This window comes from Quercus suber, unplaced genomic scaffold (genome assembly GCF_002906115.3).
Source record: "Quercus suber isolate HL8 unplaced genomic scaffold, Cork oak 2.0 scaffold_360, whole genome shotgun sequence".
In the NCBI taxonomy this organism is placed as follows: Eukaryota; Viridiplantae; Streptophyta; class Magnoliopsida; order Fagales; family Fagaceae; genus Quercus; species Quercus suber.
The window spans coordinates 507,138-578,931 of record NW_027069812.1 but is presented as its reverse complement, the minus strand read 5'-3'; the positions used below and the strand labels follow the sequence as shown (position 1 = coordinate 578,931).

The window sequence follows — 71,794 nt, the reverse complement described above, 5'->3', positions numbered from 1 at the left end:
ATTCCTTACTTACATGTGTGAATTCAACTTCCTAACGGGTGTAAAATTTGTCAATGAATCTGGGACATTTTCAAACCAACTTTTTGGCCCAGACTTTTTCTTTCTGGCTTTCACACTTTAAACTTTCATACAAAGGTGGAAGGAACGAATAGAATCACAATGAAGAGTGTCGTTTAAACTTTCGACACCTTGAAAGCAATCATAATCTTCTTATAAGGGTTAGGAAACAAAAAAAAAAATTCAATCATAATCTCCATGTTTCGAGTTGTAAGACAGATTTTGAATCTTCTTATTCAAGTTAAAACTGCCTAATAACTCAATTGGGATGATTTTGCATATGAATTTTGTATTAGTTGCATAGGGAGTTTTATTTGAGGTGATTGCATATGGTGAATTAAGGATTATTCTTAGCTTGAATCTTGTTCAATCTTATCTCCAATTGAGACCCCTCGACCAATCTCATCCTCTCTTTACTAATAGAATAGAAGGTAAGTTAAAAGTAAGAGTGAAATTACAAGCTAAAAACGGGTGTGCTTTTATTATTAAAGCCATTGAAATATGGTCTTATGGGATCTACAGTTGGCTTTCGACTTGCATTGTAGAATATTATTTATTATTGAATCTTTAGTGGATAAAAAACTAAATATTCACTCAATACAATATAATTTGTAATGCATTGGATAAACCACTTTTGAAACCTTTTAGATTACAATCCTCACTTAAAGTTGGATTCAAAACGCTTAAAACTATGTTGATCTGTCTCTTTGCTCGGTAATTATGTGATAAAACTATAGCCCACGCCCTCCCCTTTTAGACTAGGATATGGGGGTATTTATAGTGGATGAAGAACCCAGGGGGTGATTGAGTGTGGGGTTCCTATCCCCTCCCTCCCTCCTTTTATCAGGGTGAGGAGTCGGACTATGGCATGGTTTCGTCCCTCCCCTATGATCCAAACAAGTCATTCAATCTTTAATGTTAGTTAGTTGTTAGCAAAGGATGATAATAAATGCAAAGAGAACAGTTTGCTTTTTCTAGATTCTATCAAGAACAAGACCAAGGAGGGCTTCTCCTACCTGAGGAGGGCTATTTGAAGGACAATTCATGGATTTTCAATTGTAGGGTTATTGAAGAGCTTGACTGGTCTCTTCGAATCTTGATCGCAATTTCCTCAAGCTAGTTGCAGAAAGTTTGGTATGGTCATGATTTAGAGGCTTAGCATAATCTTCGAAATGGGATTTTTAGAGTATCCTTTATGTCTAGATTCTTCTTAAGTGGAGCTCTTCTTTTGTGAGCCTACTTGTGGGGGGACTTTTTTAGAAAAATAGGCCAACCACCCACAACATCGATGGTAGATTTTTTGATACCTACATACGAAGAAAGAATCTTCTATAACTTCTCCATGAAGCAAGCCTCTTACAAAGATGTGGATTCCACTTCTGTGTTGTCCACGAGTTTTTGAGAAGCCCACTCTATAGAATGGGCACATAAAATAATTTTCGATGCCTAAGTGGCTCGAGTGTTAATATATAAATCATTCATATAGAGAAGCCCTAATATTGATCGAGTTCAACTCATAGCGATGTTAATTCAAACTTGTTCATTAACCAACCAAATCAAATTCAACCTCAATCTTTGAACATTAATTGATTAGTTACTGAGTTAAGCTTTAAGTTTCTTTTAAAAAACATTTTCCCCTCTTCCCATGTGTGTGTTAAAAATACTTAGTATTCAAAAAAAAAAAAAAAAAAAAGAGTTTTAGGCTTTAAGTATAAATGTGTTATATTACTTAGAGGTCACTACACTTAACTAACTTAATAAAGTTCGTGAATAAGCCCAACTTGGTTTGTCAAATTTTCAAACCAAGCTCAACTGGTAAAATTTTTGACGGTTGTATAAGAAATCTAGGGTTCAATTCCTGCCTACACCAAGAACTGATTGGTCTCTTGGTCTGATGATATCATCAAGAGCGGACGTTATAAGTTGAATCTCTCTCTCCAAAAAAAAAAGTTTCAGAACCTAGTACTCGGCCTTGACTTGATTCATTTACTTTCCAACAAGTCATGGACCCAAGAAGGGGGAGTCTAATAGTTTATTTTATGATTTAGAACCTATTCAAATGATGGTGTGGATGGTGTGGCCTCTTTACATTCCAACACAAATAAATCTAAAAAGTTATAAATATTGAGTGAGTATAGAATACTTCAAATGTTATTGTACAAACCTTAAAAACTGATGTCTCATTCATTATTAAATTGTAATTCAAATATTTATTTATTAAATTGTTGAAGTTCCATCAATCACATTCATTACAACCTTAATTTGTAAACTTTTTGTAATAAAATTGATAGCTATTTAAACATTTTTCACAAGAATAAGTCTAATGTCATAATCTACTTTTTTTTTCTTGAAAATTAATACAAGTTATGAAAAATATTGTATCCATAGAAAAGTTGTTTTCATAATTGTTTTTCACAATCTTTTAAAAACCATTGAAGTGTTGTTAATAAAAGTAGCTCAATTACAATTTACAAGTAATGGTATTTCTAATTTTCAATCTGAATTTTCTATGTCAATATGTAAGAGTCTTAAGAGACACCTCTCAGTATTTCCAATTTTTTATTCTTTATAAAAAAAAAAAATGAGGATGAGAAAAATTGTAAAAAACTTTGTGACATGAATGAGTTAGTCATTACCAACCGGTGTCTCCCAGTGGGCCAAAATTGGGATACACCCCTTTCGCACAAAACATCCAACAAAATGCCTCTATTCTGAAACTATTTAGAAAAATACCCCTATTTTGAAATTTGATTTTCTTGATTTGGCGAAAATTGAGTTACTTGAAAAAAAATACACGGAACTCGAGTTCCATGTTTTTTTTTTTTTTTTTTTTAGTTTGATTGCCTATAACTCAATTTTCTAAAAATAAAAATTTTTATTGAAACTTAATTTTTAGAAAATTAAGTCTTAAACATGGACATTTTCTTAAATAGAATTTTATTTATTTTTTTTTTTTTTAAGTTTGATTGTCTATAACTGAATTTTGTAAAAATCAAGTTTTTCATTGAAACTCGATTTTTAAAAAATCGAGTTTAAATCATAAACTATTCTCTAAATAATTTCAAAACATGAACATTTTGTTACATATTTTGCGGCAATGGGTAATCTTCGTTTTGGCCCAGTGCAACCGCAAACGCCTCAAACAACAAACGGTAAAATGTCGCAAACGCACAACGCTCTGGTCCTCATCCAAAAAATGGTGAAAAGGCCGCCATTAAAAGCTCTCTCACTCTTCAACTCCTCAACACTCGAAGGCCTCCAACACACTCACCAATCCTTGTCCTTCATCATACACCACCTCCTCTCTTCCAAAATGCTACCACACGTTCAGTCTCTCATTCAACAAATACTCTCTGGTCGAATCTCCTCCCCTACCTTCACTTCCTCATCCCTTCTCCACTATTTGACACAAACCAATCTGATTTTAGATTCAACTAATGTTCACCTTTACGAAGCAATCATCAATGCCCATGCTCAATGTCAATTAACAGAGCAAGCACTCTTCTATTTCACTCAGATGATTGATAAGGGCCTCGTGCCTGGACCAAACACTTTTAATAATCTTTTGGGTTTTCTTATCAACTCAAATTGTTTTGAGAAAGCTTGGTGCCTTTTCAATGAAACAAAGGGTAAGGTTGAAATGGATGTATATAGTTTTGGGATTATGATAAAGGGTTGTTGTGAGGCTGGTGATTTGGATAGAGGGTTTGAGCTTTTGGTTCTGTTGGAGGAGATGGGTTGGTCTCCAAATGTTGTCATATACACTACTTTGATTGATGGGTGTTGTAAGAATGGAGATATTGAGCGGGCCAAGGAGTTGTTTTGTAAAATGGGAGAGCTTGGTTTGGTTGCTAATCAATACACTTACACGGTGTTGATCAATGGGTTTTTCAAGAAAGGGCTAAAGAAGGATGGGTTTGAGCTGTATGAGGAAATGAACCACAATGGGGTGTTTCCTAAGTTATATACTTACAATTGTTTGATTAATGAATATTGTAGTGATGGAAGAACAAGTAAAGCTTTTGAACTGTTTGATGAAATGCGTGAAAGAGGGGTGGTTTGTAATGTTGTTACATACAACACGTTGATTGGTGGGTTGTGTCGAGAGAGGAGGGTTTGGAAGGCTGAGAAGTTGGTGGATCAAATGAAAAGCGTTGGTATAAGTCCAAATTTAATTACATGTAACATGCTGATAGATGGGTTTTGTAAGGTTGGAAAGTTGGACAAAGCTTCAAGTTTATTTGATCACTTGAAGTCATTTGGTCAATCTCCAACACTGGTGACATACAATGTTCTAATTGCAGGTTTCTGTAGAGCTGGAAATTTTGTCCAAGCTGCTGACTTGGTTAGGGAGATGGAGGAGAGAGGAATTTCCCCTTCTAAAGTGACATATACTATTTTAATTGATGCCATTGTTCGGTCAGATGACATGGAAAAGGCATTTCAGATATACTCTTCCATGGAGAAGGCGGGTTTGGTTCCAGATGTTTATACATACGGTGTCTTAATACATGGGTTATGCATGAAAGGTAATATGAAGGAAGCCTCAAAGCTGTTTAAATCAATGAGTGAGAAGCATTTAGAGCCAAACGACGTGATATATAATACATTGATTCTTGGGTACTGCAAGGAGGGTAGCTCTTACAGGGCACTAGGGTTGCTTAAAGAAATGGGTGAGAGTAGACTAATTCCAAACATGGCAACCTACAGTTCAACTATTGGAGTTCTTTGCAAGGATGGGAAGTGGACTGAGGCTGAAGTCCTACTTAAGGCGATGATAGAGTCAGGTTTAAAACCATCGATTTCTATCTACAATATAATTTCTAAAGCCAAGAATGATACATGATTCAAGTCTTCAGGCACTCGTTCAGACATGGATATTGAAGGAAATGTGAAATGTGAAGACAAAGATATGAAAATGCTGTTTTAGCCCAAACTGACTACTGTTGCAAAGAGGTTAAATTGCCATAATTCAGTGTAAGCCTCTTATATTTTCTTCACTTGATTATGCACTACAATAATAAACTATAGCTTGTGGAACTTACCTTACTATAACCTAGTACTTCTTAGAGTTCTGCTGTTGAATAAACAACATGAAAATCTCAATTCTTATATTTGAATCCAATAGAAAGGATTTCCTCAAAATTTATTTGGTAAATTAATTATGTGAATGTATTTTACTTGTATTTGTCATTTGATATACCTAGTCCACCCTTTGATCAGACCCCTGGTTGTATTTAGAAAAATCATGAAATTGAGGAAATGCAATATGGTTAAAAGAAATGAAGATAATTGATCTCATTGTTTTCTAATGGATGTTATGCAATTTGTAACTTTTCTACTAGTAGCTGGAGTGGATTGTACATGGTACAAAGGCATCCCATTTGCTTACAAATAGCTGTACAATTGTTATTATACATAGAAGTTACATCTGATGGTGATTGTTTATTGCTGCAAAAGCAACTTGGACTAGTTATTAAATTGATATCATTGCATGCTCAGGTGGCTTTAACTGTAAAGAATGGCTCTGCTTGTCTTTGCATGCCTGGTTCGAATACTGAAGCGCATATGCTTGGTCATTGTAATATTTATGTAATTTCCTTTTTTGACTTTGCTCTTGTTACGTATTTTTGCTTTGATTGTTGTCTTTATACAGTGTATAACTAACTTCATAGCATATATGCAGTATGATCTCACTATTTGACAACATAGAACAGAACAATCGTGGCCCTGTAAACTCATTGCCCATTTCACAATTAAAGTATATGGATTCCCCATCAGTGTCATTCTCTTTCTGATTCAAAGTACCCTTTAATATATATATATATATACTTGTCTGTACCTTTCATAATTTGGTTGGTTCTTGCCTTACTTTCGAAATTGGATGACTGGTATTGCAGAGGATTTTGTGATGTTTGCCTTTTGTGTGCACCACATATGGTTTACCTCAAAGGCTGCATTGCCAAGCAATCTTCAGTATGCCTGCAATTGACTTAGCTGAAACTCATTCCTATCTTCTTGCAGGTAACTCAATAAGCCTTGAAGTACTCTTTTGCTAAACCATGAGAAGATACAGAACTTCTTTCTATTTTTGTTAATTATGGTTGTAATTTCATTAAAATTCTTAAAGAGTGTCCTCTTCTTCTCATCTTTAGTGGAAATTAGAGTCAAAATAAAGGTTTGGATCCTTCTTTCAGAAAGAGTCTTTTGTGTATGTTGAAATGTTCTCTGTATGTATCTTTTATGTAAGCTGTACAGGAAAGTATTAGATCCTTCGTTTCACAGTGTGTCAAGTAAATAAATTTTCCACTACATATCCGTTAATGTAATAATATTCTAATAAATATACTATTATGAGACTGCTTGCCTATCTTCTCCATTTGAGTATAACTAGGGGAAGTTGATTCAAATCAACTAAATGAGATCAGCATAAATTAATGTAAATTAGACTCTTTCGATTCCAAGTTGAAGAAACTACAGTCTAGCTTGATTGTCAACCGCACAAGTTGAAGAAACTCTTTTGATTCCAAGTTGAAGAAACTCTTTTTTTTTTTTTTAGAATCAGTTGAAGAAACTCTTTTGATTGTCCATTTTCCCCATTTTTTATTCATAATATAAATATTGCTAACCTAATCTAATAATCTACTAATATATAATGAAAACGAAAGAAAAAGACCAGGATGGCATGAGGTTACTACATGTGTTATCGCCATTTTATTTTTTATGCTTTAGCCAGTGTTTATTTTCAAGGAGGGAAAAACACATTAACAGGGTGTTTGATACCTGATAGTTGATAAAAGGAAAGAATGAAAAGAAAATGATGAAATAAAAAGGAATGGAAAAAATAGAATGGATGATGATTTTTTAATTTATTTTATTTGGATGTTTAAATTAAAGATTTTTTTTTTTTTTTAATATAGAAAGAAGTAGAGTTTAAATTCATTAAGGATGTGGCATAAAATTACACCCTCCAATAGTAATGTGCCACATATGATTTTTACAAATTAATGATTAGGGACTACCACACACAATCATATCTTCCAATAAAAAGTACTAACCACATCTATGCTATATTCTAAAATGACAATTGAGACTCGTTATAGTTATTAATAAAGTCCAGATCAACTCACTATATGTCCAATATGGGACTAACGCATAATCAATATTCAATCAATTTAGTGCATCACAATCTCTTCTATTCATATCTCTAACATCTTTATTAGGGCCCACTTAATAGAGCAATGTCGTTGAGCCCCCATGGGATTACTGAGTTGGCTCTAATATAATTTTAGTCAAAACTGAGGTTTCTTAAATGAGTAATGCTAATATCACAATATTTTACACAACTTGTTAAATGGCGAGTTGTAAGTGATAGAAATATGGACCCACTATTTTTTCTTCACCACTTACAATTTGCTACATGGCAAATTGTGGCAAAAGTTATGTAAAATATTTTGGTACTAACATTGCTCTTCTTAAATTCTTATAGTTGTTAATAAAGCTCATATCAATATAGTATATGTTCGATGTGGGACTTAGCACACATCCACACAACACATTTCAATCAATATCCAATCAATTTGGGCAGCACAACATATGGAAAATAGATCCCAAATTCAAAATTTATGCAAAATAAATTAAGTGAAAATATAATTGATTATCATTTGAAAAAAAGTCAACAGGTAGTCAATGGTTGATCTATTGAGAGAAAAATATGGACAGGCTTCCATTGGAAGTGTGTGTTTGTGTTTATTTCTTCTTCTTCTTCTTCTTCTTCTTCTTTTTAATGGTATGGACTATGCAGTTTATTTATGGTGATTTATTGAGTATATGATGTTATGAAAAACATTTTTTTTTTCACTCTTAAAAAGTGGAAAACATTATAATCTCAGTCTACAATTATAAAGGTTAGGCTTTTTTATAATTATACTCTGATAATGTAATGTATTATAAACTCAGTTATAAACACTAATATTACTATTTTACTAAAAAAAAAAAGTGGAAAACGTTTTTTTTTTTTTTCCTTTTCCTTTTGTTGACTTGCATTTTCCACTATACCAAACGTAAGAAAACGTTTCTCCTTTGAACAAAACATAATCCCTTAAATGCTATATACTCCTTGCATAATGATGGTATAAAGAGTAAGCTATTGGTTGAAGAGCTATTGATTGCACTTGGGCATGGGGAGGAAGAGGAGGCAAAGAAGGGTCACGCCGGTGCTTTCTAGCCATTTGGTTGGCCTTGTGAATTTGTTGTCTATGGGTCTTTGTTGATGGTGTGGTGTTGTAGGCCTTTGCCGTGTTAGGAATTAATGACTTACATAACAATTTTTTTTTTTGTAATTTTAGTATGTGTGATAAATTCATATATATTAAGCCACTTTGTGCAAATAGAGTGTAATGTGTAAATGTAATTATAGTAAAACGTAAAATAATGATATTCAATCAAAACAATTAAAATGGGCACTAAATTTATTTTAAATTACTTACAATTTTTTTTCTTTTAAAGAAATTCCTTGAAACAGTTGGTAGTAAAATTGGGGTTTAGTTTACCTCAATTACTTTTTTAACTTGAATCTCCTTTTATTTTAACGAGAGACTGTCACGTCACCTACTAATTAAATAAAATGTGAAAACTAAAACTCACTACCACTTATCATTGTTATTTAAAATAAAAGGACATATCTAGTTAAAAAAGTACTGAAAGTAAGCTAAACCCATAAAATTGTAGGTAGAGTAAACTATTGGTAATAGAATTTAATTGAAGATATATTATGTAAAGAATAAATAAAGCCAACTATTATTATATTGTAGTATGTATACGATTTAATGAAATAATTGCATTGTCTAATAACATAAAATATTAATAATTAAAAAAAAAATTTGTAAGGACTAGGTTTGAATTCTTAGTCCAAAATGTGAATGGACTTAGGCCCAAAAAGCTCAAAATAATGAATTTGTAGAGAAATGGATTAGAAAACTGGGATTTAGTTAATCGAACAATAGGTTAAGTAGGTTGGTGATGAAAGAATGAAGATACACAAGCGTAGACTGAAGAATAAATGTCCTCGGCAATGTCCGAGGAGACTAGTTCTTATATAGTGCTCTTAAATGTGGTTACAAATTTGGTTCTGGATTGCTACAGTATTTCTTCCCTGATTTTCCTATCCCCTAGTCTCGTTGCCTCCCCCTTCTTTTATACTTATTTTCCTTTTCATCCCTATCTTCTACGTGCATGCCAGAAGGTTGGTGTTGATACTTATCCCATCAGCACCTCCCATAAGTTTTCATGGAGTAGCTGTAAGATTGAAATCTACTATTTAGGTATCACCTCTACATTAATGCGGCCAATGAGTTAGCTGCAATGCATTTAATGCGGAGATAGCAGTTTTCTCCTTAGATATTTTAGAACCCTTCTCTGTCCTAAGCTCCTATAGTGTTTATCCATATTAACTGAATGTTTTTGTGATGTTCCTTCGAATGGCAGACCATCTCTACGGACCTCGGCATCGATTAGCCGAGGGAGCTCTTATCCTCGGCACAACCCCCTGGGCCGTTATAATCTAAACTAACTTCTCTGTTTGCCAACATGGGCACTTTTGACAACATTTACCCCCCTCTCTGACGCCTTTAGTCCTTAGCTTGGGCTTTAGGTCCATTATATACCCAAATAATGGGCTCCAGAGCCCAAGGGCCCTATAATAGCCCCTCGAATTCTTCTTTTTGGATCCTCGGAAAGAAATGAGGATTTCGATGCCACTGTAGTTGCCCTGTGCTCCTTGCATCTCACCTCTGCTGGTGAAGACACCTTTTTAACTGCCCAAGGCACATTTTTGGCGCTACGGTATTCGAGACGCGTCTTCATTAAATTCTTACAGCCTCTTGTTCCCCACGTTCTACGGCGTGATGCAAATCCAACGGCTAATGTTTTTGTTAGGTATCGAGCAAGAATTTTCCCACTTCTAGCTTCTTCCTTGATATAAATACCTCTCAAATCAACTTCTCCTCTCACTTTAGCATTCATTCCATTCTAGCGCACATACCTTGAACCTACACACCTTTTCAACTCACCTAAGCCCTTACAAATACCAAAGACCTGTCCGAGGACACCTTTACTCTTTCTGTAAGTCTTCTTGAACTTTTACTCTTTAATTTTCTATACATTCTTCTTCTCTTCGTATTCTTTCTTTTTCTCCTCGGCTCCACCCGCCTTTCTCAATCTCTTTAGCTCTCTCAGCCCTTCCTAGAAATGGGTAGATTTAAGAGCTTAGTAGACTCCGAGGAGGGGATGGCAAATTTTAGGTCGATGTATAGGATACCTCCAGGGATGGGCACTAGGTGTTGCAAAGAAGGACAATGACACACAGATAGGCAAGAGGGAGAAGTAGTTATCCTAGTGATTGCCTTCATAGAAGGTGGGATGAGAATCCCTATGGGTGTTGTCACTAGAGACTACCTTTAAGGCCCATATGTTAGCTCCTACCCAATGTGCCCCCAATATATTTAGAATACTAGGGTGTGTAGATACCCTTAATGAAAAAATGGGTTTAGGGTTGACTCACCACGATGTCAACTGGATCTACAACCTCCACCACCTTACTGAGCAGTGGTATTACCTTAAGTCTAGATACCCCGAGGTTAGGCTTATTCAATGCCTCCCCGACTCCAATAAAGGCTTAAACAAAGACTTCCTGATTATATCAGGAAAATGGCATGATGGCCTCCCTTGTCCGATGAGGGAAGGCAAACTAGGTGGGGCTTTAGGCTTAGATTCACAATTTCAAAGTTATTCCATTCTTCTTTTTCTTTGATTTTTGTATGTATTTAAGGTTTCCTTTGACTTGTATTTCACTAATGTTATCTTCCTGACTTTCTTGATGATCTTACAAACCCACACTCTGCTGTTTCCAACTTCGTTCTCGTAAACCAGGAGAGTTTAGACAAGATCTTGAAGGTCAAGGTCTTTGTCCACTCCAACGGTCAACTTAGGGCAGCCCACCTAATGTTAGGTTACACCCCGATATCCAAGAGTTTCCTAGCGCCTAAGTGCGTTATTAAGGCGAAAAATCCTTGGCTGCACCACATCAGCGTAGCGGCTCCAGGTTTTCTCCTTCCCGACCTTGTTCTAGAAGACACGCTCACCATAAAGCCCATTCTTCTTCCTGATCCAAAACCAAAGGGCGTGCTCACTACAGAGCCCATATTTGAAGGCATACCAAAGGTAGCCCTACCACTACAATAGACAACTGAAGTAGCCACTTCGTCTCACCCTACCAACACAGAAGAAGAAGAAGTGGTTGAAGTACCCAATTCCGAGGATGAGTTTGAAGTTTTCAACCAAGCCTTGTCCCCGGAAATTTCACATCCTAATCTTGGCCCACCATTCTCACCAATACTCGACGAGATGGGGATTCAACGCAAACCAAAATCCAGTTTGATGGATTTGATAGAGTCCTAATCGAGGAGGGATGCACTTGGGAAGGCTACCCAGACTAAGCCACCCACTCTTCCACCCGCCCTGCCTTCCCAAACGGCCGACCTAAACAGGAAAAGAGAGCCAAAAGGGAAAGAGGTAGTAGGAGCTAGACAAACTCTCCCCACTCGTGAGGACGAGGCTCAGAGGGCAACTAAACAAGCCAAAACGGGGCAGAAGGGTGCTGAGAAGAGAAGCGATCCCTAGTTCAGGCCCCTAACCTGGCTTTCTACCCCAATGCTAAATGGGGAACCTCTTCTAGCCAATACCTCCATCTACAATTTCCAAGGAGAAGTAGCCAACTATGTGGCCAACGCGGTGGAGCAGGCTTTGTTGCTCCCTGAGGACACGGGTAAGCTACAAGACATGAAGAGATATGAGGTTTTCCTTAGTTTAAAAAGATATCTTGCCATGGTATGTCTTCTTCCTTTCTTTTTCTTTTTAATTTGCTTTCTTTACTTTCTTTTTCTAATCCATGTTTATCTCATTGGCAGGCTATTCAAGCCTTTTTCCGTGTAGAAGAGATGACCAACTACTGCCATCAGCAGATGAAAAATGAGGAAGGAAGGCGTAACACTGCCGTGAAGGCCTTTCAGGTGGCCGAGAAGAGCATCCAAAAGCTCAAGAAGAAGCTATAAGAGGAGGAGAAAGAAAGAAAATACACAGCAGCTGCCCTTGAAAATTTTGAGAAACAAGCTGAAAGCCGAAGGCTACAGCTGTGCAGTGTTGAGAACCAGCTGGCCTTCTCCAAGACCCAAATTGCTGCACTGAAAAAGAAATTGGAGAAGGTTGAGAAGGCTAAGGCTCTAGCCGAGAAGGCCAAAGATAAGGCAGAAAAAGCCAAAGATGAAGCTGAGCAGCATAGGTATGATGTTGGGGTGGCCGAGACTAAAGACACCCTTAAGGCTGAGGTCTCTGCTGTGTGTAGGACTTACTATGCCTTGGTATGGGATGAAGCCCTCAACCAAGCTAGGGTTGAGGCTTCTTCCATGCTTAGGAAAGCAAAAAGTGTCTACTACCCCCCAACTATACGCCCCTCAAGCTCTTCAGACTCTAAGGCCGATTCAGTGTCCTCGGAGGCAGGTGAAATTCCAGGCAGCCCTCCCAAAGCTCCTCCTGCAACCAACACTTCTTCAGAGGGGGCAGAACAGGCTTAAGACACTTCAAAGATACGGGATGTCAATAAAGAAGTAGCCCAGGGCTCTAACCTACCTTCAATTGCTCCAAAGGACCCCTCAAAGGAAAAAGAAACTTCACAAGGCATGGAGCTGGTGTTGGCAACTCTCGCCATACCCCTAAAAGAGGATCCTAAGAACAAAGCCAAAGTGTCCTCCAAGGCAGCAAATACACAACCTCCCAAGGACCCAAAAGAAAAACTTGTAATAAAAATGAAGCAATAGGTTGTCTTTTTTCTTTTCTTTTTTTGTTTTCACAATTTGTAATCAACTTGTCTCTTTGTACTTGATCTGCCTTATTTTAAGGCTTTTATTAATGAATGTTATGGGCATTTTCTTTCTTCTTTTCTGTGAATTACATATTGAAGTTAATATGATTTTTGTTTTATCTAACATTTAATGAAAGTAGTGATGCAATAAAACATCTCTCATTAATATACTTGAGTGATAGAAAATTTCTCCCATTTCATATGATCAGCAGCAAAAATAGGTGAAATGTACTAAGTCCACCACCTCGGCAAGGGATAATTTCAACTTTAAGAACATACACAATAATATAACTTGCATATAGGTTCAAATGTGCTCTAATCCTTACTTATTGGTAAATTTAAAGGAGCAAAACGATAATCACCTCTTGAACAAACATAAGTAAGCCTGTAAATGTTTTAAGTGATACTCATGAGCATCTAATTGAGACTTTTGTTATAGTGAAAATCATTACCGTTTGAAGTGGTTTTACCTGAAATTGAAGTCATCAATAAGGAATATTGACTTACCTTAAATTTTTAATCCAAAAAGCCTGCAATATCTAAGGCTTTGCCCTAACCCTTGGCAATTTGATAAAAAGCATCGATTTACCCAAAGTATGTGGTCCAAGGATCCAGGCATAACTAATATCCTATTTAATACTTAAAACAATGATTAAAAGTTATCAATTTTTCCAAGGCATGTGGCCCAAGGAGTCAGACATGATCAAGGCTCTGTTTGATACTTAGATAGATGTCAGGAAATATTAATTTTCCCAAAACAGGTGGTCCGAGGAACCAGGCATAGCTAAGGTTCTGTTCAATACTTAAAACAATAATTAAAAGTTATTAATTTTCCCAAGCCATGTGGTCTGAGGAGTCAGACATGACCAATGTTCTGTTTGATACTTAGATAAATGTCAGGGAGTATTAATTTTCCCAAAGCAGGTGGTTCGAGGAACCAGACATAGTTAAGGTTCTGTTTAATACTTAAAACAATAATTTAAAGTTATCAATTTTCCCAAGGCATGTGGTCTGAGGATCTAGACATAACCAAGGTTCTGTTTAATACTTAGATAGATGTCAGGGAGTATTAATTTTCCCAAAGCAGGTAGTCCGAGGAACCAGACATAGCTAAGGTTTTGTTTAATACTTAAAACAATAATTAAAAGTTATTAATTTTCCCAAGGTATGTGGTCTGAAGAGCCAGGTATGACAAAGGTTCTGTTTGATATTTAGATAAATGTCAAGAACACATGACACACAATATAACAAACCCAAATAGGGTGAAGAAAATCTCCATTAATAATAATATCTTTTAAGGTTATACACATTCCAAGAGCGCGATACAACCTTTTCCTCTAGATCTTCATGATAATATGCACCTATTTCGGCAACTGATGTGATACGATAGGGCTCCCCCCAATTGGGTCCTAACTTTACCCATGTTGGGTTCTTAGCCGTTTCCATAACTTTTCTTAGAACCAAGTCTCCAAGTGCCAGTGGCCTTAGCTTCACGCTAGCATCATATCTTTGTTTGAGTTTGTGTTAATAGTAGGCCAATTAGATCATGGCATTTTCTCTCCGTTTTTCAATTAAATCTAGGCACTTTTCCAACAGTCCATCGTTGCCGCTAGGAGCGAAAGAACTTGTTCTCAGTGTGGAGAATCCAATTTCCAAAAGGATGACAGCCTCGGCTCTATAGGTCATTGAGAAAGGCGTCTCCCCAATAGATCTATGAGGTGTAGTCTGGTAAGTCCAAAGGACATATGGTAGTTCTTCCACCCATTTCCCCTTCGCGTCGTCTAGTCTCTTTTTGAGTTCACTCACTATGACCTTGTTGACAGCCTCGGCCTGCCCATTTCTTTGTGGATAGGCCGGAGTGGAATACCTATTCTTTATTCCCAGATCACAGTAGTACCTCCTAAAGGTTTTACTATCAAATTAAAGTCTACTGTCCGAGATAAGGGTATGAGGAATTCCAAATCGAGTGACAATATTCTTCCAAACAAAATTTTTGGCATCCACATCCCTGATATTTGTCAATGGTTCAGTTTCGACCCATTTGGTGAAGTAATCCGTGCTGACCAACAAATACTTCTTATTCCCTGCTGCCTTAAGGAAAAGCCTTACAATATTCAAGCCCCACTAAGTGAAAGGCCAAGGACTGGACAAGGGATTAAGGACCCCTTCAGGTTGGGGAATGTTTAATGCAAATTTTTGACATTGGTCACACTTCTTCACATAGTCTTATGCTTCTTTTTGCATATTTGGCCACCAATAGCCTTGTGTGAGGGCCCTGTGAGACAAAGATCTGCCCCCCGTGTAGCTTCCACAAATTCCTTCATGTAATTCTTCTAGGAGTAGTTCAACTACTTCAGGGTATACGCACAACAGATACGGGCCAAAAAAAGACTTTTTATACAGTTTCTGGTCCTTGGACATCCAAAACCGAGGAGCTTTCCTTCGCACCTTGTCGGCCTCGAACTTATTCTCAGGAAAAACGTCTTCCTTGAGGAACAATACAATAAAGTCCATCCAGCTAGGACCCACCCTTATTTGATGAACATGAACCACAGTTCCTCTTGCCACAGTGAGTTTACATAAGTCCTTTACGAGGATTACTCGAGGTAGGCTTTGTGCCAAGGAGGTTGCCAATGTGGCCAGAGAGTCCGCATGTGTATTTTTACTTCTAGAGACTTGTGATAAATTAAAAGACTTAAATCCAGACTGTAAATGTCTAACCTGGTTCAAGTATTCTTACATTTTGGGATCTCTAGCTTCCAACTCCCCTTGGACTTGGCCCACTACCAGCCTTGAATCAGAGAATATCTCCACTACCTTTCCCCCCATTTTCTGAACCATGATCATCCCCACGAGCAAGACTTCATATTCAGCCTTGTTGTTTGTAGCCGAGAAGTCCAATCTTAAAGATTTTTCAATTGTAATCCTCTCTGGAGATATCAAGACTAGCCCCACTCCAGATCCCCTATGGTTCGCTGCACCATCAACGTAAAGCTTCTAGGATAAAGGTTCTTGTACGGAGATCACTCCAACCGATTTTCCATCCATATTCTACTCCTCTACCCTTTCTTTTACTGGGGATTTAGCAAACTCAACAACCAGGTCGGCAAGAACTTAACCTTTAATAGAGGTGCGAGACATGTATTTAATATAAAAAGCCCCTAGAATCGTGCCCCACTTTACTGTTCTCCTTGTGTAATTAGCACTTTGTAGAAGAGATCTGAGTGGGAGTTAGGTTAGGACGACAACTATGTGTGATTGAAAATAATGGGGAAGCTTACGCGTAGCATGCACCACAACCAGAATAGCCCTCTCTAGTGGTAAATAACGAACTTCGGCCTCATGTAGTGACTTGCTCGCATAATAAACCGGTTTCTGTACACCACTATCAACTCGTATCAGCACCAAACTCACCACGTGGGAGGCCACTGTGTTGTAGGCAAACAAAACCTCATCCATCTTGAGTCTGGACATGATGGATGGTCAATACAGATACTCCTTCAACTGCTGGAAAGCCAGGACACACTCCTCGGTCCATTCAAACCCCTTCCACTTATTCAATAATTAAAAGAAAGGCCTACACCTGTCTGCTGACCGAAAGATGAACCGATTTAGAGCAGGAGTCATCTCCATAAGCTTCTGGACCTCTTTGGGATTCCGAGGTGGTTGCAGATTATTGATCGCCTTAATCTGGTCGGGATTGACCTCAATTCCGCAGTGTGTGACCATGTAGCCTAAAAACTTGTCTGATCTGACACCAAAAGAACACTTAGAAGCATTAAGTCGTAGCTTATGTTTCCTCAAGATAGCAAAAATATTCCCGAGGTCATTAACATGCTCAGACTCTGATTTACTCTTTACCACCATATCATCGATATAAATTTCAATGTTTTTTTTCTAACTGTAGTTCAAATGGTCATCATCCTCTGGTAGGTAGCTCTTACATTCTTCAAACCAAGGGCACCACTTTGTAATGATAGTTTCCTATAGGAGTGACAAAAGCTGTCCTCTCTTGGTCGTCCAAAGCTAAAGGTATCTGATGGTACCCTTGAAAGACATCCAAAAAACTCATTTGAAGATGGCCCATAGTTGCGTCCACCAGCTAGTCAATACGAGGCATAGGAAAAGGGTCCTTTAGGCAGGCTTTGTTCAAGTCTGTAAAATCTACACATACGCGTCACTTCCTCATCTTCTTCTTTACCACTACTGTGTTAACCAGCCATTCAGGGTAAAAAACCTCTTTAATAGCCCCGGCCTGCTTAAATTTCATCACCTCGTCCTTAACAGCATCAGAGTGTTCTTTAGATAAACACCAAGGTAGTTGCTTCCTGGGGGTGACAGATGGATTGACAGTCAAATGATGGCAGATGAAGCTCAGATCCACCCCCAGAGCTTCGTAAGCATTCCAAGCAAAAACATCAATGTTTCTCTTGAGAAATTCCACCAGCTCATCTTTTTCCTGAGGTGATAACTGAGCTCTAACTTGAAAGAACTTTTCCGGATCATCACCTATGACAAATTTCTCTAAATCTTCACATTTGGCCTCCTCGGCGGGCCCTTTTGCAAATAATTTCGGAGACTTTGATTGTTATAAGCCTTCTTTAACCTAGGTCGAGGACTCAGCTACTGGCTAGTGCAAAATTGCAGACACAAGGCACTGCCTAGCCATGAATTGGTCCCCTACCAATTCCTCAATCTAGCCTCCTAACAGATACCTCACCTTCTAATGTAGAGTTGAAGAAACAGCACATAGGGTATGAAGCCAAAGCCTGGATACAATGGCTGTGTAGGGGGAGTATGCATCCACCACTATGAAGTCCACTTCCACTACCTCTGACCCTGCCTGTACGGGCAACCTGATCTGGCCTTGTAGGATAACAACCTTCTCATCAAAACTTAGCAAGAGTGAATCATAGGCAGTCAAATCTTCAGGCTTTAAGTTCAACCTTCTGTATAAGTCAGGGTACATGATCTCTGCATAACTGTCCTGGTCCACCATTACTCTCTTCACATCATACCTACCTATTCTAAGGGTGACCACCAAAGCGTCATCATGTGGTTAGATAGTTTCAATCCTATCTTCGTCCGAGAAACTCAATGAATGTCAAATTTCCAGTCTAGCTCTCTTCGGCTTGGAGTTGGAGTCCTCGACTGGTGATCTAACTACAAACATCACCTTAGAAGGATGAGAACTAGTTCTCCTAGGTGCAACAAAAATGACATTGATTGTACCTAACGGGGGCCTTGAAGGAGCATTCCCCTAAGCCCCTGACCTTGACTAGTCTCTTTGCTCGTTAGGTCGATACAAAAATTATTACAACCTCCCCTCCTTGACCAGTTGCTCTAGATGGTTCCACAATGTTCGGCAGTCCTCGGTGGTATGTCCCCGCTTTTGGTGGTACTGGTAATGAAGGCTTTGGTTGCGCCTCAAAGGATCTCCACTCATCTTGTGCGACCATTTGAAATATAGCTCGTTCTTGATCTTCTCTAAAACTTGGTGCACCGGTTCTCGGAACACAGTGTTTACCACTTGAGGAGTTGCAGGCCCAGATTGTTCAACAAAATCTCTCCGGAGTCTGTTATTGTTGTATCAATCCGAACTGAAATCCCTCATCTCTTGAGGGATAACCTTGTCCTTTTCCTTATCTTGCTGCTAGTTTTCCTCAACCCTTTTATAATTGTCAATCTGATCCATGAGTTGACGTATACTGGTAATAGGCTTTCCTGTTGTGAGAGTGCTTTTTTTTTCTTAGCACAAGGGCCCAAGTAGAGATAAGGATCCCGGGCCCAAATACTTGTTATTTTGGTGGACTGGGCTTGGTTCACCGCAGCTAAATGGGGCTGATTACGAACCAAGTTGTGCGCAAGTCATATAAAGCTCCTCAAGATGAAAAATGCAATTCCTCTTAGTACCCTGGGGCGTACTGTCGTGGGATCCCGGGCATACTGTCGTGGGATCCCGAGGCGTATTAGGCCTGTAAGAACCCAGAATCTCTGGTTCTCTGAGCTATATGATCTTTTCCATGTTTATTATGTAATAGAGCTTTGTCNTGGAGCTCGCTTTTGCCGTTCATGGCCCAAGCTTCTCTTAAGGTGATCGATCTCCTTTTGCATGTTTCTAGCATTCTCCTCATGAGAGATGTGGCTCTTACCCCGAGCTCGGCTCTTACTGGTATGGGTAGTATGTACACTTCATTCCCGGTCTCTTTGTCATTCAAGATCACAAAAGTGATCTTGACGCTGAGACGCCACAGACTCTGCCTAGTGTGAACCTAAACCTACCATTGTTCTACACTAGATTCACAATAACACTAGTAATCCCCATAGATGGCGCCAATTGTAAGGACCAAATTTGAATTCCTAGTCCAAAATGTGAATGGACCTAAGTCCAAAAAGTCCAAAATAATGAATTTGTAGATAAATGGGTTAGAAAACTGGGTTTTAGTTAATTGGACAACAGGTTAAGTAGGTTGGTGATGAAAGAATGAAGATAGACAAGTGTAGACTGAAGAATAAATGTCCTCGGCAATGTCCGAGGAGACTAATTCTTATATAGTGCTCTTAAATATGGTTACAAGTTTGGTTCTAAATTACTATAATGTTTCTTCCTTGATTTTCTGATCCCCTAGTCTTATTGCTTCTCCCTTCTTTTATACTCCTTTTCCTTTTCATCCCTATCTTCCACGTGCATACCAGATGGTTGGTATTGATACTTATCCCACCAGCACCTCCCATAAGTCTTCATATAGTAGCTGTAAGGTTGAAATCCACTGTTCAAGTATCACCTCCACATTAATGCGGTCAGGGAGTTAGTTACAGTGCATTTAATACAGAGGTAGTAGCTTTCTCCTTAGATATTTTAGAGCTCTTCTCTATCTTGAGCTCCCATAGTGCTTATTCGTATCAACTAAATGTTTCTGTGACGTTCCTTCGGATAGCAAACCATCTTTATGGACCTCGGCCTCAGTTAGCCAAAGGGGCTCTTATCCTCGGCACAACCCCCTTGGCCATTATGATCTAAACTGACCTCTCCGTTTGCCAACATGAGACCTTTTGACAACGTTTACCCTCCTCTTAAATGCCTTTAACTCTTGACTTGGTCCTTAGGTCTATTATATACCCAAATAATGGGCTCCAGGGCCAAGGCCTCTATAATAACTATTAATAAATTCAGCACCATACAAAAACATTTTTTCCAAGCAAAACGTATTCTGGTAGAAACTAAAATCTAAAACGTATTCTGGTATTACTAAAAGCTACCTTAACATTTATTAACAAGTGGAATCCCATTAAAAAAGAAAAAAAAAAGTGGAAGCCTTCTTTCACCAAAATGTACACAGTATAGTGAATCCTTGTTCCACCATTTTTTTACATTCTAAAAAAACCAAAAAACAAAAAAAATCTCCCAAGAAGAGCTATTGGCTTTTATTATTTCTGCAAAACGCTCTCATCCAAGCGAAACGAAGCATTTAGTTTTTCCAAAGAAAGAACAGTGTAGACTCTAGACAAGGGAAGTCATTTAAATCAATAACAGTTAAAAGTCAACAAACTCGGGAAATTCAAACCATTTCCTGATTTCATTTTCCGCCTAAGCAAAGCACGCGAAAGCCGAAACTTATCTCTCTCTTTCTCAAACATGTCTACCGCCGAGACGTCGGGTCATGATCCGAACTCGATCCAACAAGACCCGAAAAGACCCGAAGAAACCCTAGCTCCCGAGTTACCACCCGATCCTCTTCTCAAATCCGGCACCTTCATTGCCGTACCTCAAGACGGTACGACGGCTGAGCCGCCACCACAACTGCGCCGATCTTCCGACGACGCCGCGCCAGCTTGCTTGGCAGCAGAAAAGTCTAACGGGGATGCGGCGCCGGTTGCGCCGGCTTCGGCTCCAGAGAACGCCGCGTCTCAGGCCGAAACTCCGCCGCGTCGGGCGCCAGCGCCGGCTCCGGATTGGTTGCCGGCTGGTTGGTCAGTCGAAGACAGAGTTCGGAGCTCCGGCGTCACTGCTGGAACCGTAGATAGGGTAAATTTCATTTCTCATATTATTCATTGTTAGCTTGTTACTTTTATTTTTTAACAATAAATTCAATATTTGAATGTGTGGTTGCTGGGAAAACTCAACAAGAGTGATTTATGGTCGAGCTGTTGAATGATAATGTTTCATGAATTAACTAACAAATACGAGATTTATGGTTGACCCTGATTACACCAAACGGTAGATTAGTATGTTGAGGATTCACAGCTGACCCCATTTGAGACCATGGCTTTGTTGTTGTCCCGATAGGAATCTTTCTTAGAATCTCAAAATAGACTAGCATTTCACCTGGTTGTTGTATTTGTTATCCTCTGTTAAGCTGTTGGTAATAATTTATTACTTCTCGACTTTGATTTGTGTTTCTTTGGGGTCTTTTACTTTTCCTTGCAACTCCTTTACTGATTTATACGTTGGTACCTTTTGTGCCTGTAAATTGGAGCATTCAAGGGTACATGGTTATTGAGTTGGGTTTTGTATGACTTACGCCAAGCATCCTCTTGTCCTGTTCAATTTGTCCAACCATGGAGTTTGGCTATGTTAAAGATAAGACATGGAAAATGACACGCAAGTAGAGTTAATTATCTGCAGATATATTGAGAATATTTCCTTGATGTTTATGCGAGCTTGATGTTGGGATTGTTCTCACCTTTTGGAAGAAAGTAATAACAATTGGGAGACTAAAAAAAAAAAAAAAAAAAAAAGTGATAACAATTAGGAGACTTACCAAAAGCTGGATAGAGCCTTATAGTTTTAACGGCAATATACCTTATGAGATCATTGAAAAAGAAGGACAATAATGAAGTTTTTAGATGGACAATCTTACTTCTTAGAGACGAGTCAGGTTACTGGCCACCCTAGTAACTGTTCAATTATTCTTTCTTTCTTCTTTCTATTCATGCTTTGGTAGTATATTATAATTCCTCAGAAGCACATTGTTTTTCTTTTGGAAATTGCGGTAATCCTCTGGTGCCAGAGGAATGCTATCATCCAAAATGGCCCGGTCTTGACTGAAGAACAGATCCTGACAGAGATCAAGAAAGATGTTAGTGGTCAACTTGAATTCAAAGTAAAATTCCCCAATTCCACTCTAAACAGGATCCTCCGCTACCATTAAGGCTTAAAAAACTCTATTTTGATATCTGACGCTCACTGATCTGAAGATGCTGCAGTGCATTACTGTCTCTGCTTAGTTGCTGAGTTGTATACAGGCTGCTTACTTGATGTCTGCCGACTGCATCTATCTGCAAACAAACATAGCAGCCTTCCTGCATAAAGACGCAGGTACTAATTGGGGATGTTGCAGATAGTTGCTGCTCTTGTTTTGCTTCTACCTAGGGCTGCTGTTGTTTAATAGAAGCTCCTTGGTTTTTTGCCTTGCAAGGATCAGGAATGTATTAGTGGAGTGATTTTGGCAAGCTGCTGGCTGTTTGTTGGACTAATCTTCTCCTGTTCAAGTTCTCAGCTGGTGGATAGTTGATTTACATCTGTGGTTAATTGATATTTGATAGGATGACTTTGTGTAATTGTTAAAATTTTAGTCTATAGGGGAACTTGGCCCGGTAGTTTTGCCAGTGGTGTGACCTCTCAATCTTTTTATAGTTTTTTTTCTTTGTTTCATTATTAATAAAATCTCTGATTCATTAAAAAAAAAAAAATTGCAGTAATGCTTGTATTGATTATTAAAAAATGAAGTCGAAAAAACTAACTAAATTTGTATGATGATATGATCACTCTTAACTGCGATATGGATTATGAAGCAGGAAGATGGTACACCACCTAAGATGGAATATGGTACAATACTACAATGGAGGTACCATGAACTAAGTAGGGGGCTGTTCTGAGGTATTTAATAGGAAATTGCATAAACTCTAGGTATTATTTTCATGATCAGATCTTGTCTTATGGATGTAAAAGACTAGATTCTGATATCCATATGGATGTGAAATAATTATGCTGTAGTTAGGTCGAATCTGCAATATACAAAAAGGGGGCGTTGAATCTGAAGTGAGTTCCTTTTGTTTTGTTTGGCATCTAAAATGAATCATTTTCTGCAAATGTTGGTAAAGAACATTAATAAACATTCCCGTTTCAATTTTCAGTTGCTGTGATGGCCCCAAAATCCTGCAATTGTTCTATCTCATAAAATGTTATCAAATGCTATAGGTACAGAAGATGACATAAATATTCCGTTTGATGGTGGACTTCCAAAGAAGGCCTAAATTGTCTCTGTATTGTGCAGTATTATTTTCATTCAGTTTCAGGAAGCCGATTCCGGTCGAAGAAGGAGGTTCTTTACTTTTTGGAAACAGGAACCAAACGTAAAACAAGGAAACCAAGTGAGAACTCTGATGCTGATACGATGGTGAGTTAACAGCAAATTTTAGTTTTCTTGGAGGTATCGGAAATTATTCCCTTTCACTCGTCCAATCTCCCTTCTAACATGCGTTTTCAAATTTCTTGTCTGTATAAGGAGGGCTCTGGGGGCCAGAAACAAAAGAAGTCTGCCACGAAGGCAAAGACTTTTGGTTTGAAATTTGATTTCTCTAATGTGCCTGAGAAGGTCCAGTGGGTTCTCACAGATTTCTCGAAAGGATCCTGGGCTCCTTTTACTGGTGACAAAAAGGTGCCACAGACTACTGTGCAAGAATGGGAAGCTGCATTCACAGCCTTCAGCTCCTAAAACAATGGTCAGAAATCGTTTTGAAAGGCATTTCCAAACCTTCCCATTGTATCATTAAGAATGCCATCCTATACTGACCAATAGAAGTCTTTTTCTAATTCTCTTTTCTTTTCTTTTAGTTTTTTGGGTTGGTTTTGATGAAATTTTCATTCGACAGCCAAGCTCAATTGAATAGCCATTTGGCATTTCTTGTTCTAGCTTGTAGGATGTTTTAACTTTTTGATATTCCCTTTTGTTTTGTTTTCTTTCTCCTTATAATTAACATGTAACTTTAGGATGGATCCCTGTTCAAACGAGTTTCATTGTTGCAAGAACTCAAGATCAAATGTTTAAAAGGCTTTCTATTTTTGGAATATGAATCAAGATGTGATGTGAAACGTTAATGCTCGCTGCTGTGGCATGTGTGTTCCAACCATTTTCTTTGTCAATTTTATTAACATAAAGTACATGCCATGCTTTTACAAAGAAGTCGAGAGCAATTTAAGGCATAAATCTATGTTTTATACAGATCAGCAATCACTTTGATATAAGGTTTAAGTTTTGCTCATCTGTCCCTAGAATGTCATTGTTTTATTGATATGTGGTTGATTTTATGGGCAAAAATATGTGGCATGTGTTCTTGCCATATATTCTTACATATTACAAGCATAAATCATATTCAATGATCCATCATTGTTGGTGCTTACCACAGTGGAAAGCAAATAGAATGGAGGGCTTCCGGTGCAAGCTTCACTTATTTGGAAAACTTAGGGGCTGTTTGGCAAGGTTTTTTAAACAACACAACATGCATTTCTATAACACTTTTTCATTGATATGTATTTTCACAATACTTAAATAATGTTAGTAGAACAACGTTACCAAATGAATCCTTAATATACTGTATAGTCTGTACTTAAGGTATGGTATTTAAGTTTTTACCTTATTTTAATATTTTGATAACCTACCCTATTTTAATATGGTACTTATTCAAGCATTCATTTATAGTAAGAATTAACGCAAGGACTGTGTGTGCCTGATAGTCTCATTGGAAACAAAGATGTCATTTATTTGTCAATCTCTTCTTTTTCTTTTATATATATATATATATATTTTAATTAAAGAATGAAAGAAATTAACAGACCAAATCACAAGTAAACCTTTTTAAGTTTTTTTGTGTGTATGTATGTGTGTATTTTTTTTTTTTTTGAGAGTTTCAACTTATGACATTCACTCCTAATGATGCTCTTATTATCAGAGTAAGACATCAATAAGTTTTTAGTATAAGAATGAATTAAACTTCAAATTTTTTATTCAACCATTAGAGATTTTACCAATTGAGCTAACTGGAACCCACGTATGTGTATTATAGACATGTATGAAGCACTCAAGAACTTGTTACTTTGTTCCTCCAATTGTAAACACACAGAAACCCTGTTGCTCTCTTCATTCTGTCATTTGTAGGTTGGGTTTTAGGAGCATGGAATCTTTTGGAAACATTTATATTATTTTATTTTGAAGGATGGGTTTAAGGATCATGAGATTTTTTGGAAACAAATATATTATTTTATTTAGCAGAAAAATTATTTTGGAAATTTTATTTTGAAAACACGTGTTTCTAAAATATGATTTCAATGTAAAATTTGAGATTTCAATGTTTAAAATCGTGAAAACACGATTTTTAAAGGTTATTCTTCCAAATAATCTAACCACAAGAATAATTAATAATAAAATATGTATTATTTTTCCCAACCCCATATAACATCTCTACTTGTTTTTCTTTCACCTATTACTTTTTTTAATATATAATTTGAGAATTAAACAATGAATTTGTTTTTAATGGGTTTTGTAACTCTGTGTGTCAATTCCTTATTAAAATAAAAAAATAAAAAAATTGACTTGGTAGTATTTTATTGGAAGGATTATGAGTTTTGTATTGAATCATTACAAAATTTAATCTCAACTCCAAAATGCATTGGCCATTGCAATATGTATTTGTACATACAAAATTATGTACTCAAAAAAAAAAAAAAAAAAATTCAAGGATGAACAATGAACTATTTAAATTTTAAGTACAAAAAAACGAAATTTATCCAAACTTTAGAAATTAAACAATGTTTTAAACATTTTTTATTGTGTGTTAAAAACTTAAAAAGCCCTTTTCAGACACTTTTAAAACTTTGGACGAGTATCCTAAACTAATGGATTTTATTAATATACACTCTTAAAGTATATGTTAATAAATTATTTTAAAAAAATAATTTATGAAAAAAACGAAAAAAACGATTAAATTTTTAAACAGCATTACTATTTTCAATTTCTTAATAAAAGTTTCCTAAACTAAAAACTATAAAACCCTCTCTCTCTCTCTCTCTCTCTCTCTCCCCGACAATTGAAAATCACTAGTCACAGTCACAAACCCCCGATTTAAAAGTGTAGCTCTTAATTGCAAAATCAAAGCAAAGGATTCGTGGGGAAAAAAAAAAAAAATGTGCAGGAAATTCTTCGTCGGCGGCAACTGGAAATGCGTATGTCTCTCTGATCCTTTTTCTTCTTCTTCTTCATGATCATCCTATATATTATAATCCTTTTTATTATTATTATTCTATATTGTTATTCTTTTTCAATGAAAAACATTACTCTTTTTAGTTATGTATTTGTGGCGGTCGATTTTACTTGACCTCGTGTTTTGAAAATATGATTTCAACTAAACTTTGTCATTTCAGAAACATGATTTCAGTTATATAAGGTTGTCGGTTGTACATGAAGTCGTGGTTTTGAAAATATTGATTTCAGATAAAGATGTTGTGAGTTCAGAAACATGGTTGCAGTTAGTTTGAAATTATATGATTTTAGCTAAACTTAAAAAAAAAAACTTGATTTCTGTAATGTGTTGGGTTCGATTTTACATAACTTTGTGTTTTGATCTCAGTTAATGTTATTAGTTCAAAAACATGATTTCAGTTTATATGTGGCAGTTGATTTTACATGACATCGGGTTTAGAAAGTATGTTTTCAGTTAATGTTACGAGTTCAAAAACTTGATTTCAGTTATATGTGGCAGTCTATTTTACATGAAATAGTGTTTTGGAAATATGATTTAAGCTAAATTGTGAGTTCAATAAACATGATTTCAGTTCTATGTGGTGGTTGATTTTACTTGACACTGTGTTTTGAACATATGATTTCAACTAAACTTGCGAGTTCAAAAGCATGATTTCTTTTAAATGTGGCGGTCGATTTTACATGAAATTGTGTTTTAAAAATAAGAATTCAGGTAACATTATGAGTTCAAAAACATGATTTTTAATCATGTTAATATATGAAATCACGCTTTGCAAACATGATTTTATAAATACCATAGGTTCTTACATAGTTTTGAAGCCATAGATAGTATTTGAAAGTAAGTCATTAACATAATAGCCTTTTTGACAAAAACCCTGGATAAGAATTCTTGTTCTTTGCTCGGGTTCTGGATGTAGTAAAAGAGGCTAGGTAACCCTAGTGCTGAATTTTTTTTTTTTTTAATTGCTAATTACACATTCACCTAGTGGTTCTTGAAACATATGTTCTCACCCTCCATCTTGTTCACACAAGGAGAGGAGATATGAGATGCCATTTGAGCTAGAACTCATTGGCAACCTCTGTACTGAATTGTGCGAAGGTTTTAAAGAATAAAGGGTTGAGAATTTTGTGGCCTTGATTGTGTTGCAGAATGGGACAATTGAGGAGGTGAAGAAGATTGTTACCACATTGAACGAAGCTGAAGTTCCTTCTGAAGATGTAGTGGGTATGTTTTGTTTGAGCTTCTTTGATACCCATCAGATTCTTGTTTTCAATATGGCTCAGATGTTTTGTTTCTTGCAGAGGTTGTTGTAAGCCCTCCATTTGTGTTTCTTCCTTTTGTAAAGAGCTTATTACGGTCTGATTTCCAAGTTGCTGCACAAAACTCCTGGGTCCGCAAAGGTGGGGCTTTTACCGGAGAGATTAGGTATGCTCAGATTTCACTTATCACTGTAGTGCTTGGCATTCAGTTTTTAGATAGAATGATTTGCCAAAGGATCAGCCATGGTTTGCTAGTTACTATAACGTTTGCAGTTTAAAGTTACTCTGTGTGGCAAATGTTAGAGTAAAGTCATTAACCATTATTGATGTTTGTGTTATTGAGTGGGCTATCTAATGGATACTCCCTATTGAACTTTAGGTTGTGTTTGGTACAATGTAAATTGATTTCCTGAAAATATTTTTCACATTTACAGGTGTTTGGGTCGGTAGAAAATGTTGGTCAACCAGATTGTTTTCCAGTTGACTGTATAATAAAGGAATTTATAGTGAAAATTGGTTTACGCTTTCATTTTCTGTAAACCCATTTTCCGCCTCACCTGAAATTTATCAACCAAACCTCCACCGCCAACCCCCAATGTCTGCCACCCAACCACCAGCCCCCACTAATGTCCTCCGTCTCCGGTAGCCAACCACAATCACCGGCTGCCACCATAGCCAGTCCTAATCGTGATTTTTTCTTAATCTAAAATTTTCCTTTTTTTATTTTTTTATTATATATGTGCTTGGGAGATGAGAAAATGTGAGATAGTAGTAGAAAATATATTTTCCATAGTATTTTCTGGAATGCAACCAAACAATGAAAAATATTTTCAAGAGCATTTTTAGGAACGCAATTTAACACTTGAAAATAATTTCTTTTCCGAAAAATATTTTTTTCACCTGAAAATATTTTACAGTAAGAAAATATTTTCCGTTGAACCAAACACAGCCTTAGTTCCTAGTTCCCACAGTTCAGTAATTAATTCTTGAATGTTAGAGGTTTTTTTTTTTATTTTTATGCAGTTATCCAAGAATAAATAATTTTTTTATTGGTTTGATTAGTTTGTTAATATTATCCAAGGATAAGTAATAACCTGTCCTCCTCTCTTTGAAACAAAGGATACTTCTGGCTTTGTCAGTGCTTGGAATAAGTGGATTTTTTCACCACTTTCAAGATCATTCGGTGTTGTTCCTAAAATAATCTAACGTATTTCCCCCTGTGGTGGTTTATATGCAATTGAAACTTCCTTTTCTATTTTCATGTCATAAATGGAAACCAGGTTGATTTTTAATTATTTTTTAGTCTATGTTTGGGTTTTCCCCTCATTTTCAGTTTTTACTATCAGCCGTTCAGGTTTGGTGTAATGATTGTTTTTATGTAAATAATGTGAAGCTGATGTCTCTTTCTATAGTGCTGAGATGCTTGTCAATTTGGGTGTTCCCTGGGTCATCCTTGGTCATTCTGAACGAAGGGCTCTATTAAATGAGACAAATGAGGTAAGCAATGTTGCATTGGTATCTTTTCGTATGTTTATTATATGGTAGTTTGCCTAAACAATTTTTGCTCCTGTGGTGGTGCTTGTGTTATAAATTGATGTACTGTTTGTTTTGCAGTCGTCATAATCTCTCCTTTCTTTGCTTCTCTTTGTAGTTTGTTGGAGATAAAGTTGCATATGCACTATCTCAAGGCTTAAAAGTGATTGCTTGTGTTGGAGAGACTCTTGAGCAGAGAGAATCAGGATCTACTGTGGCTGTTGTTGCTGCTCAAACAAAAGCAATTGCAGGTACCTCCTAGCTGTACTAATAAAGGAAAAGAAAAGTTGCTTCTTTTTTTGTCTGTTACTTTAAACTCTCTTATCTATTTTGGTTTAAGAGACACTGTCTTTTTAGAATGGTGCCTATGGAAGTTTCTTCCAAATGTAATTTGGATTAAAAGATGGTTGTTTGTAAATGCATAGAGAAGTTTACACAACAATTTTTGGTCTAGGATCTTTTTATTTTACTCGTACACATTGGTTAACAAGCTTTAGCTTTTGCATATTCTGCTCCTTTCTCCTTCAATAATCTATACCTTGGTTTTATGGATGAATGATCCCTTTACTATTCTCTTGCAGATAAAGTATCAAATTGGGCTCATATTGTTTTGGCCTATGAGCCAGTTTGGGCAATTGGAACTGGGAAGGTTGCAACCCCTGCTCAGGCTCAGGAAGTATGGCTCTGAGAATGTTTTAATCTATCTCTTCTTTAATTTGAAGTTTAACTGGAATGATTTACTCTGGTAGTATATCTATCTAGGGTAGATAGGACTCTTATTCCAAATAAGTTGCTCAATTCATGTGCCCAATCCTCTTCTTAGCATATCTTAGTGCTTGGGGGCAAGTGATGCATGAAACTAAAGATGGGCTCTTTAAAAGATTCTCTATTTGTATAATCTAGCAAAACAAGAAGAAAGGAATCTCTTTCTTTTGATAAAGTATTAGAATAAAGAAAGGAAGACTGTGAATATCTCCAAAGTTTATATTTAAAAGAGTCTTGGGGAATACCATACAACGATCAGTGGAGCCACTATAGTAACATGAGCTGTGCTTTTCTGACAGTTTGACCTCTTTATGTATGATACATTAATGCCTTTTTTCACAGATATATATTCTTACTACTCAACTATATAGACTACTGTCTATCTTTCTGCTACATGTATCAAAGCAAAACACAGATTGTTTGTAATTCATCTGCAGACATAGGGTATTAGGGTGCACACATGTTTGTTACCTGCAGCTATATCTTTGTGTTAGCTGTGTTTGGAACATTGTGTTCCCGTCCTCAAGTTGCATGAGAGAGTTGCCATATCTATACGTTTTGAGCTTTGCAGGTTCTCCTATCCATTATTTTTCTGTGCACATAAATTTCAGCAACAGATTGTAGTAAATGGAGGTCATTTATATGTATTCACAAAGATGATGTTGCATCAGGTTGTTTCAGAAAAAAATTCTTTTTTCACAACATTTCATGGGTAATTCTGCCAGGTTCACTTTGAATTGAGGAAATGGCTTCATGACAATGCTGGTGCTGAAGTTGCTGCATCAACCAGAATTATCTATGGAGGTATTTTTCCCCTGCATTAGTATTCATATGCAACCACTTTTTAAAATTCTTTTGCTTTTATACTTAGTATATGTAAATAAACCAGCTTGAAGTTACTAATGGCGATGGGCTACCATGGACTGGCTATGGTTAAGAGAAAATATATCTATTGAGAGGCATGTACATCTGTGAGTGTGTGTGTGTATATATAGCAAGATGACTTTATTTGTAGGTGGACCATTCTGTTTTAGTTCTTCTCCACATTTTTACGGAGTGTTCCAGGAATTTGCATATTATTTTTCCTACTTATATTTCGATGTGGAAAGATTTTTTTCTCTCTCACCACAGATTCTTGTCTTTTTTCTCGAAAAGAACTAGATCACCATGGGAAACTTTCAAATTAGTGATGCTCTCCATCCCATTATTCTCTCAAACTCTTCAATGACATACCAGTTGCCTACTAGGAAGCATGGACACTTCTTTAAGGGTGCCGTACCCATGTTGTATCGGTGTCGTACCGCCTGTGTTATGTTATAATTTTTCAGAAATTGCTTGTGTCACCATGCCATACCTGTACCCATGTCCATGTCTGTGCTTCCAACTTGCCTACCTTGAGGAATAATTTTATGTAGAGATAGTTGGTTTGGGATTGGTATCAACCTGCCACTTGTGACTCATTTAGGCTAGGAAATTCCCCAATTATCAGTCAAGCTGCAGGATTGTCTGCACAGAGATGATGCTTCATGTTTAGGCAGATCTGTGCTACTGTTGTCAATCATGGACTGGCCAAGCTTCGATCTGACAGTAGTGGAGACTTGGAATACCGGGTGCGTGTCATGGTCAGGGATTGGATGTTGAGGCTTCATTGGTTTGGCTCTCAGGAGTCAGGTCTGATCTGGATGGAGGGGAGCAGGTTCAATGATGTAAGGAGAGAGGATGGGATGGGGCGTGCGTTACATGTCAAATAGTGTGAGGTGAGAAATCTGAAGTCCCAGTCAGAAAAGGCACATAAAATATATGGGTAAAATAAACTTTCAAAGGGGTCTGGTCAACTCAATCTGATTGGGTTTCCTCACTTGAAACCCACTGCTGACCATACTCTTTCTCAGAGCCAACCATTCCCAATTGGTTTAGACTAAGGTAAGGACGTTTTTTCTCAGGCCCGGGTTGGGTTGATCTGCCCTAATTATATGTGTATGCGATCTAGTTACATGTTGTCGGTTGTCTTCTATGTTTTTTGTCAGAATATTAGTTTATTTCTTGTATATATATATATATATATTTTTTTTTTTTCCCTGTTCTTGTAATTGCACAGTAATATTTTTGTGGGTAAATCAATTGGTTCACATAAAATATACTCCATTGGGCTGAACTAAATGTCTAAAGAGGCCAAGTTTTAGCAAGTTAAACCCAGTTTTAAAGATCTTGAAGACTAAAAAGTGGGTATATGGCAGCACAAGATGTCAGCTGCATCCTGTATCTTCTTGCATAATTCCTTTTCCATCTATAATTCTTTATACTATTACTATTAGTTCTAGAATTGGGATTGGTTTGCCTGCTCGAGAACTATTCCAGTTTGTATAATCTGTCAAAAAAAAAAAACTATTCCAGTTTGTATATCTTTATATATCTAATCAGATATCAGACCAACAACCAACCCTGGCTGGCTTGTTTAGTTCAATTTAAGAGTTGGCACCAAAACCATGTTCAACTCATTTATGATGTGGATGTTTTCCTTGGTTTTAGTGGTCTACCAGTCATAAAGATAGCTATTCCATTCATTAGAGTGAATATTTGGTTCCACTGCCACTGTAGCTTAGGAAGATGTTTTACATATCTAACACAGATGTGCTACATTCTTACTAAAAGTATATCTACTCTAGGTTCTGTAAATGGAGCAAACTGCAAAGAACTGGCAGCACAGCCAGATGTGGATGGATTTTTGGTTGGTGGAGCTTCACTTAAGGTGTTTATTTCTCTTTGAAGTCATTATTTTGACTTATTTGGTTTCTTGTCCCTAGCTTTGGTTGACTAACTCTCCTGTCGACAATCATTTTACAGCCAGAGTTCATTGACATTATAAAGTCAGCCACAGTGAAGAAGAATGTTTGAAATTCAGGACCATGGGTTGTTATGGCCGCCTTCTTGCTTCCTCGTGGAATGCTTAATGGAAAACTTGTGTTATAGTTTTGTAATTGTGGTCTGTTCTTGGAGATTTTAGCCAAGCATGGTTTCAAGAAAATTAAAATAAGATAGTTATCAAAAAGTATATAAGACTTACGCATCTTTGTTTGTGTGATTTAAGGCATGGATCTCACTCCAAAACTTTTGATACTTATTACCTAATTGTGTGGACTTGATGCTGGTTGACTCTTTATGTTTTTGATTACTGCTTGAAATGAAATCAATTGCTGATGGCTTATTTAATAATAAGTAATAACAAGCGGTCAAAGTAGAACGAATTTACATTATGTTCAGATTTATCTTTTCTTATTTGTCACATCATTATTTTTTGATCCATCTCTTAGCACACTTCCTACTGTGTAAAATAGGTAATAACTTAAAGAATTAATACCTAATCAGTTTGTTTTCTCACTGGATATCGTTGTCCACTTCTAGTCGATGCACAAGGATGCGACTCGAATATGTTGTTTTCGAGGAAATAATTTGCGTATGTCCAAAGCTTATTGTTGGAGTAATTTGCTCACACCCAAAATATTTTTCCGTTCTTGTTGACTGCTTGATTGAACCGCTTAATAAATCGGTGCCTGCCAAGCCCATTGCCATTATTAACTAGCTAAGATTTTTAGGAGATTAAAATATTTGGCATTATGTTTTTGTTTTGAAACTATTTAGGTTCGTGCCATTGTTTCAAAACTCAATTTCATTAAAATCACGTTTCAATCAAAAAACTCGATTGGTAGAAAATCGAGTATGAGGCGATCAAACTTAATTTATATATACATAAAATAAAAAAATAAACAAACAAACTTGCATGGAACTCGAGTTTCATATCTATAGTTGTGTTCAGGAAGACTTATAATGGCGTTTTAAATGGAGCTCGAGTTCAATGAATTTTTTTTTTTTTTTTTTTTTTTTTTTTAAAAGTTTGATCGCTCCAAACCTATAACTGTGTTCAGGAAGACCTATAGTGACGTTTTAAATGAAACTAGAGTTCTATGCAATTTTTTTTTTAGTTTGATCAGGCATAACTCGATTTTAAACCAATCGAGTTTTTCATTAAAACTCAATTTTGAAAAAATTGAATTTCAAAACAAGAGCACGAACCTAAATAGTTTGGAAAAACAATGGTATATTGCCAAATATTTTAAAAAATAGGAGTGAAATGCTAGAATCCCCAAGATTTTCATAACTATTTGTTTCTTTTCCTCTTTTAAGTTAGCGTACGTATGGGTTAGAGTTAAAAATAAAAATTATTTTACTATTTAGTTTATTTTTATTACTATTTATAGTTCTATTGTACTTTTTAGCACTATTTATATGTTTCATTATATTATTTTAACTAATTTTTACTTTTATTTATAATACTTTTAACAATAATTTTTCAATTTTAACGAAATAAACAGTATATCTATACCCTTAATCACTTTCACCCACAATTTTTTTTTCCTTTGCTCATTTTTGCATCCGCTTCCTATCAATCTTGCGCTAACCTCACTTTGTAGAGCTTGTGATGCCTTAATTTACAGACCCATTGCCTGTACTCATATAGTACACACCTTTGCGATTGACTGATTGCGTAATCTTTGATAGATTAGACAAATGTACTTTTTTTTTTTTTTCTTTTTGGCAAAATCGAAGACTTTTAGCTATATATGACACGACAATCAAATCCAGAAAGCACGTCGAAACAGCGAGGACATATCCTAGCATCAAAGAGGAAAATGACCTCACTGCATTTTTATTCATTTATTATTTTTCTGTTCATTTCATCCTCACTATTTCCTTGGCTACCATGAAAAGTTCCAATGCGAGGCTCATGTTTTACCGACTTAAAATTCCCAGGAGATTTTCCACACAAGTTGCCTTTTTATTCTCCTTTATATTTTAAAGTCCAACCACCTTTGGACTTACTCTTTAGACTACTTTTCTTGACAGAGGAAAAGCAAGCTTGACTTCTCGAGTGTCCTAAACAGTAAAAGATGTACTATTATATAAAATCTGAAACATCTCCACCGCCATGAGCCGTTGTTTTTGTGTTTGGTTTCACTTTAGTTTTATTGTTTTCGTGGGCCTTCTTAACATTTTAATTTCTCGAAGCACTTCCATGTGGTTTCTCAAAACCTTTTTTTGATAGAAAAAATTCACAAAAACCCTACATGGTTTTCATAAAATACCTCTCTCAGAGATTTGAGATATGGTATTATTTTATATATAGATTATTAAAAATACGTGAAAATAAATAGTGAAGTAATTATTTGTGTAAAAATAATTTTTTATGTTTTTTAGTGTTTGATAGCTTTGGAAAAATAAGTCAAAGAAAAGCTAATATTGGTCAATATAAAAAATATGACTTAGGGTCTGTTTGGATACCGCTTATTTTGCTAAAACTAAAAACTTATTATTGAAAGTACTGTAAATAAAAATAAAAAATTAGTTAAAATAGTATAGTGAGGCCCGCAAATAGTACTAAAAAGTGCAGTAGGATTCATGAATAGTAGCAAAAATAAGCTGAATAGTAAAATAATTTATAATTTTTATTACTTCCCAAATGTATACTTATTTTTAGAGATTGTTTTCCACTAATTTTTTTTGAAAAACAACTCTATCTCACAACAAGCTAAATAAGAGAAGTTAGAAAATTGTTTTTCAACTCATTTAAGATTACTACCAAACATAAAAAAAAATGAAATAATTTTATAGAAAACACTTTTTGAAAAATGATTCAGTTTATAGAAAACATTATCGACGAAACATTAGAGTTACCTAGGTGTTATGACATGAGCTCACTATTTATTTTCAAAAGTGCCAAACCATTGAGGCACAAAACTTTATCACATTGGGGTGAAATGTTATATTTAAAGTGAGAGTTTTGTACATTAGACTAGATTATAGACAACCTTTATATAAGTAAGCTTGACTCCAAGTAAAGAGAGGAGAGTAAATTCGAACTAGAGATATTTGCTTTATGAGGCATAGTTCCAAACAAATTATGCTTTCTCAATCAAAATTGATTAGCAACTAAGAATTACTCTTGATTTTTTTTCCCCGCTAATAAGGATGTCTAGATCTCTTCAAGCCAATGGTGCAGGGTCTTTGACAAGGGAGCCATGGCCCCCCAAAATTTTAAAGAGTCTTATGTATTAGCTAATTGGTGAGGCAATAACTTACCAACGCGATGATCAGTAGCTTTAAAATGGAGTGACAATTTGAGACCCAAACAGTTCTTAAATAAATTATTTTTAAAACTATAAAAATAAAATAAATAAATAAAAAAAAAAGAAGAAGAAGAAGATTAAGACTAGGTGCAACTGCATGGACCAAAATAACTCCCAATGACTAAGATTAGAAGTTAAAAATAAAAATAAAAATAAATTTCAATCTCAATCCTTAAATCAAACATTTTTTGAACATTTTGAATTTTTTTTTTTAAAAAAAATTAAGAGATGTGATTGAAAGTTAATTTCTAACTCTCAATTTCAACCACGGATATGCTATATCTCGTGCAATATCTTAATTAGTTAAATTAGTAAAGTTTTTTATTATATTTATAAAAAAAAAAAATTAGTGAGTGTATCATTTGTAAAAAGGAAAATGGATAAACTTTCCAACAACTTAATCCATATTAATCTTTGCGAGACAGTAGTATTTATAGTTCTAAAATTGGCATGATGATGGCTTCACATGAATTTTAAGAACTTTAGGTATATTATCATTCCCAGCCGTCTTATTATTTTAATCTTGCACCATATTAAATTTCAGTGTTTAAATAATGCGTACATGTTGCCCTTCTTGATTGTTCCTCAAAAAAAAAATGTTGCCCTTCTTGATTCCTTTGTTGACTGGTCAGTGTTGAACTTGACTCTACGACTATTTTTTTCCCTTAACTAGAAGAACAAGGAGGAATGACTCGGAGTGCTAGCAATCTCGTACAGAGTGCACAAAGTTTTTCTTGTTTGTTTCATATTTTTTTTCACATGTGAGGTTACAAGGAAAATGCAAGATTTAGACAAAACAGCATTATTTTGATTTGAATAATATACAGGCAGAGAAGGCTAATGATTGAGAGTGTGGGTCGTTTCTCAAAAAAAAAGAAAAAAGAAAAAAAAAAAGAGAGTGTCAGTCTAAGTAGTTGATGTCTTGATGATTGTTAAGACTTGGGAATTTAACCTAATTCCTAGAATCTGTCACATGCAAAAAAATAGAAAAAAAAAATATGTAGAGAAACAATCACATGACAGAAAATTTTTACGTGATTTGGCAATGTTGATGTCTTGATGATTGTTAGGACTTGGGAATTTAACCTAATTCCTAGAATCTGTCACATGCAAAAAATAAAGAAAAAAATTATGTAAAGAAACAATCACATGACACAAAAATTTTACGTGATTTGGCAACGTACTTACGTGCGCAAATTTGCATTGATTTCATTATATCACAAGAAAGAAAAAAAAAATACATAGGTAGCTGTGATATGCAATTTTCAATTACATCGGACCCTAATATATATATATATATACACACATACACTAAACAATGGATCCAAAATGAGTTAAAAATTGGTCCAAAAAAGGGGTTCATGAGAGCCAAGCCTCCGCTTCATGGATTGAATTTTAGAAAATCCAACCTTAGGAAGTCGCTTGTGGACCTCAAGAAATTCCACTAACATTTCTTTTGCCTTGACCACTATAATTTTCTCAAATTCAGTTTCTTCTCTGCCAAAGACTCTAGGATATGATCGAGAGTGTCACAAAATAGGCTGAGCCATTACCAAGCACAAAACAAAAGAGACCTGAAAAAGAAATAAGCCTCTTCTGATATAAGTAGATATAGGTAGGTTCTGATTTCCACATGAATTGGGCTTGGTCACACAACCATAGGGCATGAATGCCATCTTTAGGATATTCCTCACACAGATTACAAAGACAATCTTAAACTACTTTCCGTCTCAGCAAATTTTGTTTGGTGGGCAATGATTTGTACACGGCACTTCAAATAAATAAATCAATGAAAACTTATTATTTAAAATTTGCTATAAAAATAGAGTAACATAACATTTTTTTAAATCAAAATAAAAAGAAAGATGACAGGGTATGGTATTCTTCACACTTTAAATAAATAGTTAAATATATGTTTCCCAACTTTCACTTATAATATCTATTTAGGAAAAAAACAAAACCACTAAATTNTAGCTGGTTCAAGAGGATGATTAGCCACACTGGGATTGAGACACGGCTCAGACTCCTACGGGAGGCAGCAGTAGGGAATTTTCCATGATGGGCAAAAGCCTAACGGAGCAATGCCACGTGGAGGTAGAAGGCCTACGGGTTGTGAACTTCTTTTCCCGAAGAAGAAGCAATGACGGTAAATCAAAGAACCATAAATACGCGCGCATGTGTGTAAAATATATAAAAATAAATTTCAATCTCAATCCTTAAATCAAACATTTTTTGAACATTTTGAATTTTTTTTTTTTAAAAAAATTAAGAGATGTGATTGAAAGTTAATTTCTAACTCTCAATTTCAACCACGGATATGCTATATCTCGTGCAATATCTTAATTAGTTAAATTAGTAAAGTTTTTTATTATATTTATAAAAAAAAAAAATTAGTGAGTGTATCATTTGTAAAAAGGAAAATGGATAAACTTTCCAACAACTTAATCCATATTAATCTTTGCGAGACAGTAGTATTTATAGTTCTAAAATTGGCATGATGATGGCTTCACATGAATTTTAAGAACTTTAGGTATATTATCATTCCCAGCCGTCTTATTATTTTAATCTTGCACCATATTAAATTTCAGTGTTTAAATAATGCGTACATGTTGCCCTTCTTGATTGTTCCTCAAAAAAAAAATGTTGCCCTTCTTGATTCCTTTGTTGACTGGTCAGTGTTGAACTTGACTCTACGACTATTTTTTTCCCTTAACTAGAAGAACAAGGAGGAATGACTCGGAGTGCTAGCAATCTCGTACAGAGTGCACAAAGTTTTTCTTGTTTGTTTCATATTTTTTTTCACATGTGAGGTTACAAGGAAAATGCAAGATTTAGACAAAACAGCATTATTTTGATTTGAATAATATACAGGCAGAGAAGGCTAATGATTGAGAGTGTGGGTCGTTTCTCAAAAAAAAAGAAAAAAGAAAAAAAAAAAGAGAGTGTCAGTCTAAGTAGTTGATGTCTTGATGATTGTTAAGACTTGGGAATTTAACCTAATTCCTAGAATCTGTCACATGCAAAAAAATAGAAAAAAAAAAATGTAGAGAAACAATCACATGACAGAAAATTTTTACGTGATTTGGCAATGTTGATGTCTTGATGATTGTTAGGACTTGGGAATTTAACCTAATTCCTAGAATCTGTCACATGCAAAAAATAAAGAAAAAAATTATGTAAAGAAACAATCACATGACACAAAAATTTTACGTGATTTGGCAACGTACTTACGTGCGCAAATTTGCATTGATTTCATTATATCACAAGAAAGAAAAAAAAAATACATAGGTAGCTGTGATATGCAATTTTCAATTACATCGGACCCTAATATATATATATATATACACACATACACTAAACAATGGATCCAAAATGAGTTAAAAATTGGTCCAAAAAAGGGGTTCATGAGAGCCAAGCCTCCGCTTCATGGATTGAATTTTAGAAAATCCAACCTTAGGAAGTCGCTTGTGGACCTCAAGAAATTCCACTAACATTTCTTTTGCCTTGACCACTATAATTTTCTCAAATTCAGTTTCTTCTCTGCCAAAGACTCTAGGATATGATCGAGAGTGTCACAAAATAGGCTGAGCCATTACCAAGCACAAAACAAAAGAGACCTGAAAAAGAAATAAGCCTCTTCTGATATAAGTAGATATAGGTAGGTTCTGATTTCCACATGAATTGGGCTTGGTCACACAACCATAGGGCATGAATGCCATCTTTAGGATATTCCTCACACAGATTACAAAGACAATCTTAAACTACTTTCCGTCTCAGCAAATTTTGTTTGGTGGGCAATGATTTGTACACGGCACTTCAAATAAATAAATCAATGAAAACTTATTACTTAAAATTTGCTATAAAAATAGAGTAACATAACATTTTTTTAAATCAAAATAAAAAGAAAGATGACAGGGTATGGTATTCTTCACACTTTAAATAAATAGTTAAATATATGTTTCCCAACTTTCACTTATAATATCTATTTAGGAAAAAAACAAAACCACTAAATTGTTTTATTTATAGGTGGAAATGTACGGACCAACTTTGGTACCCGTCAATCTCATTTAGGGCCAAAATTGCAGTCCGCTTTGACCTGCCTTCCTCTTGCTAATCTTAGTTGTTGCATTATTTGTTTATTATTAATCTGACACTCACATAAACAATTTTTATCACCCCCGCCCCCAATTCCAAAGGCTTATCAATCACAGACAATTAGTATTACTACTTGGTATTAAATAATCATTAATAGTTTTATTTTTTTTAAGGAGTATCTTGAAGTTAATTTCCAAATAACATGAGGTATTATTGTCTCAATATTTAAAGCAATCTATAAATAAATAAATAAATTACTAACTTGCACAACTTTCAAAACTCAAAAATAATAATAATAATAATAAAATTAAAACCAAACCCACGTGCAATGAGTACAACACAAATTAATTACATTTTTCTTGACTTACTCGTTAACCCAAGCTTAATAAACAAAGAGTAACAATTAGTTTAACTATACCCCAATTTTTCTAATCTTTTTCTTGTAACTCTTCAATGTGAAATGTCGTGATTGATGTTATAAGAATAATATAACTAGTAGAGAACCTATATATAAATAATGTTACTTTAATTATAATTTTTACTATAATAATTAGTGAAAAAATTTAAAAATTATTGTCCGTATTTAGTAGTGTTAATAATGTTAGAGATATAAAAATATTTTATATCTTTTCATGATTTGTTAAGTTGTTAAGTCTTGGTTGATATAATATTATTTTCATTAGATTCATTATTAACATTAATTTTATTATATATACAATATTTACATTTTTATAATTATTAAAAAAATATAATATATAAATTAACGTCACAATTCTAAACGGATGAGTCAACCATCAAAGGAAAACTCTCGTAGTGGTACTGGTCGTTTCATTAAAAAAATATATATATTGTGGGATTTCATTAAATTTTTTTTTCATTAAATTTATTGATAAATAAATAAGGCCAAAATACTTTTCAATGCATCGATTGCTTGCTAATAATAACTAGTTTTCTCGAAGCTGCCCAGTGCCCATATATAAAGAGAGTCTATACTTTGTACGGCACAGTTGCCCAAGTAGCTAGCCATAGCTTACCGGCTGAAGCTGATCAAGCCAGCCCATGTGGCTCGTGGGTTTGTCCAGAAAATTGGAACCCAAATAAAAATTGATTATATGATTACACCTGGCCTACATGCATGTGGCCCATTGTTATTGTGGGTCCCCCTCTTCTTTTTTGCTTAATTTTGGGGTCAAAATAGGTACCACCAATTTACAGCTAGTATTTGTTGTCTTTGTGACAAAATGGTTTAAAAATTTAATGGTTGATGGGGAAAAAGTTTATAGATTGAACGGTTGAGATTTGAGTTGGTGTGGGTGTGGAGGGATGATGGTATAGTTACGCAATATATACAGAAGATAATACGTCATTTAGGTATATGCAAAAGTAAAATTTTGGATTACACACCCAATTTGTTTGTTGGTTAGGTTAATGTCACGAGCTTGTTTGGTTCCCAGATTTGCAAAATCCGGAGGAAGAAAAAAAACGGCATTGCTTTTCAACCACACAATTTTGGACTTTCTTCTTAGAACTTAGAAGAATGCTTGCCTCTTCAAATATTTCTGCTACCTTATCATTTATCATACTTTTACAACAATTTGACAAAGTGATTCATTATATAAGTAATTCACAATAATTTTTATATAAATCTATAATTTTTTCTTTATCAATCACACTATATTATTTCAGACTTTTAATAAAAATTGTGACACAATTTTTTCCTTATAAACTTTCTCATATAATATATAAAATTTTATAATAAAAAAATTAGATTGGTAAATATATATATATATATATATATATAAAACTAATCCAAACTAGCCTTAAAAAAAATGTATAACTTAGTTTTAAAATTTGAAGTATTTCTAGTTTCTGAACAGGCTATTTGAAGAGTTGCAAAAGCATGGAAATTTTAAAGAAGAGGGGAGAAAAGAAGTCATTGTTTTTTTCTTTTAGATTATTGCAATTTATTAAAATATATACAATGATGAGTTGAAGAAAATAGATTGTGATACAAAGTAACATTAACTAAACATGCAGGAACTATCCAGTCTACTCTTCTTCTTTTCTTCTTTTATTTTATTTTTGTTCACTTACGAGAAATGAGGAAAGGGGATCAAACTCAGGTTAATGAGACAGTGCCATTTAACCGTAAAGTTCTTGGCACCCAATCTATTTTGTTAATTAAGAGATGAGGATAGGAACTAATTAACATGAATTGAATATATGGTTGCTTGTGGCATAGATCGATGCAGTAGAAATGTCAATTTGCATTTAAACAAAACCTCATTACTTCACCTTTTCAGGATATATGCAAAAAAAAAAAAATAGAAAATAAAAGGAAATAAACATTATACACAAACCCATATATATAATGCAAAATCATGCACGCATGTTATCATTATAATAATAGGCATTTAAGTGTGTATTGTGAGAGAGTATACTTGGCATTTGGCAATAGGCCCTAGCAATAGCATGCTTGACTTGGTTGCGCATGTTTTACGCAAGAGGTGATGTTCCTTGTTGAATAGACACATTTATGAGTTGAAACTTGAAACTGTTCCAAGGAACCCATGGAATAATTTAAATCAGTCTAGTCCATAGTAATGGATTTAGTTGCAACTGTGCATTTGTAATCATTTTTAGCTTAAGAGTCCCATATTAGAAAGATTGCCTTCCTCTTTCAACCTTATAAGGGATGAGCCAATGGTTAACCAAATTAGTGGTACTCTATCTCCATTGGCTCATCTCTTATAAGGTAGAAAGAGGAAGATAATCTTTCCAATGTGGGACTCTTAAGCCAAAAATGATTACAAGTGCAACACTTGATCTTGAGGCAAAAAATGTCCCCACAAGTACAATTATCTTTCATTTCTTTTTAAAAAAATACCAATATACTTGTTGTATTGAGTCAAATGAGATTTTAAATGACATGTCACTGTATATGGTTTTCGATATATGAAAAAATTATTTATTTTTTTTCACAAATTTGACATTCTCTATTTCAAAACAAAATGAAAGGATTTTGATCCAATGAGAAAATATTGTGGCAAGGTGTCTAAAATGTTTGGCTTATTAGTTATTTGTGACTAATAAAAGCTAAAATATCAAAACATTCATTAAAATTTGTACGTAATTGAATTTATTGCAACTTATTTTATGAAAATAAAAATACCACACTACTAAATTTATCATACGCTACTTACAAAATGGATTGGTTTTTTTGGTAGAAACAAAAAGGATTGTTAATGTTTGATAAAAATGCAATTTACATATTGTTATCTTTTAATTCTCTACTATTTTAGTTATTCCTTTTACTGCCATTGGAAAAATGCAGTTAACTCTCTTAAAAGTTAAAATGACTATGTTTCACATCATATATAAGAAGAGAGTTAACAATATTTTTCAATAAGCAATGGATGGAATGACTGAAATATTAGTATTGTCAAAGTAAATGGACTAAACCGGTAAAATCTAAATTTAATAAACTAAAATGAAAATTCATCAAACTTATAGGTCATTTTATATATATATATATATATATATATTGTCTTAATATTTCATTCTAATAAGATAAATTGTTTCACAATTATTAATATCTATTTTAGTTGGTGTATAATAAAAGTGATATCTATAATTATGTTGTTTGGCTTATTTCGATTAGAATTTATCACCCAAACAAATTGTTAAATATATTGTAAATTTTTTTATATATTTACCATTGAGCTATATAATTTCGTCATGTTTACATTAACATAAATTTTGTATGTAAGTTTTAAGAAAGGAAGAGAATTACAATGAAAGGTGTATTATGCATATAAGATGATGATTAACATTGCATAAACACTATATGATTACCTACCCCTCATGCAATTTACCACGTTCTTACTAACATTAAAATTTCCAAATGAAGTTCAATTAAATATGGTCCTTTTCCGGTCAAATTGAAGTGTCAAAGGCTTCAAGCTCTTTACTTTCCAGGAAAGTGATTCACTAATGAATGATGATGTATAGATATTCCCATATTGGGAAAATCATCACGTTTTTAGTCTTATTTTTATACAAACAAAATAGAAACTATTTAGATGACAGTTTCCAAGACTTATCTTCTTCATCGCGAAAGAGAACTGGCAAGACAGAGACAGATGGCCATAAATAAAGGCAAGCAAATAAAACCCAAAAACCCAACTTGTTGCTTGTAGGACCCCTTTTTGATGCACTGTGTACCCATCTCTTTGTTTCTGCAATCACGAATCGAAGCCCCATATTGTTCCAACTTTGAAAGGTTCTTCTTTTAGTTTTTTTTTTTTACCAAAATAATTGTAGAAGAAACTGCAATGAAATTCTTCTATATTAACTTTAAAATAAAATTAAAAAGATATTATCTTCCTAACATTACTCCAAATTAAAATTTACCAATATTAGAATTCCTTTCTTTGAATCAAACTAACTTTCCCATTACATGATTCAACAAGTGGGAATTTAATATTTTAAATGGGAGGTAGAGTAAAGTAGGGATCAAACTCAAGACTCCTACTTTGATACTATGTTAAACTACCAGTTCTCTCAAAATTTTAAACTGTTAAGAAATGATGAATTTAATCACTTAACCATAAGTCTAGTAGGTAATGTTGTAGAACAAAAGCAGAAAAAGAGAATGAAATCAATGGTACAAACAATTTAATTCTTTTTCTTTTGTCCTGTGAGATAATATTCCAATCCCATTTTGTTTAGATCCTACTGTTACATTAGCCTATGCTCAAAATACCGGACCCATCGTCACTAAAACCAACTGATAAAGCCAGTAAGTGTTAAAATTATCAACACTCCTAGCAATTTCTACCAAAAAAATAAAATAACATAAAATTATGAACACTGTTATATGAGTTATGACCATTGCCAGCTGATTGGTTCCTGAACAGTCAGTATCCAATCACCTTTGTCGTTGGCACAATGTGGGGTCCAAAGATAATGGGCGCCATAACATTTTCCTAATTAAAAAAAAAACAATACGCCATACATAACTTTTTACATAACTTTTTTTTCTTTCTTAACTCATAAGTATAAAAAAATCGCTTTCATATTGATTCACTGATAATACTACTTTTATTATAAACCAATATTTTAAATTTATTCTTGTGAAAGTAAAACCAGTAAACCACTAATACTACAAAGGTCAAATGTTGGGAAAATTTTGCGTCACAGAACTTATTATAATAAGAAGTAGATTTTTTTTTTTTTTTTTTCAAATCAGTGGTGGGTCACTTGTAAGAAATTCAATTTATAATGATCACACTGCTAAAAAAAAAAACTGCAAGAAATACAAAACTAAAATAGAGGTTTGAAAAGCTGTTTTTACAATTCTAACTTCTTCTTTTTTTTTTTTTTTTTTGAGAATCTTTACAATTTTAACTTTAGCAAAGGAAAAAAAAAAACCTTAAATGTTGCCAAGCCAAGCGGGTCCAATACTGTCAAGCTAGCCAAGTAGCCATATTTCAAGCATGAAAAAAAATGGAAAAAAGAATGGATGAGAGGGTATTTAGCAGGAGAGTTTGAGTAATGATATTTGACTATTTTTGATATATGTGAGTAAAATAGTGTGTAAAAATGTGTGCTAATGAATTTAAAATGCTCTAAAAGTTGCCTGAAATAACCTAACAAACAGGCCCTGAAATTTCTTGAAAGTTCAAATCGAACGGGTGAGAATAATAGCAGCCCTGTCCAGGCTTATCTGCTCTGACTTGACTCTGTAAAGAAAGCAAGAGAGAGAGAGAGCAAAGCAAGACAGCGTATAAAAACGTTGAGCTAATCAGCTAAAGAGAGGGACCAGCCCGCCATTAATGCAAGTCACCCCACCTTCCCATCTCTTCCCCCCCCCCCCCTCTCTCTCTCTCTCTCTCTCATATGTACACCAGTCAAAGCCACGTCTTAGCTTGAAACTTCCTTCAAGCTCTCTCTCTAAAAAGCTTCTCAGCCACCAAACTTTGTTTTGAAACCATCTGTGTCTCTGTAAAAATTGGCAAAGGCTTTCACTTAAAAGAGGTGGATATTTGAATTCTTTATGTGTTTTTTTGGTGGATTTGTGTTTATGTGTGTCTGTGTTTTTTAAACAATTCAAGTTGCAGTCAAAAGCAATCGATTGGAGAGGCTTAATTTTTCCAGTGGATTAGGCCTAGCTTTTTGGTCTTAGTTTTTGTAGTAAAGCTTGTGTCTTTACACTTAGATCTGCCTTCTTCAACCGTTCAAGTTTGGTTCTTTCTAAGTTTGATGCAGCTTAACCAAGTCTGATTCTTTTTTGGGGTGATCTGCAGGAAGGAAAATCAAAAGGGTAGTTAGTTTTCATGGGGGTTTGCTTGAGTGCTCGGATTAAAGCTGAGAGCCCATGTACCACAGGTACTAAGATTTTACTCTCTCTCTCTCTCTGCAAATGACTTACATAATCTGGTGGTCCAGAAAATTTCTGGGTTTCATTTCTTTCACTTCCCTGAAATTTAATTTCTTGGTGAATTTTTTTTTTTTTTATAATTTTTTTTGAGGTTCTGGTTAGGTGAGGTGGATTTTTCCTGTAGTTGGGAGCGTTGCATGGCTGGAAATTGTCATTTGTTTGACAGTTTGCTTGTTCCTCTTCCTTAGTAGGTGTGGTTTGTTGGCAACAATAACCTCATTTTGTATTGTATGTTGACAAGTATGATGCAAATCTGGATATGGTCGACACGACAGTGGTTGTTCTGTTGCAAATAATTCACGCAGAAATGGGAATTTGAAATCTTATGTGGTTGTTTTTATTTTGCAGTCAGCCTGACTATATTGCTGAATTAAATTATTAATGCTTTACTAAAATTAGATAGGGAAGTCAATGTGTGCATTCCTTTAATGGCCTCTCTCTTAGGCTTCATTGCAACAACAAAGAAAAGTGCTTACTGGACTTGTCTATAGTTATAGGTGGCGCTTCTATTGTTATTTTTTTACAAAATTGAGCAATGATAAGGGGGCTACTGAGGTTAAATGTTTTCTGGACTTAACACTTATTTTTTTCATTTATCAAAATAAAATTCTGGGGATTGAGTTTGGTAAAACATGAAAAATTTATTGTGCAACATGCCATGATAATTGATTCATGTAGAGATTATGCATTGACTTGTGCAGGGGCAAATTCAAAATATGTTAGCACGGATGGGAATGATTTTAGCAGTACGAGTAGCAAGGTCTCATCATTTTCAGTGACTCAGACTCCTCGGAGTGAGGGTGAGATCTTGCAGGCGACCAATGTGAAGAGCTTTAGTTTTGCAGAACTCAAAACATCCACCAGGAATTTCCGTCCTGATAGTGTGTTAGGGGAAGGTGGTTTTGGTTCAGTTTTTAAGGGATGGATTGATGAGAATACATTTGCGGCAGCCAAGCCTGGGACTGGCATTATTATAGCTGTGAAAAGGCTTAATCAAGAAAGTTTCCAAGGTCATAAGGAGTGGTTGGTGAGTTAAATTCTACCCTCCTTTTAGCTCAAAGAGAATGGGGTACATGAGATTGTATATGCTGGTGTCTTTAGATGTCCACAAGTGATCTTACAGGATGGAACTTAGATGCCCTTTTTTTTGGTGTGCATAATTGATTGAGTGGCCCCAAGGAAAGGGGAGGAGGAGACTCAGACCATAACTTGCCTACTTGACATTCCCACCGGGGGAATCTTTCAGTAGTTCATTTTATATTTGTGGCACACAACATGCCTATCTTGAAGTGCTCAGATTTACTTTCTTTTGATTTTTCTGATCCTACAGGCAGAAGTGAATTATCTGGGACAGCTTTCTCATCCTCATCTCGTGAAGTTGATTGGCTATTGCTTGGAAGATGAACACCGACTACTGGTGTATGAGTTCATGCCTCGAGGCAGCTTGGAAAATCATTTATTTAGGAGTGAGTTATTCCATCACATATCTTCACCCAATTGAATTGAAATGGTTTGATTATGTTATGTAATTGACAAAGCTTATAATTGTGGCTGTACCAGGAGGTTCTTATTTCCAACCTCTTTCTTGGAGCCTCCGCTTGAAAGTGGCTCTCGGTGCTGCAAAGGGGCTTGCTTTTCTGCATAGTGCTGAAACAAAAGTGATATATCGAGATTTCAAGACTTCTAATATTCTTCTTGATTCGGTATGTGACTTGTGAAATAGGTCTTCTTTACTTTTATGATATGGTCACTTCACACTTGTGATGGGTTCAGGGGAAACTTTTTACCTGTTTGATTCTAAAAACTCCTTTCTGATGGAATCACAGAGCTACAATGCAAAGCTTTCTGATTTTGGGTTGGCCAAGGATGGACCGACAGGTGATAAAAGTCATGTCTCTACCAGGGTTATGGGGACCTATGGATATGCTGCTCCAGAGTATTTAGCCACAGGTATTGTTCATTTTGCATCACTTATGTTCTCAATTAATTCAATTTCCTTTAATATTCTTTGGGAAATTGACTGTTTCTAGACAATTCAACTCAAGAGTCCTTGCTAGTTGCTTTGGCTATCCACTCTTTGTTGCCCAAATATTAATGTATTTTTGCCCTGCTGATAATCACTTCATTCTTTTACTGACCATAGGTCATCTTACTACAAGAAGTGATGTATATAGTTATGGGGTTGTCCTATTAGAAATGTTGTCTGGCCGGAGAGCAGTTGATAAGAATCGACCATCTGGAGAGCACAATCTGGTGGAATGGGCTAAACCCTATCTGGCAAACAAACGTAAGATCTTCAGAGTCCTTGACAACCGTCTTGAAGGCCAATATACAATGGATGGAGCCTATAAGGCAGCAACCCTTGCATTACGATGCTTATCCATGGAAGCCAAGTTCAGGCCGACCATGGATGAGGTTGTAACAGCATTGGAGCAGCTACAGGAATCAAACGACACTAGAGTTCCTCAGAGCAATTTGAGTAATGGAGCCAGGGTTCGAAGACGAAGTGCAGATGATTCTCACAGGGGAAGGATACCAGCTGCTTACCCTCGGCCCTCTGCTTCCCCTCTTTATGCTTGAAAATGGAATAGCAGAATTTAACAACAGCTGCTTCTCATTTTACTAAAAATATCATTGCAAGGTGGTTTGGTGTCAATCTATGATCTTGACTAAAAATACCATTGCGATGTGGTTTGATGTCAATCTAAAAATCTTGAGCACATACGTATATTTGTCCCATAACTGTACAGTTCATATTTTGGCTAATGCATTCTAAAATTCAGCTTTCTGTTGACGATGTCCTGATGAGCTTGTACCATGAAGAATGCCACAATATTGTTTGTCTTACACATGTTTGTAACATTTGGAAACAGCTAGGAAAATAGGGATGCATGTGCTGTTGTATGACTATAGGTAGCTCTCCTTTTCCTTTCAGCCTGGGGTGGTATAGATTTCATTTGCTTCTACTTTTTAGATGGGTCTGTCTGTCCTTTACGTGTACCAGTTTGCTTAAATATCTATATTTGTGCATGTTTTTCCCCCCTGAAACAAGGAAAAGAGAGAAGAAATTCGGTTCTCTGGAGAACTTATTTTGTTCTAAACAACTAGAAATTTGGAGACAATTATTAGTGGCACAAACATCTATATATATATATATATATATTTCCTTCGTCCCATTTTTTTTGTCTTATTTGAAAAGTTAAACTTTTTAAGGGAATATCATTTATTATCTTATCTATCTTTTAAAAATGTATAAGTTTTTAAAATTACCCTTAAAAAAATTTATCAAAAAATTGAATTAGTAAATTAATAGGGGTATGATAGGAATATTAGTAAATTAATGACTTTTATTTTTAGAAACAAGATAATATTTTGGGACATCTCAAAATAGAATAGAAAACAAAAAAAAATAGGACGGAGGTAATATATTAAATTGTTGAGTTGGTAATTGGTATGTTGTGATTGGTATACAATAAAAATGGTGTTTTTTTTTTTTTTTGATAATGTAACGTACCAATAAGACAATCACAACTTGTACAAACTACGAAAAATGCAAATTGTAAATATTTTTTGTCATGGGCATGCCGACTGCAGATTGCTTGGAGACTAGTGTGGCTATATGCTCTCGATGCATGCCGGATGATATTCATGTCACCTGGTATCACGTGAGAGTTAGCTGACGGTGACAACCATGCTCCCATGGGGTTGAACCCTCATTGTTGGGATGCCTTTGTTCATTTAGTTCACGTTGTTCATATGAAAAAGAAGGCAAAAAGCCAAAAAATTATACCAATGACAAATTAACTCCATACATTTAATTGTGCTAATTTAAACTTCACTTTCATAAGTGTGACAATAAAAAAACCCCTAGTTTCACACAATTATACTCTGCCTTCTTCAAATAATCACAACTACACTCGGTCTTAATAATAAGAAATTTGGCACCAATACACACAAAAACATCATTTTATAAGTTGGTGTTATTTGTTGACTAATGGTTTCAAAGAGTTTTCGCCTTTTTGGTGAGGTTTCCCTTTATATCGGAAAGGCTGAATAAAACTCTCCCTTTTTTTTTTTTCTTCTTCTTCTTCTTGTTGTGTGTGTATTTGTGTTAGATTTGCAGTATAAAAATCAACATTGAGATGTTGATATTGATTGTCACGATTATACATTTATATTGACACAAAGAAATTTAAAGTATAGAGTTTAATTCATTAAAACAGTATCCTCCCCCCCACCCCTAAAAAAAGAAAAGGCGATCTAAAAAGAGAAATGAGTAACTGGAAAGTTGAAGTCTAACGTCCACAAAGCCAAACCAGAAAAGTGTCTTATTATAAGATGAGGAGGCACACGTGGGTAATGGGTACAAAAGCTATGATTTTCAAATTAAAACTTTTTTAGATTTTTGACTAGTGGAAATCTGAAATGTGATCAGAAAGTGAAAGACCCTTATAAATAATTTTAGGGGGGAAAGGTTAAGGAATGGCTGAGGGTCATTGATTTAGGAAATATTTTTTAAAAACACACTTAATTGCACACTAAATTTTATAATTTATTGACTTATGTGATTGTGAATGGTTGACAAAAAAATGTTAAAATCTATATAAGTAACAAATATCCACTAGTTACAGTTACATAAATCAACAAGTTGTAAAATCGAGCATGTCATGTATTTCCTTGATATCAAATGGGTCCGCACTCCACAGCACCAATTTAATGGTTTCCTGCGAGGGATCCACTTCAAGAATTCTGCATTCAGCCCAAGTGGCTTTTCCAACTCTCCAAGAGGGAACTGCCCCTTAAAGTTAAAGCGGTGGTAGAGAATGGTTGCTAAAGTTTGTCCAATATGCTAGACTTTAAAAGGAAAGTCATTTCAGGGATTGGGTAGGGTTGAACTTAGTCCAAAGGGAAAGGGAGACTTTCTTCACTGCTATTTTAATTGGGCTGCAGGGTGAGAAATCATAAACATATGATTACAGAGGTGCCCAATTTGATACTAATCCTATCTAGCCGCTTCTTTGGAATTTGAATGAATGAAAAAGTTATTGAAAAATGTAAAAAGAAAATTGTTCCCCAATTCTGTTAATTGAGAAATCCAGCAGCACAAGGCGCTAGCCCCTCTTTTATAAATTCCTTCCTACTTCCCTTGACGCAACGTCTTGTTCTTGAGTTGCGGTCATTTGTCTGATTTGGTCCTGCAGGAATGAGAATTCAATCCAAAGATGGCCCACAAGCTCGAGGCTATATTTACCTATTTTTTTATGCTAAATATTTAGCTTGTTTGTGGGACACAATATCAGAACTTTTCTAAATCAAAATATGCACTGCCCTGAAATTAATAATAATAATAAGAAGAAAAAGCCCTAGTTGCTGAAATTTGACGGAGTTGTGGTCTAAATTGCACTGCCCTTACTACATGACTTTCCTACATGCTATATTTGACGTAGTTATGGTCTATTGGTCCAAATTTTATCTGCATTAGCATTTCTGATGAAAAGTCCCAACAAGCCAAAATTAACATACAATTTGATGAAGTGGATGGAATTGAATGGCTCTAAGAAAGCTGACCTGATTCCTTTATTTCATTGAGTGCATTAATCATCTTTAGCTGAAATATTTTCAGCATGGCAAAAATGACTTTTTGGTTCTTATATTTTGCCCTATTTTTAATTTGATTCTCAAGTTTTCACAACAATCATTTTAACTAATTGAATAATGGACTGCATTGCTAGTTTAAAATAGTGTTTTTCACTTTTTTGTAAGGACCAAAATGACAGCAATAAAAAAAATATATATGGACCAAAATAATTGTTGTGAAACTGGATAACTAAATTGAAGATAAATCCAAAATATAAGAATCAAAAAAGTATTTTAGGAAATGTTTGATATATGCACTTAAAAACTGAAAATATATGTAGGTAAAAATATGTGTAGAAATACGTGTAATATTATTTAAAAACTAAAAACATGTGTTTGAATGAGTATACCAAACAGGGCTAGCCTTTCAGCATTTTTTGGACTCTACAAAAAATTTGCAGCAGGCATGGAAACAAGTTTCTATTGTATTGTTTTAGCAGGGGACTGGTTTTACTTCCAACTCCGCAGCTCTGCCCCCATGCTTGGGTCACAGATATGGATTTTTCTATAAGCCACTACAACCGAGTACACAAAAACCCAGAAAATGGAAAATCTGGCACAGAACACACAGAAAATGTGTGTATAGGAAAAGGATAGACAGCATCATATTCATTTGCACACTACTAACGCCAAAACAGATATAATAGAGCAAACGACCTAGCACCTCACCTCCTGTTCGTGTAGAATGCAGCTACCCTCACAAGCAATATTTACATACTCCAAATATAAATAATGGAGAGAAAGTATATAACCTCCGTGTGTTTAGAGGAATCGCAGATGTATCTACATCCGTCGTCCATTCCAGAATGGGGGGTGTATTCTCTTTACATCCAGAATCTGATAGGTTATCACCAAGTTCTTACCAATCCAGGTGTCCAATTTCTCCAATCTAACTTGCCAAAAGATTTGTTTCTCAAGTTGACCATTTCTCTGATATCAAACATCTTCTTCCGATAATTGCTCCCTTGTCTAGCGGACTCAGGTTCAGTCTCCCCTGTGGTTTCATCCTTCACTTCTTCAGCTTCACTGATGACTGGCGGGCCATCTTCATCTTGAGATGTTGTGTCACTAATGATGTTTCCTAGTCTCTCAACCACCTCACTCATTTTAGGACGGGACTTTGGCTGCTTCATCAGACACTTGTTTGCAAGGGATGCAAGTTTCTGAGCTGATTTAATGTAATACTGTCCTTCAAGTCGAGGGTCAACAATAAGGTGAAATTTCTTTGAGTCTGACACGTAGGGTCTCACCCATTCCAAGAGTTTCTGTTCACTCCGAGGTAGGTTTCTCTCCAATGCTCGTCTCCCAGTTATAAGCTCATAGAGTACCACCCCAAAGCTCCAAACATCACTCTTTGCAGTCAGCCTGCCTGTCTGAACATACTCTGGAGCAGCATAGCCTACTGTCCCTACAACCTTTGCAAATAAAGATAATAAGTGAGAATTTTCTACCACAGGATTGGTAACATGCAGGACTAATTAAAATCCACCATTCAAGTTAGAGACATTCGATTTAACACTATAAACTGAGCAAAACAACGAGAATCAGTAAATCTGCACATATTCCTCCAAAATTTACTCTGAACCATCTTCCTTGAAGCTAAAGAGTTCAGATGATAGCAAAACGATATATCCTTTAAATTTGCTCCCCAACGAAAACGAAAAACTTACTGATGTTGACACATGGCTGAGTCCTTCTGGAGGTCCCTGCCTAGCAAGTCCAAAGTCTGAGAGCTTCGCATTGAAGTCCTCATCCAGCAGAATGTTTGATGTTTTGAAATCACGAAATATTAGCTGCACCAATTATGAAGCAGTCAAATAATATGGACCAGCATTCAATTGAGTAAAGAAACCTAGTCAACATGAAAAGAGGGTCTTGTCTATGCAAAAAGGCATAAAAGATGGAAGTGCTTGTATCTTCCAAATTTCCATTTCTCTGGGGGAAAAAATGGCAGAATAAAGGATGATTGTGGTTAAACTAAATTGAAAGAGACACAAATGCAGATAACCTAGTTTAAGCTTTTCCACTCAATTTATTCATAGAATGAAGGTATGTACAGTAATGCAACTACTCCAGACTTAAGAGAGAAATTTTAGGCCTAACAAGTTAACGAGTTGCAAGAAACAAAAAGGACCCTTACTCATACAACTAATGAATCGAGACTACAAAATACACATTTACAATATTTTGGAGCATACAAGAAAAGTATACCTGAAAATCCATTTCTTCATGCAGATATGCCAAACCTCGGGCTGCGTCTTGAGCTATTTTCAGTCTTGTCATCCATGGGAGAGGTGATGGAACTCGAGCCAATAGATGGTCCTCCAAGCTTTTGTTATGCATAAGCTCATAGACTAGAAGTCGTTGAATACCTCTTTCATCATCTTCTGCACAATATCCCACTAACTTGACAAGATTTGGGTGGTTGACCACACCTAAGAAGTTAACTTCATTAATCCATTCCTTATGCCCCTGAGTACTAGAATTCAAAATAGGAAAGTCACATAAGATGAAGTTAGAGTATAAAGCATAACTTAATCCATGTTTCCAAAAGTACAATCTCGAAACAAGGATATAATCAACCTTCTAACAAACTTTTCATTGATAATACAACCTTCTAACAAGTAGAACCAGCCCAACAGACCTAGATCATGGGTATTGAAACGATGGCTTCTACTCTCAAAATCTAACAAATCCAACTGATTATTTTATTCATTCTTTTTGGATGGCCGGGAAGTACACATGCGAAACACAATTAAACAAAAAAAAAAAAAAAAAATCTAAGGTCTAAAACTACAAAGATCTTAAACTACCAAAAAGAATTGAGGAAAAAGCAAAACACCCATTTGCCCTCAAATCTATTGAACAATGATCTCATAAATAAGTCTCAATTGAAGCAATGAGACCTCAATTCCCTCTAAATCTAACTGTTTCTTCAACATGACAAATAAATACAATCAAACGCTTGCACTCGCCGGATCATATCTTTATAGCCAATAAGCACCAAAGTCTTCAACTGTAACACCAAAAACGGAAACGGCAATACCACCATGTAGCATATCAAACAACGAAGAAGCCACGACCGTAAATTGAACAAAAGTTACAAGTGTGACCAACCCCACATAGCTCAAATAAAGCCTTGTTGATCTGTCATACTCCTCCAAATTACAAATCTTCAAAAAAACAATCACATTTACTTCAATTCTACAATCCCAACAGAACCCATTTTCTAAAACCAAAAACAATATTGTTCACTACTATCCCCAATTAACAAAATACCTGAAATCTAACAAAGACCCAGAAAAAAAATCTTCGTGCAAAAATAAATAAAAGGAAGAAATTGGGCTTGCCTGGAAACCGTTACGGTTCAACTGTTTGATAGCGACTTCGATTTTGGAATCAGAAACCCTAACGAGGCCTCTGAAGACGCACCCAAACCCACCTTCCCCAATCAACAACGACCTGCTGAACCCTCTGGTCGCCGATTTCAGCTCCGAGAAGCTGAACACTCGCAGATCGTTGGCTCGGCGCTGACTCGGGAGCTCGTGAAACACGGCCGAGTCAGAAAAGTCTCCACCTCCACCTCCGAGTCGCGAGTCGTAGTTGTAGTTGTAGTTGTTGCTGCTGCTGCTGTTGTCTAACTCGGAGCGTCTAGTGTCCAGCGTGGCACTGGCGGTGGAAGCCACGCTCAGGGAACGCGTCCACGACACCTTCGACAAGGCCCTCGGAAAGCCGACGACGGGGGCGCCGTCCTCGTCGTCGCGTCGCTCGCCGTTGCTGAAATGGAAGCATTTCATTTTTATATTGATTTTAAACTTGCAGAGCTTATTTTTATTTTTATTTTTATTTTTGTGGGTATTTATAGAATGAGTCAATGGGGGAATAGGTGAGAGATCAAAATCAAAAAATAGAATGTGGGGGAGTGGGATTGGGATTGGGGTATTATAATTGTTTTTGAAAAAGAAAATGGGCGGCTATTTCATATTTGTAGTAGTAGTAGTAGTAATGAGAAAACGGTTTCTGTTTTTTTGTGTTTTGTTTTTTGTGTTTTTGCTTTTGTTGTTTTTGTGTGTGTGAGTATCTTGGGAGTGGAGGGAGGCCCAACCAACCGAACTGGGCCCTATAGATTACTGTCGTGTTGTGAAGGGTAAGACAGAGAAGGGGGATCACGAGGGAAGTGCAGAGTGGTGCAGACAGATAGTGGGTGAGGATGACTGTGGTGTGGATTGACTGAAGAGGGAGGGCATGCACCCATAAACTTTTTTTTTTTTTTTTGAGAAAGTATGTACCCATAAACTAGAGAGAGAGAGAGAGGGACACAGAGAGAGTTGACATTGACGGAACCACAGGTTAGTTGGGGGTCTATGATTGATTATTATTATTATTTTTTGGTCATATGAATGCTAATTACTGTATTAAACTTAGCTTAGTTGAAGACTTAGTTTTGTAGTTCAATTAATTGACATATTTTTAAACTCCAATCCAGACATTCAGTAAGGGTTCAAAACCCTCCTCTCTTAACAATCCATGTGTGTGTATATAAAGCCTACTCAGTGTGAATTTTTAAAATCTTAATAATTCATTCATAAATGAGGTTCTTTCTTAGATCAAGCTATGAACTTGGGTCTAAAAACCTGAAATATCGAAGTGAAAACTCAATTCCTCCATGACTAACCTAGAGGTTGGTTGTAGAGGTCCCAACGGCTAAGTTAGTGAAAAGCATAAAGAGACTAAGCAGAGAGAGAGACTGAGGAAAGATTTTTCATTGATATGATTATAACAGATGTTAATAGCATCTAGTTGGGTCGGAGCTAGGGGAGTTGAGAGGGGCGATTGCTTATTTTTTTCCTTCCTAGCCTGCCAAAAAACATAAAACCAATAGTTGACTCACAACTTTGCCCCCTCACTAACCCCACCAATATTATAAATTGATTTGTTTTTTTTTTTTCTTCTTCTTTTAGTGAATTCTTTTATGTATGTCTTGTTGTTATTCTTATTTTGTATCATAATTATAATCAATATACTATTAACAATGTTATATTTCAAAATTCATTAAAAAGAAAAGAGAATTGCTATGTTCATAATACTTTTACAACAAATTCTAAGTGATAAGTTGTTACTGGTTGATATTGGTAGGCAAAAAAAAAAAAAATTTAGTAGTATATTCAAATTATAATAAGTAACAACTTACCAACTAAGGTTTGTTGCGAAAATGTTTTGAACATAACACTTCTCTTATTAAAAAAAAAAAAAGGAAGAAAATCTTTTCTATTTTATCAAGGGTCGGAATTTAGTAAAATGGGATGGATATAGTGTTTATTAAAATGTTATCCTGTGTGATCAGATGTTTTTATGGTTTAGTAATATAATGATGTAATAGGTCCTTATTGGAGGGTGTAAACCAACATATCTACACCAAGTCCTTATAGAATTAATCTATTTTATCAATGCCTTTTAAAGTTTAAAATGTAGAAAAGGAATACGAAGGTAGGAAAAGAAAAGGAAAAAAATGCTAAAGTTTTAACAAAAGGAATATATATATATATATATAAATGCATATACATATATAAAAGTTATTACCTTTCAAAAGTAATAAGTTTAATATTTTCTCCATCGTAAAAATTAGTGTATAAATAATAAATTTGGGGAAATTACGTAATAAATAAGCGTACAAATAAGTGTATCGTAAGTTGTATTGGTGTTTATCTAACTACTAAAAATATTTTAAGTCATAAGTGGATTAAGGGAAAAAATTGGGAAATTTCTTATTTATGCACCCAAAAAAAAGCTAAATAAAAATATATATATGTAGGGTAACGGTTTTCAGACCAAGCCCAAAATGTAAGGGATCTTGGTCCAGTAAGCTCAGTACAATAAATTTGTAGAGAGTGGGTCAAAAGGCTAGGCTTTAGTGAATGGGATAATAGTTAGAATGTGTTTTCATGATGATCAAACAGAAATGAACTGAGTTTATCGAAGAAAATTTGTCCTCGGCACAATCTGAGGAGCTCTGCTCTTGTATATATTGGATGACAATGGTTACAGGGGTTCTTGAGATTGCTACAATGCTTTCTCTCTCCCTTTTTTCCAGCCCCCTCTCTTTGGTGGGTTTCTCCTATTATATAGTCCTCATTAAAAGATCTTAACATTCTACTTGTTGATCATTTAAGCCTATACTTGAGTGTCTGTTCCATCCGACACCCTCTCTAGCGTTCTGTGAGTTGCGGTAACCGAGATAGCACTGTTCAGGGGTCATTTCCTCGTTAATGTGGCCAGGATGTTATTTGCAGGCATTTAATGTGGAGGTGACAATTTCTCCTTGAATTGCTCCTCCACTATGCTCTCATGGCTAGTCCATTGTACTCATCCTTCTTTTTGGAATGCTCTGGGAGATTGCCTTTGATGGCATGCCACCTTTCCCTTCTATGATCTTGGTTCACCGAGGACAAGATTATCCTCAGCGATGTTCCTCGACAGTTTGGGCTTTCTTCGTTCGTCCTCGGACATTCCTTCCTCCTCGGCGTGAGCCTTAGGCTCAGTATAAAATAGGCCGGGGTTGCCAAATTCTTTAGCTCCACAATATATATATATATATAATAAATATTTTACTTGTGTTATTAGTAAAAGATAGGTTGTAACATGTGCTACGCAAAAACATTCAACAATAGTGATGATTTGATGGTTTTGCCTAGGTAAGTAAGGTGATCATCTTGATTTTTATTGAGCATTGTAAATAAGTCACTTGATACAAAATTAAGAAAGTTAAATTGGACACATGGAGTAAAATTAAAAAATAAGTAGAAATAAATTTAGATTCAAAATTTTCTTCTTGTTTAATGTAATATAAATGATCTCACTTAACATACAGATGAATGATTTTTTTTTTTTTTCTCAATAAATATATGCATACGTGTATGTTTAAGATTTTGTTGCATATACATTGTGGGTTCCAATATAGGTTCCAATTAGTTTAACTAGTAAAATATTTGATTGTTGAATAAGAGATATGGGGTTCAATCCCCGCCTGCAGTAAAAATCAATTGGTGTCTTGGTTTGATAATAAAAAGCATAATCATTAGAAGTAAACGTTATAATTTGAAATTCTATAAAAAAAAAAAAAAATTTAAAAAGTGCATGTGCATTTATATATATAGATAATCCCCCCCACCCCCCAAAAAAAAAAAAAAAAAAAAAAAATCTTGCATCTACAAGTTGATTTGATCACTTGAAGTTTAACGAGATTATTTAAGGATGTGTTGTAAACCCAAGTTTTATATTCTCCAATCCCAACATGCCACATCGTCATATCATATATTAAAGAATAGGCACAACCAATTTCAATACCCATATAAAAATCCAACCAAATTGGAAATTTATTGAGATATTATTAGGTGCGGTAGGATGTATTAAGTTTTAAGTAAAAAACTAATGTGACAATTTTTTATTGGATGATGTAAAACATGAGTTTTACATTACATTCTTACCAAATTTGGACTCGAGTTTAACTATTCATGTAAATGAAGTTTTTCTCTTTTAAAAGGCTTAAATGAAAAGAAATGTTATGCACACAACATTTTTACAACAAACTATCACATATGATTTATTGTAAAAATACTGTAGACGTAGCACTCCTTTAAAATTAAAGTAGGTTAAATTCTTTTATCAATATATATTCCAAATTAAAAAATGTAGGTAGGTTTAGAAATAAAGAGTCTTTATTTACTTAACAGGATTTTGGGTCTTACTGCTTATTATCTATGCACGTTTGAGTACATTTTACTGGATCACAAACAGATGAAAAGGTTTGAATCCACATTCACGTATTAATCATAAGGTTGAGAGTTTCTTCTCTCATTAGGAGAGGCATATATGCGAATGCATGGAAGGAAATTTATAGAACACGACACATAGTGCTGCTATACTGCTAGTCATTATCATTAAAGAGAAAAACAACAATTACCAGTCGTTTAACCAAAGATAATTGCCGGTTGTTACAACTACATGTATAAAGAAATATTTTAAAAGCCAACATCATCCGTATACTTTTCCTGCCTATACAAGCAACTCCCAAATTTGGTTAACCTGAAAATTAACGTTCTCTGTGGTTGCCAGATCTTCTCCATTCCTCCAACCCTGAAAATAGTGGATCTATATGCCCACAAGTTTTTCTATGAACCACAATTTTCTACTAGCAAGTAGACACATTGCCAGGAGATTTGTAACAAGTAATGTGAATATTGTTACATGTATGTTGCATATTCCATGGAAAAAATTGCCAAATGCCATTTTTCGGGTAAAAATAGCAGCTCTTTGCCATCTTTACCAAACTAATTAGGGAAATGTCCCTTTTTTGAAACTTGATTTGTGATAAATTGAGTTAGGTCCTGAAAACATCACTATAGGTTCTTAAAAATGCCGCTATAAGGCTCTAGAATTTTTTTTTTTTTAAACTCGATTTATCACAAATCAAGTTACAAAAGAGAGACATTTTCTTAATTAGTTTGGAAAATAGAGCAAAGAGCTTTTATTTTTGCCCGAAAAGGGCATTCGGCAATTTTGTCCCCTTTCTCAAACTAATTAGGGAAATGCCCATTTTTTGAAACTCGATTTGTGATCAATCGAGTTAAATCTTAAAAACGTCACTATAGGTCCTTAAAAATGCCGCTATAAGGCTCTAGAATTTTTTTTTTTTTAAACTCGATTTATCACAAATCAAGTTACAAAAGAGAGGCATTTCCTTAATTTGTTTGAAAAATAGAGCAAAGAGCTTCTATTTTTGCCCGAAAAGAGAATTTGGCAATTTTGTCCCACATTCCATACATGTTCTTTTTGAAATTGTATTAAAATTGTGAAATTATGAAATTGTGTTTTGAAAATATGATTTTTCAATTTTAACTAAAATTTATTTTCAAAACACGATTTCAGTCTAAGTATTAGTGTGTGTACACGATGAGCGTGTAATAAATAGTTCATGATAACCACATCAGCAACAATACTTGATAGTCATAACCAATTAACCATACCCAGTCTTTCTTTGAAAGCCCGCCACGCCACCTATTGGTCATGATGGAATCAGTCAAATATCACATGGTTAGTGCCCTCCAAAAGAGGAAATTGCATGTTCACATAATAATTAACAAATTTCTTTTGTATTGTGTCTTGTTTTATCGATGATACAATTAAATGGCACCAAATTAAGGCCATTTTAAGTCTCGGTTAGTCATCAAGAGAGTTTTCCAACAAGTCAATAACCCTGGCCTATCTCTTTTTGGAAAGTGTCACCATTACCAGTACTCATAACATTTTTGATGCCTTAAAGTATACGATTACCATAGCCATGATTTCTACTGATCCTCCAAAACATGACTTGCTGATGTATATAATTACCCTCTTGCACGCTAACGCATATATACTAATACCTTAGGATTTAAGAGGCAGTCACCAATACATGTTTTTTTTTTTATAAATAATGGAGTAATTAAGCATATTGTCAATTAATTCGACAAAAAGTGGGAACTTGAAATCAATTAATTGTTGACTATAAAGATGTCTCTTCTTCCCTCTAGTGCAGTAAGTATTGGTACTTTGGTAGAGTACTTTTCAAGATATATGGCATCGGCCGCCACATGGTTTTACTTTTGAGAATGTCTTACCATGTCAACACAACTAAACAAAATTTCAGTACCAACTATAAGAATTGACTTCCACGTATCTTTCTTGTCATGTTTTCCAATTGACAATTATATGTTAATGTTATATGTCAAGTAATTAACCTTTTTCTTAATAGAGCGACGTGAATAAATCTACATTTGAAATACTCCTCTTTAAATTTATATATATATATATATATATTAGCTATGATACCTTAGAAATTAGAACTCAAGGAAGTGCGTTTTAATTGCCAATTTTTATGTCGGTCAAAATGGTTGTTGTACGGACCCAGTCTTTCTGCTGCAAGGTTCGGCATTTCCCTTTCATAACATCTTGAGTCTTAAACAAAACGTCTGATGCAAATTTTTTGAGCAATTATACGTACATAAAAAAATTTAATAATATTTTTTATACTAGCTTCTATATATTAGTTTTCATTTAAGCCAATCACTGATATCATTTTTTACCTGTTAGTTACCATTAATACTAAGTCAATTCAAAAGGTATCAATTTTTTTTTTTTTTTTTGTCTAGAAACTTTCTCAAGTCCTTTAAATGGTGAATTTATGATGAGAAATATAATATAAAAATATAGCATCAAGATCAAGTTACATACAATGTAACTTTAATAAGTAATGTTATACGTACCATATATTAAATTTTTATTAAATTAATTTATTGAAAATCTCACTATCAGATTAAATATATGTTCTCTATATTCTAAATATGCATGCCAAATTTGGTACTGCAGTGGGATAAGTTTTTAGGCTAATTCAAGAGTTGAGCCGAAGATATTGGAAGGCCCAATCTAGAGAACGTGCTCAGCTCAAGGATAAGCAAGTTATGAAAAGGCCCGAAGTTTGGACCCATGGCCCCATCTGGAGACTAATGTACACATGAGCACCTAAATTGACATCAAGCGCAAGTTACCAAATAATCCCCCAATGTCAGAAGGATGGGTCCCACTGCTGATAACCGATTTGATAAGCGGAAACAATGTCTCAGACCCAGATAGTCATTTGAACATCAGATTCGGTAGGTCCCACACATGTGTGAGCAATTCTATCATTTTGAGGATTCCACCAATAAGAAAGTATAAAAGGAAAAGAAGATTAAGGTGTAGGAAGTTGGAAAAATTGGGGTGTGAAACACAAGAGTAGGAGAATTTAAAATACTAGGGAACTGAAGCACAGCTCAGGACTCAAAAGGGTAATCTTAGCAGGAGGATAATATCCTCGACCCAACCCCAGGGAACAAGTAAGGATTAACTTAAAGGTCCAATCCATCGCAGTAGCCAACTACTCCTGGGATTTCCTATTGTGGGCCAAGAACATCAGCATATAACAAATTAATTGAGGTTCCAAGCCCAAGTTACCAATTCTTGGGCTCTAGCACAACAGGTACTATTCGCATATTAGAGTATTCTCATTTGGATAGCTAAAACCCACTTATATATATATATATATATGAGACACAGTAGCACCAAAACACCCAAAATCACTTCCACACCCGATTCTCTAATACTGTTCAAAATTTTACATTTTGCTATAGCGACATCTATTTTTAGATGTCAACCGTAGATGTATACATTTTTTTAATTCCTTTTTATTGTCTCTCATCTCTCTTAGTCTCTTTGTTATCTTTCTCACCCTAAACTCGCCCGGTCCGTAGGTTAGTCTCCACTTATTGTGTTCTATAACCTAGTATTATCAAGGAATCCCTTAATTGGCTATCATATATACAAGCATATACACACCCACTCACGCTAATATACATCATGCATCACATATTATGCATCATTCTCTTTCACTTCATTTCATTTGATCATACATCATCATTATCATTGCATCACATCTCACATACACATAGCATGTTCATCTCCTGTCACGATATGTTCATCATTTCGCACACGTCCTATCATCTGATCATCACATCTCATCATGTTGTTGTCATATGCATGAACATGTTAATATGCCTATACTTATCTCACTGCATCACCACGCCACCATATATTAATATAATACATGATCTCATATATTCTTATGCATGTTCATACTCAATCATTCACTAAATTTAAACCCTATGCATGTTACTAATTAATAAGCTTAAAGCATCCTAGACATGTTTCTAATTAATCTCAGACTCTAGGCATGTTACTAAATCATCACAAAAGCCCAAACATGTTACTAAGAGCATCCAAACAAACTGAACAAAGAAAATTAAACCTACTGTGTGTCTCTAGGTGGGTTTGCGTCTGATCTGCACACACAACCCAGCCCATTACCCAGAAACTACTTTATTCTACCATACTCTATCCTAAACATGAAAAGATAGAAAACAATCTTTGGCAAACGTTTTATGTTAAAAAGTCTTAAAAAAAAAATTAATGCCACAGTACGTTGATTGGCCAGTTCCTTTCGGTCAACTAAATTTTTAGGAGATGAGGTATAAATTTTGAGCAAAGAAACCTTTTTAAAGACTTATACGCATGGTTATTTGGCCCTAATTAATTAATGTAGGTCCGTCCCTAACCCTATGTCCAAATTTCAAATACAATATATGCTTCTCAAGATTCTTATTATCCATATCTACCCCACATGCATGAAGATGGAATCACCCTCCTTACCCACTGTATATGCATCCACCTCTATATGCTTTCTCATAGATCAGCAAACGTACAAAAACTTTTACGACTTAGAAAGTAGTAATTAATAATGAACCCAACATGCTAAAGATGGCCACAACATATTTAGCTTATGGCCGTTAGCCACTCCATATCTGGCCACAACATGTATACGTGTGGCATCATATGCAAAACGAATCGGTTTTAATTTTGGCCAACATCACGAACACATATGGAGAGTGGGGTGCATCGTTAAAACATGATTTAGGAATTGGAGACTGAGGTGCCAATAAAGTTATAAGCCTATGCCTACAAGTTCGTTGCCTTATATCACCATCTTAGATATATCATATATGCAATGATCAAGAAATGAAAGATATATTTTTTTCCTTTATTTTATTTTAAATATGATAGAATTTCAGTTTATAATGTTCAATCTATAATGATTGTTTTTTATCATCAAGCCAAGATACTATTAGTTTTTTTATATAGACAAAATTGACTCATCAACAAAAGAAATATAATTTTATTTGAAACAAATAAAAAATATATATATATATTTAAATGTTTATTCCTGAATTCTCAATTTTAGTTTGTACCATCACTATTTATATAGTAATAAAATAAATTGTATTAAATATTTTAATAATGTACCGTACTTTTTCAGTTTTGATATATATTTTCCTGCATGACTGGCTTCCATCATGCATTTACCTTAAGTTAATTTTTCTTTTTACTTTTACTTACCATTCTGTTGTTCAATTCCAATGATATTAGTGATTATTTATTTATTTATTTACATATTGTTTTTAAGTATCATGTTCATCGAACCTGTATATTGCTAGTGTACACAAAATTTGAAGGAATGGAGAAAACAATAGAGATATAAATGTTAGTCTCAAGCCTTATTCAAAAAGGGTTTAGAATTATTTAATGAAGTTCAAGCACATATAAAAACTTCATATTGCCATTTTTTTCCTACACGTACGTGGAGTTGCAATGTTTGTAATGTGTTCAAATGTATTATAATACATAAGTAAATTTCATGTCAATCCACCATTGTTAGTTTCTTTAAAATCTTCTCCCCTTCTTTTTGTGTGTGTTAAAATATTCTTAGAAAAAAAATAATAATTATTATTTATGTTGACATGCTCGACTTGTTTAACCTATATAATTAAAAGGTATCTTTCTCCACTTCAATTTGAGACATTATCCAATATAATGTTACATTATCCAATCAAACATAGTCATAAAATAAGTTACTATGATTTTTTTTTTCACAACAACTAGTCTAATAAATAAATCATTTTAGGGTTAGAGAATTTCAAGTTTCAACACAATTATTAAACATATTTGTCCTATTATTTTGGATTAATCTATATTACCATGTACCTCTATCTCAACATGATACGAATAGAATGCCTAACATGAAAAAAGTATTGCAACAACAATACTTGTCTAACATGTATGTAAGATTCAAACATATGAATAATCTGAGAGATATCATCATACATGATACCACTTCTAACATGAATGATCGCCTTCACATACTTATCACGAAGAAGAGATAATTAATGTGATTCCCAAAAGGGTAGAGAAGCTTAGATTTTTGTCCTTCTTTGGAGGGAGGAAACATCTCCATTTCATATTTTAAATATTATAAATCTAAAGTTAATAAAGTGCTAAATAATCTTATATATGCACGCACACTTTTAGACATTAAAATAATAACAAAGTTTAATTACAAAATTGATTATAACCTTATACTATAACCTTAATATATTTTTATTGAAACTGAATTTTGACAAATTCATCATTGGATGACATCTTCTTCATATTCTCTATGCTTGCAAAATTTTTAGAAAATTAAAAATCAATTGTTATATTATTAATAAATTGTTTAAATTGCATGTTTTTGTAATATAAAATTATGCATAAAATATAAACTTATAGATTATATAGTAAATAATATTCGATTGACACAAAATTTGAAATGTGTATTAAGAGTATAAAGAATATGCAATTCAACGATTAGATTTTCAAAATATGCAGTAATATTTATTTTATTGAGTAAGATTATAACTTAAAACTACAACCAATTTTGTAATTAAACTTTACTCTTAAAAAAATTAACTCTAAAATAAAATATTTCCATTTCACTTATAATGGATTGATAGCCAAAGTACTAACCTTAAGTAAATTTCCAATTTGCTTTGGGTACATCGATTATTGATGGCCTGCTTAGTACGTATGTTTAAACAATAGTTTCAGTTTTTTTGAAAATATGTGGATAAAAAAGTATGAAAATATATGTAATGTTGTTTAAAAACTGAAAACATACATTTAAACTCGCGTAGCAAACAAGGCCTAATTACGTTTCATCTGCTTACTGGATTATGAATACCGACATGTTGGATTTCCATTAAGGGGCCCCAGCGGCCACCAAATAATTGCAAACTTTGTTAAAATATGACAGGAAAAACAAATCATCAAATTTCATTTCCATTACCCAAGCATGCATGTAAATGAATAAATCCACACATGTCGGTGTATGAAAAAGATATATATATATATATATTTCCACAAGCAGAACTTGTTTTTTCTGGTGAAATGAAGATGCGATCTTTGATATAGACTCATCGTTTCTATATCATAAAATAGTAAGAATAACAATAAGAATGATACCATGTGCATCACCGAGTCTAAAGCTATATTGCTGTAAATACAAAAACGCATTCAATGAAGTGTCGTACTATTCAACTTCTATCAAATAAAGCAATGCAGAGACTCATGTCCCGGCGGTGTTAAGTCCCAAACAGAACTTAAGAAGTAGGGCTCAACACTCTAGCTAAGAGTATAGGACAGATTAGCACTGAGTGGCATCTTTCACAAGTCAAGGAAGGAGAGCTAAAAGCTAATTAATATGTATGTACGACGTAGGCGTCTAGTACTGACACAGTGACACCATCGTTATCATGTCATCCGCTGCACATGTCAAATCAAAGTTTCTGATCTCCTCTACTTTTCTTTGATGTCCTTAATTCGTACTCTCAGTGCTGCAAAACGCAAAGTCTTTCATTTCCCACTCTTTCTGTGTCCTTTTTTTTTTTGAAAAGCTCTTTCTGTGTCCTTGATTGTCCCTTCAAATATGCATATTTATCTAATGTGGCTAGTGCTATCACCTTCCATTTTGGCCCTGGCACACAGCTCATGAGTCATAACCCTATCCATGGGACCAGCGCGGCTTAGCTAGCTCCACATACCACCTCCACCCCCACCTGGTCTTGACCGGTGATGCGTCTTTACTCCCTTCTCTTTACAATGGGAGTGACTGACTCCTCACCTTGGAGTTCATTTATGAATCATGATGATTCACTTTAGTCCTGTAACCCTAAGGTTTAGTAGATCTATACTATAATATAGAGCCCTAATAATGATATCTCTGATATATTATTGATGTAAGATGCCAGTACATAGTACAGACACGGGCCCTGTTGCATTGAAATTTATATATACAGCTCTGCATGGAACGAAATAGTTCCAATTCCCTTAACTTTTTTCCCTAGTTAGAAAGAAGAAAACGGAGAGACTATCCCAAATGAAAAAAAAAAAAAAATGCCATTGTTGATATTAGTTAGGAGTTAGGACCATGTCGTGGTTATAGAGTACATATTGTCAGAGTATTTACTGTGACTTGTGAGTAATCTCCATCAAACGGAGTACTTTCTTTAATAATCTTACAACAAAAATTACTAGTCAGCGTGGGCCATACTCAGTGTTAATGCCTAATAAGATGGTTCATCACATGGACTGGCTAATTCGACCAAAGTAAATAACTGGTCCGAAATTGACATTCACTTTTAAATGGAGTGATTTTTATAGAAATAAAATAAAATAAAATCTTTACCAAAAATAAAAAAATAAAAAAAATAAAAAATTAGAATAAAAAAAAAAAAGAAAAAAAGATAAACAAAACCAACTTACTAGAATAGGAAAGTAGAGCTAACACCAAAGAAAGTTTCTAGAACAAAAAACGCAAAGTAGAACAAAGCATCAACTACTACATATGAACCGCATAAATTGCACTACAGCTAAGAAAAAAGATGACAAGTTGTCCAAAAATACCCCACTAAAATTCTAATTCAACAAGCGAGAATGGAGAGCACTCCTTAATTCACACACACAAACATGGTATATATTCTGGTACCGTTTGTATGTGCATTAATAGTAATGATGATGATGATTGATGAATTAGCTTAGCTAGCTAGCAGGCCAGTACCAACAATCTATCTATGTCAACACGCAGTGGCGTCGCGAACTTCAAAGAAAGATCGATTCTTGACGACGATGTCGTACATGTGGAGGGTCTTAAAGTTGTCAAAATTTTTGGGAAGAGAGATCAAGTGGGCTGAGTTTTCTGACCTGTGGAACTGTAGGAGGTTTGGGCAGCCAGAGTTGTGATAGCGAGACCAGCCAAGCTCGGTGAGACAGTGCTCGAGTTGGGTGTAGGATCGGATCTCTTGGTTAGCTGGGAGGTAGACCAGGACTCGGGGTCGAGCACCGGGTGAAGTAGCTGTGCCTGGATATGGTGGCTCTTTTTGCTCAAAGGACTCCCTCGTTGGATTGGTGATTAGACGAGCCACGCCATTCTTGTCAAAAATCCACACACCAGACATTGTGTGTGGAGGTATGTGTGTGTGTATTTGATCAGAGAGAGAAATAGAGACTTAAGAGAGGTAACGTACGAAAAATTTCAAGGTGGTGCTATACTATACAGTCCGTTTGGATAGCACTTATTGTTGCTGAAAGTTGATAAAAATTGATTGTTGCTGAAAACACTGTAGCAAAATAATTTTTAAATGTGTAAATAGTATTGTGGGGCCCATTTTTAATATTTTTTAATATATAAACAGTGCGCTACAGTGCGTGAACAGTGCTAATTGTCTCCTGCACAGTGATTTTACTGTTCATGCGTTGAAAAAAAAAAAAAAAAAAAAAGCTCCGAAACGCAGAATTGGAAACGCACAGCAACTTTGAGTGCTATCCAAACGCAGGCAACCGTTTGTATGTGCATTAATAGTAATGATGATGATGATTGATGAATTAGCTTAGCTAGCTAGCAGGCCAGTACCAACAATCTATCTATGTCAACACGCAGTGGCGTCGCGAACTTCAAAGAAAGATCGATTCTTGACGACGATGTCGTACATGTGGAGGGTCTTAAAGTTGTCAAAATTTTTGGGAAGAGAGATCAAGTGGGCTGAGTTTTCTGACCTGTGGAACTGTAGGAGGTTTGGGCAGCCAGAGTTGTGATAGCGAGACCAGCCAAGCTCGGTGAGACAGTGCTCGAGTTGGGTGTAGGATCGGATCACTTGGTTAGCTGGGAGGTAGACCAGGACTCGGGGTCGAGCACCGGGTGAAGTAGCTGTGCCTGGATATGGTGGCTCTTTTTGCTCAAAGGACTCCCTCGTTGGATTGGTGATTAGACGAGCCACGCCATTCTTGTCAAAAATCCACACACCAGACATTGTGTGTGGAGGTATGTGTGTGTGTATTTGATCAGAGAGAGAAATAGAGACTTAAGAGAGGTAACGTACGAAAAATTTCAAGGTGGTGCTATACTATATATAAGACGGTGACGACACGTGAGTGGTGAAGTTTCATGATTGTAACTTGTAACTTGAGGAGACCCTATATTGGACCTACTTTTTAGCCTAAAGGAAAATTATACGTAGACAACAGAAATAGAGTAAACAAAATCAGACTACCATTTGTACTGTGCATTATTTATTTATTTATTATTTTTTTTTTTGGTGAAATAAAATGGGAGCGTGGTTGTATTAAACCCGGGCAGGACGCCACGCCGTGAGATACTCACTTATTTTTGTGCATATAAGAGTCACCTTATTTCTGAGTACACTCCTCACCAAGAATGCCCACCAACAAAAGGCCGTTGGCAAGACTTGAACCCAAGCCTGACAAGTAGGAAAGCGAAGTCCTGACCAACTCAGCCAACCCCCCCATTGGCATTTATTTTTTTTCACCTACAGGAGTGTGCGTCAATTTTATTACCAAAAAAAAAAAAAATTAATACTGATCTTGATCTTACTGTCAAAAATAAACCTGATCTTAAATTTTAATGTTTGATTTAAAACTTTTGAAATTATCGGTTTGTATTTTAAAACCGTCCTTAAAATATATAAGTTTAAAATGTAATTTACTAAAAAAAAACTAAAATTAGAAAATAAGCTCAAGCACTTTGTTAAAATATACCATTCATTGAGCATGTATTGTGCAAATTAAAAAAGAATTGAAATTTGGAGTTTTTAAGCCCCATGTATGCACGGGATATGGCTTTGAAAGCACAATGCGCAATAGAAATGGTTTTGTTGAACATGCAAATGGCATTTTGGCAACAACGAGCGCAGAGGATGCTACCCTTTTCACGTTTTTCTTCAATATCCGTTACATATTACTGTTTTCAAAATGTTATTTTGTGTCGCTCAACTTTTGGTATTGAGGGGTTCTCAGAATTGTTGAATGTATTTATGCTATGTTTGGAAGTTTGGAGGGAGAGAAGAGTAGAAGAAAGTAAAGGGGAGAAGAGTAGAGAGGAATGGTTATTATCCACCTTATTTGGATGTTTTTAAAATTAAGTAAGATGAGATGAATAATTAACATTTTCATATTTTGTAATTTTGTTAATATGGTAAAGGCAAATTTGATAATTTATTTGGCCAAGCATTTCTATACTCTACTCTCCTTTCAAATCTCTTTAATTTGAGGGAATTAAAAATGAGGGGTTAAAAGTAGTTAGAACCCCTTAAAACCTCTCAAAATCCCTCCCCTCCTCCATTAAATAAGATCCAAACAGGGTAATTTAACTTATGTAATACTTAGAAGTTTGGAGAGAGAGGAAAGTAAAGAGGAGAAGAGTAGTGGGGAGGAGAGTAGAGGGGAGGGGAAATGGGGAATAGTTATCCTTCGCATTATTTGAATGTTTTTAAAATTAAGTAAGGGGGAGAGGACTAATTAATCTTTTTATAGTTTGTAATTTTGTTAATATGGTAAGGGTAAATTTGATAATTCATTTAGTCAAATATTTTTATACTTTACTCTCTCTCTCTCTAATGGCTTGTTTGAAAGTTTAGAGAGAGACGAGAGTAGAGGGGAGTAGAGAGGAGGAGAGCAGTGGGAAGAAGAGTAGAAGGAATAGTTATCCTCCACCTTATTTGGATGTTTTTAAAATTAGTAAAGGGAAAGAAAGTAATTAGTCATTCCTCTTGTTTGGATGTTTTAAAAATTATGATGGAAAGGAAAGGAAATTATTTAAATAGACAAATTTACCCCTAGTTGAAAATTTATTATTATTATT

At 35.0% G+C, this 71,794-nt stretch overlaps 5 protein-coding genes across 7 annotated transcripts; 4 read left to right on the top strand and 1 right to left on the bottom strand.

Moving 5' to 3' along the window:
• Positions 1-3,178: 3,178 nt before the first annotated feature.
• On the top strand, positions 3,179-6,366 carry LOC111995650 (pentatricopeptide repeat-containing protein At4g11690). 2 transcript variants are annotated; one of them, XM_024027569.2, is made up of 2 exons: positions 3,179-5,034; positions 6,082-6,366. In XM_024027569.2, the coding sequence occupies exon 1, from the start codon at positions 3,215-3,217 to the stop codon at positions 4,901-4,903; it is 1,689 nt and encodes a 562-aa protein (XP_023883337.2). In that variant the 5' UTR covers positions 3,179-3,214; the 3' UTR covers positions 4,904-5,034; positions 6,082-6,366. The 2 variants fall into 2 exon arrangements, with proteins under 2 accessions (XP_023883337.2, XP_023883336.2); XM_024027568.2 differs by having other exon boundaries at positions 5,958-6,366.
• A 13,943-nt stretch (positions 6,367-20,309) lies between these two features.
• On the top strand, positions 20,310-24,078 carry LOC111987236 (methyl-CpG-binding domain-containing protein 5). Its single transcript, XM_024018935.2, has 3 exons — positions 20,310-20,999; positions 23,251-23,373; positions 23,482-24,078. The coding sequence occupies exons 1-3, from the start codon at positions 20,610-20,612 to the stop codon at positions 23,689-23,691; spliced, it is 723 nt and encodes a 240-aa protein (XP_023874703.2). The 5' UTR covers positions 20,310-20,609; the 3' UTR covers positions 23,692-24,078.
• Positions 24,079-26,043: 1,965 nt separating this feature from the next.
• LOC111987235 (triosephosphate isomerase, cytosolic) lies at positions 26,044-32,919 on the top strand. Its single transcript, XM_024018933.2, has 9 exons — positions 26,044-26,195; positions 27,382-27,457; positions 27,535-27,658; positions 28,905-28,989; positions 29,144-29,276; positions 29,607-29,701; positions 30,516-30,594; positions 32,457-32,539; positions 32,635-32,919. Exons 1-9 carry the CDS (start codon positions 26,157-26,159, stop codon positions 32,683-32,685), a joined length of 765 nt encoding a protein of 254 aa, XP_023874701.1. The 5' UTR covers positions 26,044-26,156; the 3' UTR covers positions 32,686-32,919.
• Positions 32,920-45,784: 12,865 nt separating this feature from the next.
• On the top strand, positions 45,785-49,297 carry LOC111987244 (probable serine/threonine-protein kinase PBL10). 2 transcript variants are annotated; one of them, XM_065760263.1, is made up of 7 exons: positions 45,785-45,906; positions 46,376-46,457; positions 47,211-47,536; positions 47,840-47,975; positions 48,070-48,212; positions 48,336-48,459; positions 48,653-49,297. In XM_065760263.1, the coding sequence occupies exons 2-7, from the start codon at positions 46,406-46,408 to the stop codon at positions 49,087-49,089; spliced, it is 1,218 nt and encodes a 405-aa protein (XP_065616335.1). In that variant the 5' UTR covers positions 45,785-45,906; positions 46,376-46,405; the 3' UTR covers positions 49,090-49,297. The 2 variants fall into 2 exon arrangements, with proteins under 2 accessions (XP_065616335.1, XP_023874711.1); XM_024018943.2 differs by lacking the exon at positions 45,785-45,906 and adding an exon at positions 45,927-46,106.
• Positions 49,298-52,713: 3,416 nt separating this feature from the next.
• Positions 52,714-56,386, bottom strand: LOC111987237 (serine/threonine-protein kinase PCRK1). The gene is made up of 4 exons (XM_024018936.2): positions 55,497-56,386; positions 54,358-54,618; positions 53,817-53,939; positions 52,714-53,561 (listed from the first exon to the last, which is right to left on the bottom strand). Exons 1-4 carry the CDS (start codon positions 55,941-55,943, stop codon positions 52,995-52,997), a joined length of 1,398 nt encoding a protein of 465 aa, XP_023874704.2. The 5' UTR covers positions 55,944-56,386; the 3' UTR covers positions 52,714-52,994.
• Positions 56,387-71,794: the final 15,408 nt, after the last annotated feature.

Excerpts from the sequence above, each read along its gene's own strand:
- LOC111995650 (XM_024027569.2), top strand. The coding sequence starts at position 3,215 with ATGTCGCAAACGCACAACGCTCTGGTCCTCATCCAAAAAATGGTGAAA.
- LOC111987236 (XM_024018935.2), top strand. The coding sequence starts at position 20,610 with ATGTCTACCGCCGAGACGTCGGGTCATGATCCGAACTCGATCCAACAA. Across the intron at positions 21,000-23,250 it reads CTGCTGGAACCGTAGATAGG|TATTATTTTCATTCAGTTTC; the intron begins GTAAATTTCATT and ends TGTATTGTGCAG. Across the intron at positions 23,374-23,481 it reads ACTCTGATGCTGATACGATG|GAGGGCTCTGGGGGCCAGAA; the intron begins GTGAGTTAACAG and ends TGTCTGTATAAG.
- LOC111987235 (XM_024018933.2), top strand. The coding sequence starts at position 26,157 with ATGTGCAGGAAATTCTTCGTCGGCGGCAACTGGAAATGC. Across the intron at positions 29,277-29,606 it reads TCAAACAAAAGCAATTGCAG|ATAAAGTATCAAATTGGGCT; the intron begins GTACCTCCTAGC and ends ATTCTCTTGCAG. Across the intron at positions 30,595-32,456 it reads AACCAGAATTATCTATGGAG|GTTCTGTAAATGGAGCAAAC; the intron begins GTATTTTTCCCC and ends TATCTACTCTAG.
- LOC111987244 (XM_065760263.1), top strand. The coding sequence starts at position 46,406 with ATGGGGGTTTGCTTGAGTGCTCGGATTAAAGCTGAGAGCCCATGTACC. Across the intron at positions 47,537-47,839 it reads AAGGTCATAAGGAGTGGTTG|GCAGAAGTGAATTATCTGGG; the intron begins GTGAGTTAAATT and ends CTGATCCTACAG. Across the intron at positions 47,976-48,069 it reads GGAAAATCATTTATTTAGGA|GAGGTTCTTATTTCCAACCT; the intron begins GTGAGTTATTCC and ends TGGCTGTACCAG.
- LOC111987237 (XM_024018936.2), bottom strand. The coding sequence starts at position 55,943 with ATGAAATGCTTCCATTTCAGCAACGGCGAGCGACGCGACGACGAGGAC. Across the intron at positions 54,619-55,496 it reads TGAACCGTAACGGTTTCCAG|GGGCATAAGGAATGGATTAA; the intron begins GCAAGCCCAATT and ends TCTAGTACTCAG. Across the intron at positions 53,562-53,816 it reads TCAGCCATGTGTCAACATCA|GTTGTAGGGACAGTAGGCTA; the intron begins GTAAGTTTTTCG and ends TTATTTGCAAAG.